Source organism: Coptis chinensis, chromosome 4 (genome assembly GCF_015680905.1).
Source record: "Coptis chinensis isolate HL-2020 chromosome 4, ASM1568090v1, whole genome shotgun sequence".
Taxonomy (NCBI): Eukaryota; Viridiplantae; Streptophyta; class Magnoliopsida; order Ranunculales; family Ranunculaceae; genus Coptis; species Coptis chinensis.
In genome coordinates, this window is record NC_141459.1 from 99,873,291 (window position 1) to 99,945,379 (window position 72,089).

At 39.2% G+C, this 72,089-nt stretch overlaps 1 protein-coding gene, 1 long non-coding RNA gene and 1 pseudogene across 5 annotated transcripts in view; 1 reads left to right on the forward strand and 2 right to left on the reverse strand.

Annotated features, from left to right (window-relative positions):
• LOC147506200 (uncharacterized) overlaps positions 1-5,261 on the reverse strand; it is a 7,120-nt gene extending 1,859 nt beyond the window's left edge. For both annotated transcript variants that reach the window (XR_015220761.1, XR_015220760.1), the window contains exons 1-2: positions 5,105-5,261; positions 4,910-4,989 (exon numbers count right to left, since the gene is read on the reverse strand). This is a non-coding gene — a long non-coding RNA (uncharacterized LOC147506200). The remainder of the gene's footprint in view (positions 1-4,909; positions 4,990-5,104) is intronic.
• A 13,144-nt stretch (positions 5,262-18,405) lies between these two features.
• LOC147506201 (caffeic acid 3-O-methyltransferase-like) lies at positions 18,406-29,938 on the forward strand. Of its 2 annotated transcripts, XM_086604223.1 has the most exons (5): positions 18,407-18,744; positions 18,832-18,899; positions 28,717-29,027; positions 29,226-29,290; positions 29,418-29,938. In XM_086604223.1, exons 1-5 carry the CDS (start codon positions 18,484-18,486, stop codon positions 29,718-29,720), a joined length of 1,008 nt encoding a protein of 335 aa, XP_086460349.1. In that variant the 5' UTR covers positions 18,407-18,483; the 3' UTR covers positions 29,721-29,938. The 2 variants fall into 2 exon arrangements, with proteins under 2 accessions (XP_086460347.1, XP_086460349.1); XM_086604221.1 differs by having other exon boundaries at positions 18,406-18,899.
• An 8,225-nt stretch (positions 29,939-38,163) lies between these two features.
• On the reverse strand, positions 38,164-43,908 carry LOC147506202 (WAT1-related protein At5g07050-like; annotated as a pseudogene). Its single transcript, XR_015193615.1, has 10 exons — positions 43,587-43,908; positions 43,072-43,255; positions 42,634-42,889; positions 42,417-42,517; positions 42,084-42,272; positions 40,986-41,041; positions 40,594-40,627; positions 39,860-40,035; positions 39,071-39,715; positions 38,164-38,373 (listed from the first exon to the last, which is right to left on the reverse strand). The product of XR_015193615.1 is annotated as a WAT1-related protein At5g07050-like (transcript).
• Between the last annotated feature and the right edge of the window lie 28,181 nt (positions 43,909-72,089).

Consider the following 72,089-nt stretch of genomic DNA (forward strand, 5'->3'; position numbering starts at 1 on the left):
TTTACCTCTCAAATGGGTACATCCATCGGAAGAACAACTGGACCATAAAGCTTCACCTCTCTAACAAGATGAATCGTGAGATGAACCATGATGTCAAAGAATGATGGGGGAAAGTATTTTTCCAGCATACATACGGTGACAACAACATCTCTTTGAATTTGACTCAGGTGCTGCACATCTATTACTTTTGCACAAAGTGCACTGAAGAAGAAGCACAACCTGACAATTGCATATCTCACATGCTTTGGCAAGACAGATCGTATAGCCACAGGAAGCAACTGCTGCATCAAAACGTGGCAATCATGCGACTACAACCCTTGTAATTTTAGATCATCCATTGAAACACGGGGCTTGAAATTAGAAGAGTATCCTTTAGGAACTTTCAACTCATGCAATGTTTGGCAAACTCTTCTTTTTTCATCCCTAGATAATGTAAAACAAGCTGGGGGTAGGAAAGTTTTACTTTTACCTATCTTTGGTGCCAACTCCGCCCTTCCCATCTCCTCAAAATCAAGACGACCGTTAACAGTATCCTTTGTTTTGAAAGGAATGTTAAGCAATGTACCAATAATGCTGTCACAAACATTCTTCTCAATATGCATGACATCCAAGTTGTGTCTAACAGGCAAATACTCCCAATAGTCCAGTTCAAAAAATATTGATGACTTTTTCCAACATTTCAAATATCATCGACTCCAATATCAACCCTTGTTGATGTGGTTGGCGTCTTTGCCTTTTTCTCTGCACCCTGTCACTTCCTTTTACCCATTGACTTCTTCAATTTTCATTTCGTAACTTCTTTCCGCCCTTTCGGTTTTGCTAAATTCTTCGCAATTACATTCTTAACTTTTTTCCCCCAAGAAATATTAAGCAGTTTAACCTTTTCTTTTACTTTCTCGCCGGTTAATAGTTCTGGTTGTGATCGAAACTCTTGTTTACCATTAAACATCGTCTTCTGCTTTCTGTAAGGGTGGTTCTTTGGGAGGAATCCTCTGGTGGACATGTATACAATCTTCTTAGAATGCTTCACCGAGCGAAGGTGTATTCTCACCGCATATTGGACAAGCATAATATCCTTTAACGCAATGCCCCGGATATGTTACCAAGTCGCGGGAAAATCATTTATTGTCCATATTAGCACAGCTCTCAATGTAAAGGATTCATGTCGATAAGCATCATAAGCATCGACCCCAGTATTCCATAAAATTTTTAATTCGTCAATCAAGGGCCTCAAGTACATATCAATATCGTTCCCTGGTTGTCGTGGACCTGATATCAACAATGTAAGCATCATAAACTTTCTCTTCACGCACAACCATGGTGGAAGGTTGTAAGTGATCAACATAACTGGCCAACAACTATACCTACTACTTATAGAACCATGTGGATTGACACCATCTGCGGAGAGTGTGAGACGCAGATTTCGTGAATCTGCTGCAAACTCTGGCCACATGCAATCTACAGTCTTCCATGCTGGGGAATCTGCTGGGTGACGCAATTTGTCATCAACTTCTCTTGCATCAGCATGCCATGTCAAATCCTTTGCTATTTGCACAGACTGAAACATCTTTTTGAACCTTGGGATGGATGGAAAATACCATAAAACTTTTGTAGGCACACCTTTACTTGTCTCGGTCATATTTTTATTCTCCTTATATCTTGACGCTCCACAAGTAGGACACACGGTAAGATCCTTATATGTGTCACCTCTGTACAGGATGCAGTCCTTAGGACATGCATGTATCTTTTCATACTTCATTCCATAGACGGACAATGTCTTCTTGACCTTATTCAGTGAGGACGGTAGTAAATGACCTTCCGGAAGCACCTCTCCAAACAATTTCAGTAACGCTGAAAAAGTCTTGTCTGACCACCCACCTTTGGCTTTTAGATTGAATAGTTTAACCACCATTGATAACTTGGTAAACTTTGTACACCCTTCATATAATGGTTTCTCAAAGATCTTGGAGCAATTGTTCAAACTCTACAGGATCACCGATTGAATTGGTCACGTTCAAAGATCTAGCAAGTTTTTTGTACTTGCTGTATCTTCTGGAGTTTCCATATTGTGATAATCTTGATGGTCTCCATTTCCATCGACACTAGAAGGGGCTGCATTATGACTTTTCTCCCCGTGATTTATCCAGCTAGTATAATGTTGGTCGATACCAGATTCAAAAAGGTGGTTTTTAACCTCCTTTTGAGTAAACTCATAAAGATTCACACAGTGTTTGCATGGACATCTTATGAGAATGGTCTCACTCTCTGTTGGATTTGCAAACAGAAGAAAATTCTTAACCCCTACAATATATTCATCTGTTAGCCTATCCTTGGACATCCACAATTTGTCCATTTCGAATAAAGTATAACACAAAAATCCTGAAAACACCCAAATTTTGCACTCTTTTAGTTAAGAAAATAAAAATAAAAATAATCGCTTCAAGATCATTAAATCTGTTAGAGATTTTATTCTTCTCTATTACTATGTATTCTCATAGGCACCATAAAAGTGCTCTAATTTTTGTATCACTACTACTTTCCAAGAGGCATTTGCAAAGGGAGCAAATTAATTTACTTACTAACAATCTCAATTTGATTACTAGTTTCTTCAGTAAGTCCCAGAACACAATTGTTCACACTTTTTCTAAATATAAAAGGAGACACTGCTCTATGACTCTCTCTCTCTCTCTCTCTCATTTTTCACGCAATGAACGTACTCCACTCTAAATGGATTGTTTGACTGCTAAACAAATTATCATTCCAACATATTATTATAATCATTATCTCTAAATGGCGTTTTGAAATTAATAAACTCTTTGTATTCGGTTCTTTACCCGGCAAGTTTTCTACTTCATCTCGTTTACCAATCATGGTAATAATTATTTCTTCTAACTTTTCACACTCTAATTCTATTCATTTTATTATTATTATTATTATTATTATTATTATTATTATTATTATTATTATTTACACTTAGAGAATTGCTAGCATCCTCACCCCTTTAAGGGGTAGGACCATCCTACCTCTATATCTGACAAAAGAACTTACTTGTTGACCATTTCTAGAGGTTCCTCTTTTATTAAAACTAAATGAAGTAAATACCAAAAATCAAGAAGTGAGTTGACTCACTACCTTCTCCTCCAAACTAAAAATAGACCGACCCTCACTGAAAGTCCCACCAGAACTGGTCTAGTGATGAACATATCATACCCCTGAATTCCGTCATAATGTTCTCTTATATTTTGTAAGGGATCTGGTCTAGAGCACTCACTTTCTTTGTTCCATCCCATCATGGTTCCACACTTCCACTATGACCACAATCCAAGATATAACTACTTGTGTGATTTGTTCAAATTTCAAATGCTTTAGTGGATTGCTTATGTTGTAAAGAACCTTTCTTGGGAGATTTATGAATTTAAAGAGGAACAGATTTGGAAAGCAACTTTGCCACAAGATATGTTGATAATTGTTCATAACTAACCAAGAGAAAATGACTTAATCAATTTGAAGAAGACCAGCTCAAACATCAAAAGAAATTACATCGCATGTGTCTCTGGAATTCTCTTCTATTTCCCTTTTTCTTGTTTCTTGTTTTTAATTGGACTCAACCCACTTTAAAAAAATGATTTTAAAGAAAGCAGCTCAAAACATTTACTAGTCACCTTTTCTTGTTTGAATTAGAGGTAAGATGGTCCTACCCCTTAAAGGGGTGAGGACGCTAGCAATTCTCTTACACTTATTTGTGGTTTTGCTCGACAGTCACAATGCAGGACACTGCAAAATTATTCAAGGAGTTGTTTACAATATTCTCCATTCAATAATAGTGTTAACTATAGTAAATGTAGTTCGCACCTTAAGTTTAGAAAAGAAGGGGGCACTTGTATGATCACAACATATACTCGTCTAGAGAGTACAATGAGATTCAATTTTGGTTCACAAGAATGTATCGGTAGGAGGCTCTTTTCAGTTAAACCGACCAAGTAAAATGATAGTAATGGAGTGAAGAGTGCTACTGCTAACCTAGTTGGTATATTTCGTAAGCCGGCAAAGGCATTTATTGTTCGTAGCAGCATATCTAATGGGCACGTTGCAGGTCTGTCAAAAAGAGTGCTCCAGATGCTACTACCAAATCAGTGCAGAAAAAAAAATTAATGTGGCAAAGCCCAAAGGTGGAGAGAAGGAGGCGAAGGTGGAAGTAGCCATTTCGACTCCAGCTAAGGGTAGTGGCAATATAAAAAAGACCCAAGCTTAGGGGAAAAAGAAGCAGGTGGCAAATAAGAATAAACTAAAAGAACTTTCTGGTACTACTGTTCCTTCTGGTGATGCTAAGAATAGTGGTTCTAAACAAGCGAAGAAGCCCAACCTGACCAAACTTGCTACCCCCATAGGTGATGCAAAGGTTAATGGTTATAAACAAGCTTTTAACTCAGAGAAGGCTAGTGTGACCAAAATTGCTAGCCAATCTTTTCAGGCTTCAGAAGTAAGTATGAGTGTTAACAGTGTATTTTTTGACGACACATTTCTTACTACTTGATCTGATATATATATATATACACACACAAATGCGGAAGAATATAAGTTCAAATCAAACTCAATAAGGAGAACTAAGTTCACTTAAAAATATAATGTTAAAACATCCCTCAGAAACTATGGCATGGTTCAGAAGAGTTTTACAAACAAACCAACGTAAAAGCATCGACAATAAGCATCCAAATAGTACCCAAAAGAATCACTAAAGCAATCCAGATCGTGTTAAACAAGATTGCAGCCAAAAACAGGTTATGTATAGATAATACCTTTAAAAAAAATTCCAAACACCCTATTTAATGAAATTTTAAATCAAAACAAAGATTATAAAACCTTTATAGAATGCTTAACAAATAACAAAAAAACGAAAGTAAAATCTTACTTGCTAATAAGAAATCACTTCCTTGGCAAAAGCAACGCACTCCACTCCAAGTTCGACTCTAAGAGAACACTGCTACGATTCTGAAATGCAAGATGAGTTAAAAGATGCAGACATTTAAATTTATATATAATTGAGATACTATGATAGGGTTTCCAAAGTGAATCCCTATGAATCAGAGTGAAGGGGAATATTTACCTCTTTTGCGCGGCAACCAATCTCCAATCCCAATTTGACAACTTACGATAATAAACTGTTAGGATTTAGGAGAATCCGGGAATTAGATTAGAAAGCGCGCGTTGTATATTTGTTGAGCGGGGAAATTCTTTCTCCATATCGATTTTATTACCATCGGTATTAGATAGGGATTCACAGTTTTGGTTATTTGGGAAGTTTGGTTATTGAGTTACCAAAAAAAAAAAAAAAGTTTGGTTATTAAGAATTGGGTATACTCATAGTTCGGAATTCTCGGAATTCCAACAAATCCAAAATCCGAAATTCATTAAATTTCGACCCCTATCACATTCGAAATTTCGGATAATTTTGGAATTTTGGATATTTCGACTATTTATTTGGAATTCCGTTTTTTTGAAAAACCGAATTCTGGGCTGAATTCCGAAGTTTCTTTCGGAATCACAAACTATTCATATTTACTGAACGAAGTTGTAACCGTATACTATTACTGACCCGAGACTTAACCCAATTATTCATATTCACGGTTCACTCGACCAGTTGGTTACAATGGTTTCATTTTTAATTGTTCCCAAATGGTTAGACAATTAATTAAACACCGGTTAGTTCCAGAAGGAAAAAGTTAGACAATTTTTTCCTTGACGTTTGTGAGAATGAACTCATAAATTAGACACCAAACTTGACACATTAATAAAAAATGTCAAAGATATTTATGACGGCTAGCGTATAATAGTCAACATTAACATCATGCGTCATAAAATGAACGGTAAGTATACAATTGTTAGTCACTAACTTGACATATTGATAAAAAACGTCACATATATTTATGACGTATGACCTATAACCGTCAACATTTGACATCAAGCGTCATAAAATTAATGGTGAGTTAGAAATAATGACGGGTTATACGGAAGTCGTCAAGGTAGAAAAAAAATAGCCATCATAAAAAGCCCTTTTTTTAGTAGTGTAACGTTACTGTCCATGACTTTCTGAAGTCTCTTGAGAAGCTCAACAGACTGTTGTTCCAAGAAACCAAAAGTGTTGAAACTAAATGGAATGAAACAATGCTGGTTAGCCGTGCAAGCTTCCTCATGCTTCTCCATCTTCCCTGTCCCTGCTCTCTTAGCTGCTTCTCCCACCTCAAAGACTCCATTCCCAAGCCCTACCAACGGAGAGGCTCCAGTTACATCAACACATGCATGTCTCCCCTCAGACCAACTGTATATCAACATATCCGCAGGTCGAAGTGTAGATCTTCCTTCATTCGGATTAGTGAGAAAATTCACAGGAGCCTCCTTTTTCACTTGTACCCCAGCCCTCCAAAATGCATCACATAAAATATCTCTGACATGATCATGTCGGTATTTGAAACCTAAAAAATACCTACAATGTGCTGCATGGTCCCCGAAAGCATCTAGTCTACTATTTTTGCAAACAGGGCATAGACCACCATCAGAGTACAAAGGAATCATGAGTCGGTACCGAAGAATAGAACGATACTCTACTGACGACATACGCTGTCCAAGTCCCTCCATAGGAAAAGCAAGTAGAAAATCCTTAGCGTGTTCTGACTGCAAGCATCCAATAACTGCTTTTTGACGAGCAGATAACACAAATGCCCTCTCAAGACCAACAACAATCTTACTATAGAACGCTTCCGCCAAAACTTTTTGTGGTTTTGAGGGGACGGTAGCATTCCCAGCCATAGAACTGAGATCAAAATCGGGTAAACAAAGACTCAATGCACTGCTAGCAACATCAAGAATCTCATCCAAAGGCACTGGCCCACAACTCCTAAGAATGTGGTTCTGAAGCTCAGAAGTCTGACAACGGGAGGCCACAAAAGCAAAAGTAGAGACATCAGTGGAACAATAAATACCTAACCCACCAAGACGTAATGGGAGTGTCGATAAACGCCACTGCAAATCACCGAAGTTAGGACCATCAGAAACCACAATACCCTGGAGAACACTGCGGAGATGCCGATCAAAAGTCTTAGCTGCCTCTCTAAAAAGGGATGGTGGACAAGTACGAATCACAAATACCAACTTAGAGAGCCCAGCACAAGCACGTAAGAGAGCTAACTCACATTGTGGATCATCTAATATAGCTAAACGGTCCATCAAAGTCGCAACCTTTTCAACATGCTTGCGAGCAAGGCCCATGACAAAGGATGGATCAGTGTTGACCGCACCTCCAAGCAACCTAACTCCCTGCTGAGGACGGGACAAATCTAAAGGAAACAGACCAAGAGTGGAGCGACGTGGATCCAATGATGACCAAAATATCTCATTTTAGCCACATTAAGAACCAGCCCGTAAGAAGGTCCTTCTTCCTGAATCATACCCAAAGCTGTCGCCACCTGTTTTGTATCTCCAATCAGAGTCGCGTCATCTAGATACCAAGCATGTAGCAACAACTGACAACTGGACTGGATCCGCAGAATCGGGGGATGCAACACCGGTATGAATATAGAAGGGGACCCAAAGGGTCGCCTTTGCTGACCCCAAGATGCGCACTTCATATGTAGCCATCCCCTATATATAACCTCACAGGTTGACAATACAAGTACTTAACCCAAGGGGCAATAGCTGGGCAACGGATACGAACCTCTCTCAACATGGTAGTATGATCAACCATGTTAAAAGCATTCCAAAATCTACAAGCAGCATCGAAAGAGAGGTACTGTCACTGTTAGCATACACTATGCGGTTGACATCATACAAAAGTGCTTCTGCACCACCAGAAACACCAACCCCATACTGAAAATCTTATAAGTATCCTACCACATCTTGGGAAACTCCTTTCATTGCAATCTTGGAGACCAGACGACGCCAAACCATCCCCACTGCTATAGGACGAATACCATTATCTGGCTTGAGAAGTAGAGTAAGCGGAGCACTCGCGATGAATTCATTGCTTAACGGTACGTAGACATCGTCCCCTCAGAACCAAAGATTCACCACAGGGGTCAATGCATCTAGCAAATTAGACGATATAGCTGCTGCAGCACCACTAATGGCATCCAACAAATGCTGAGCTCGAAGACCATCACGACCGCAAGAAGTGCCTTTCGGAAATGACCGAATACATGCCAATAGGGCGACTCTCTCTACCACTAAAGGGGGCTCAGCAAAAGGAACAGTCGATCTCACAGGTAGTTGTCGCATCGGGTGCTTCTCCTCTAATGCGCATATAGTCTCTGCAATATTGGAGGCAACTCCTGATGATGATAACACTTTAACATTGCAAAGAAAATGTCCATCAGCAACTTTCTGTAAGCATCGACACACATTCTGAGTGGAGGCAGATTTCCTGGTTAGCTGGATTAAAGGAGGCTCTATTACAAACTCTAAGAGACAAAACATCCCACCAGGCTCATTCCATGTCGTCAAGGCATGGAGAATCTATTTCTGCTGAAGGTTTTTCTAACGACGCTCCCGTTCGCGATTACGTGGTTGAAAAACTTGTAGAAATACAATCTTGGCGTAAGAAGGAGACGAACCCAAGGCATAACTGACCCAGGATCAGCCGTAATATCCCAGAGAGCAGATTTTAGTGCACCAGAAAAAGCCAAACGATAAGCACGTGGTATACTTTTCACAGTACGAAAAGGTATACGGAACGCACTATCAAGTAACGTCTCATCAAGATGCGAAAACATTACCAACCTGATTAGGGGAATCACCGTCACCCCTGTGTGTCGTGAGTGTAAAATCCATAGTGTTGGGCTTAGAGGGCGGCTGTGGTATGCCCACAATAACACATTCGGGTTCTCCACTCTCCATCAAAGCAGGCGGTTCTTTGGTATAATCTAGATGACGACACGGTATCCCAAGTGCATGGACGCAAAGACAAATGCCACAAACCCATTTGTCTAATGACCTTAAGGAGTTCTCTAGTGACAAATACAATTCACGATCATCTTTAATTTCATCTCGTACCCTATCGATACTCAACTGGCAATCCAAATGTTATTTATCGAAATACGTGAAAATATAGGGAATAATAAACCCATTACCGTTTACTCCATTGGTGCATCCATGGCGATCTCGGAAAGGACAATGGACACGTTTCTTAGGGGGGAGAGGGCGAGACTTTTCTTCCCTCTCATAGCCAAAACCCACAGCCAGGTCAACAAACCCCAAACTAAACAAATCCTAAACTATACATATCCCATACCCCAAAACCCGCCGAACAACACCACACAAAACCCAATACAGACAAATCCCAAAACCAATCCAACAACCAAATCCAAAACCAAACGCTGTCAGCAATTCAACTTACTGTCGAGGAATTGGTTATGAAGTCTTTGGTTGCAAAAACAGACAAGAATAGAAATAGTATACGACACTGTTCTAGCAAACAAAAATTCTGAAAAACAAAAACCAGTGAGTACATTGTTGCACTGTTGTTGACGGTGGTGAGTGAGTGATGGTGGTGCTATGCTGTTAAGGTGGGAGGAGGAATTAGATGGATTGGAGACTATTGTGGGGGTTCGGTTGTGGTGGAAGTGCTGATGGTGGGAATGTGAGCAAATCTGTTGGTGGTGGATGGGGGATGGATGGTGAGAGCGGTACTGGGGAGGTGCGGTGGCAGGTGATGGGGTTTTTTGTATTTTGTGTTTATGAAATTAATGTATTATAGAGACGTGATTACGAAACATGCAATTAAAATGATAGATGCCAAAATAGAAACTAAACATACAATTAACGCATGCTAGTTTTACACAGGAAGTCTACATATGCAAATCTATGTGAATAGAAATGTGTCCTATGCATGCAATAATCTATAACTATCGATACGTGCAACTTATATGTGAGCTAGGGGAATGTCAAGAACGAACTCATACAAATGAATACCGCGTACGTGAATTGATGTAACATACACATACAAAAATATTCTAAGCAGGTGGCTTGAAGCTACGCATACATCCAAATATATTCGAATCATATTAATCGTGTTAATGTGAAGATGTAATGACGAACCACATTTACATGTAAAGAGTTCTCATGCCAACACACAAACATGCAAAGTAATACAGGTTATAGCAAACAACCAAATAATATCCTCGACAAAGTTTGAGGAGTTTAAGAATTTGAAACCTGGCGTCCCGCGATTCCTTGTACAACGATCGAACTAACTCCCGAGCTCGTGAACTTACTGGATAAACAAGACTAGAGAGTCCAAAAGAGTACTGAAAAGGAAAGTGGCCTGTACCTGAAAATCGGAGTGTTGATACTCCAGGTTAGTCTCGTGGGCTACTAATATAGTCTCGTCCGAGACTCTTTTGTCAGTTCAATGCTTCAAGTTCCTACGGAATACTTAGACTGTGCTAATAAAAATAAACAAGATCTGGTTCACAAGTATATGTTAATAGAAAAAGTTGGGGCAAAAAAGTATGTAACACGTTAGTATTACAAAAAGAAATGGAAATTAAAAAGATGAGAGGGTAGGGGAGGGGGTTTATGTTTGATGTATTCCAGTTATTACGTTAAATGTCCAAAGTCCTTCCCCGGCAACGGCGCCATTTGATAAAACGTTATATTTTACGTTATTGGTTTTTTATACTTAAGTCCGAGGTCCACAGTCTGAAGTCCGAAGACCAAAGTCCGTATAGTCGTCCGTTTAGTCAAGTTACCTTACTCACGTGGGTTTGGTAGGATAGGTTGAGTAAGGGATCGTCCAAACCTTAAGTCTCGGCAAGGTTCACAACTAGAATTACAACTTTTAGTGAGTAGGATTTTAGGTTTTTTAGTTGGTTTAATCAAATTAACGGTAATGTAAATAATGTAAATTACTAACGGTGATTTTGATGTAAATAAACAAAGATAGAGAAATAGGGAGAGGGTTACTCATACTCATGCAAGAATTATTTTTTAATAGTTTATATTACCACATCACTACAACTCTAATTTGTCTCGAGTTCATAGACAAACCTGAGACGATGTCGAGTATTGATCCCTAGCGAAACACGCACATCTCTGAGTCGCATCGCACTAGCATAAGGAGTTGAACTAATATTTTATCTCTGGAATATCATTTCAACTCCTGGTTCGATTCTACATCCAGCCAGACAAATTGGAGAGTTGTCTGACACCAAAGAGTCACGCCATGAGACATTTTTGGGTCTCATGAGATCGTTTCAGAGCATCAACACTCCAAATTTGTACAAATCTCGATCATTTTGGGACCCGGATGTCTAATCTATACCTAATTCATAAGCAAGTGATTCTAGAATATTAAAGAGTCAATCCGATTCTCACACGAAGGCAAAGATAACCCTCCCGAAGGGATTAGCTCATGGTCATTGAAGGAATAATTAAACTGTCTTTGTATGCATTAAATAAGTAAATGCAGGACATGAATTAAACTTGAAAAGAAATGACTTACAGTATTTAAGCTGCTGAAATGAAAAGGACGGAATGTAAGTGTTGGAAATGAAAAACTACAGACGATTAACTAGCTAATGAGTTATCCCCCAAAGTTATGTCGAAGTTTTGTGTTTAACCCCAAAATTTGAATCATCACAATTAGACCCCAATCTGTCTCGGACTTCTAAAAACACTGTTCATTTTTTCATAATGCCCAAACTACCCTTTCACGCGGTTGTACATATTGAGAATTCAGATCGACCTCAAACATCATTTCCTCCCTCGAAAATGTAGAACAGAGCCCGCATAGAGAATTGGCATGATTAAGAACTAAAAACAATTTAAGCTTTAGGTCGAATTCCTCAAAAAACTTGATTCAAGGGTATGTACGAGTCTTGTAGATTTAGTGAAGGGATTGAGTTGTTTGTTAGGCTTTGTAGAGGGTCATGAACTTAATCCTTTTGTGTTTACTACCGTTATTAAGTCGTTTGTTTGTATGGAGTATGCCGAAACTTTGTTGGCGCGTTCATGCTTGTATTTGTAAGCTTGGTCATGATTCCAATGCATTTGTTGGGACCGTGCATTAATTGATCATTATCTTTTTGTGGGTTTGTTGAGGATCACGAAAAGTGTTTTTGGGATTCGGACAAGGATATGGTTTCTTGGACTGGAATGGTAGCTTGCTATAGTGAGAATGGGGAGGAGGCTTTGAAGCTTTTCTCTAGGATGTGGGAGGAAAGCCCATGTTGGATTCAAAATGTGAATTTGAGGCTCAGTTTAATTGGGGAAAAAACAATTTTGCTCTGTAATTTTCTTGAAAGGGTAGTTTGGGTATTATGGAAAAAATGAACAGTGTTTTTAGAAGTCTGAGACAGATTGAGGGTCTAATTGTGATGATTCAAATTTTGGGGGTTAAACACAAAACTCGACATAACTTTGGGGGGATAACTCAAAAAGACTCTAATGCATAAGCTAAAGCATAAAATGCTGAAGGCCGAATAATGAAGACCCCCCCCCCCCCCTCATATATATAGGTTAGAGAGCCTTGTGAAGGATTAATTGGGTTTTGTCTTTTATTGAATTGAGACGTTCAAAACTTTGAATAACAAAGTTTTGTTTTTACCTTGTTTAATTTGCCTTGTTTTTTTACTTATTAAGGTTTTGTCTTTTTATGTTTTGGTTTTGTTTTTTAGCCCAATTCAATTCAAACATTGAATTGGTACGTGTCTTTCCCATTGCAAGGTGGCACAAAATTGTGACCATCACTTGCCACCTGCCTATGCTGACTTGTCATGCCTTTTGGGCCCGCAGAGTGGGTCCACTTAGTGTGTCTAGTGGCGGCGCTGATTTTGACATTTTTACAACTTTATGTCTTTGCGTAGAGTTCGTCACCCTGGTCGCTCTAGCAGTTCACTAGCCAACGTCGGCATCCAGATTTATCAGATGTGAGCTTCGGAAGTTTGCTGCTTCTTGATATGTGGACCCGTTCTGCATCGGTTTCGTTCTTTTGGAAACTTCAGCTCTAGTCAGGCTTTGTTGGGCTTCACTGGGGTTGAGCGGGGAACTTCAAATATTCCAGTATTCCCGTTCTTCGATGCATGTTTTATCATTATATTCATGTTAACTGCGGAAACCTGCAAAAGTACAAAAATATAATTATTACATGATTATTAAACACATAATCGACCAAAATGTTATGTCTCTCGGGGTTTAATATTACAGTTTTTGGGTGCTTATCAATAGGCATTCACGTTAATCTTTTCAATCACCTCCACAAGACCATTCTTGCGATGTTTCAATTTATTATAGTCACCAACGGAAAATTGATCTTTAGTAAGGACAGCCCAGACAAAATCACCCACCTCAAAATGAACATCACAATGGTGGCGATCAACAATATCCTTGTACTTTGCATTGGACTCTAATAACTTCTGACAAACAGTAGCATGAGTATTCTGAAGGTGCTGAGCAATCACGTAGCGATAGAATGAATAGGTCAGAAACCGAATAGGCGCCCGGATCGGTTAAACGCGCGAGGATTAAACCCATAGAGAACCTGGAAGGGACTATACACAGAACTCCGATTAACCGAACGGTTAAAGGCAAACTCGGCTTGGGTAAGATGAGAATCCCACTGCTTGATCTTAGTACCCACCAAAGAACGTAACATATTACCCAAGGACAGGTTAACAATCTCAGTCTGGCCATCCGTCTGTGGATGATAGGTAGTACTAAATTTCAACTCAGTGTGCATCATCTTCCATAAATAACGCCAAAAATGACTAAGGAAATGAGTATCCCGATCAGAAACAATAAAGGTAGGTAAACCATGTAACCAGTAAACATCGTGAAAGAACAACTGTGCAACACTGACAACATCTGTAGTTTTCTTGCATGCAATGAAATGCGCCATCTTAGAGAACCGATCTACCACCACAAAAATAAAGTCATGACCCCGTTGAGTATGAGGAAGACTAAGAACAAAGTCCATACTGATATCACACCATGGACGACTCAAAATAGGTAAAGGCATATATAACCCTGCATTAGTAGCATGGCCCTTTGAGAGTTGGCAAATATGACAACGAGCAACAAATTTGTGAACATCTGTGCTAAGACCCGGCCAAAAATAAGACTTAGAGACGAGCCTTAGTGTCTTGTCACGCCCAAAATGTCCCTCGTTATGCAATTCAGTGATGAGGCGGAGACGGCGTCAGCGAGAACACGAGATGCTTACCCTTAAACAAAACCCTCCCCGGTAGAAAAATGCGGATAAGCGGCCTCCCAGATATCAGTCAAAACAAGTGAAAAATAGGGATCACTAGTGTACATCTCAGGAAAATAGTCAAACCCAAAAACCGAAGTATGCAAGGACACCAACAACAAAGAACGCCTGCTAAGAGCATCCGCCACACGATTTTGAACCCCAGATTTGTGGCGCAAGACAATGGTAAAATCCTGCAAATAACTAGACCAACGCAGTTGGCGGGCATTGACGTTATCTTGGTTACCAATATGCTTAAGTGCTTCATGGTCAGTATAAAGGAGAAATTCGGAGTGAATCAAATAATGATGCCAATGTTTAAGGGTCTGAACAACGACATAAAATTCTAACTCATAAGCACTGTAGTTCTGTTTCGCACCTGAGAGTTTCTCACTGAAATAAGTGACAATGTGAGTATGCTGACTAAGAACAACCCCAATACCAACTTTAGAAGCATCAGTACACACTTCAAAGGGAGATGAAAAATTTGGTAGTTTAAGAATTGGTGCTGAAATAAGCTTAGTCTTGAGAAACTGAAAACTCTCTTCAGTTGGTTGAGACCAAAGAAACTTACTACCACGCAAACAGTTAGTAATAGGAGCATTGATAATACTAAAATGAGGGACAAAGCGGCGATAAAAAGAAGCAAACCCATGAAAACTACGGGCTTCAGTTAAGGTCGTCGGGCTAGGCCAGGAGCAAACCGCCTCGACCTTAGACATATCCACAGAGATACCTGCTGTCGAAACCATATAACCCAGAAATAGAACTGAGTTAGTACAGAAAACGTATTTGGCAACAGCAGCAAAGAGCTGAGCTTGGCGTAAGACAGACAACACCGCCTGGAAGTCATGGAGATGAGACGCGGTATCCTTGCTGTAAATTAAGATGTCATCGAAGTGAACCACCACACATGAAATAGGTGGTGCATGACTCACATGAAAGTACTGGGTGCATTAGAGAGACCGAATGGCATGACCTGCCACTTATATAGGCCTTCCTTAGTCTTAAAGGCGGTCTTCCACTCATCACCAATTCAGATGCGAATATGATAATAACCAGATTTTAAGTCAAGCTTGGTAAAGATGACAACACCATGTAACTGATGGAGAAGATCATCTAACCGTGGAATACGAAATTTGTATTTGGTACGGTAGTAATCTTATTAATAGCTCGACTATCAACACACATACGCCAAGACCCATCCTTCTTAGGAACTAACAAAGCAAGAACCGCACATGGGCTTAAACTTTCCTGAATAAATCCTTTATCAAGCAAATCAGTAACTTGTTGTTGTAACTCAGCATGCTCTTTCGGACTCATCCGATAATGCGGACGATTTGGGATTTTAGAACCCGGAACCAAATCGATTTGGTGCTGTATATCCCTCATAGGAGACAAACCAGCCGGTAACTCATCCGGAAAAAGGTCTAAGAATTCTTGTAACAATCCCTGCACACACGCTGGCACTGCAATCTTTGGTGTGTTAGATTCACACATTAAAATAAACACGTGACTAGCACCAAACATTTCGGTCTCAAAACTGCGCAAAGCCAAATAAGAAGACTTTGGCTCGGTTGAGGCTGTGGGCACAGGCTCCCGAGTTGGTACTAACACAATTTTAACACCCTTAAACTGAAAACTATGAGTATTTTTCCAACCATCATGAGCAACCCGCCGATCAAATTGCCAGGGGCGACCCAATAACAAATGGCAAGCATCCATAGTAATAACATCACACCACACCTTATCAACATACTTAGAACCAATAGAAAAAGAAACTAAACAATGTTTAGTCATTGTTACCTCTGTGCCTTTCTTCAGCCAAGAGAGAGAATAAGGTGTCGGATGTTTCTCAGTGGCCAAGTTAAGCTTACGAACAACTTAAGAAGAGACAACATTCTCACAGCTACCTGAATCAATAACTAGCTTACAGACCTTTCCAAGAATGGTACAAGTTGATTGCAAAATATGATTGCGGAGCCAACCATCACCCTCAGTCTCCTTAGGAGTAAAACACAAGCGGCGCACCACCAGAAGTTCACCCCTGTCACCAGTGACTAGTTCTTCCGGAATGTCATCCGAGCCCACATCAAAAATGGGAGCCCCAAGAAACCCACCCACGGGATCCTCGTCAATATCCTCATTCTTAGCAAACAAAATCTTACTAGGAGCAGGCGGTTTTGGGTATTTGTTAGCATAGTGACCAATCTCACCATAACGAAAACACTTAACCGAATTAGTGCCACGACCAAGAGCTTCTGGACCCTACGACCTAGTGATAGGAACATTAGGAGTGCGGGGAACAAGACCACTTACCCTGCGGTTCTATTGTTTTTCCAGAATTAAGGCACATTGATAAGCCTCAGAGACCGAAAAAACATCAAACATGTTCAAGGCATCCTGCAGGTTAGAACGAAACCCCCCAATATAACATGCCATCATAACTGATCATCAGACTCTGTCAGTTTGACACGAGACAATAACTGTCATCCACAAATTTGGCACCTTGATGCAAATTCTGAAAGCGTTGATATAATTCACGCGTATAATTGAATGGTAAAAAATCAGCACGGAGATATTTTTTAAGTTTGCCCCAATCCACGATTTTAGACTTACCTCGTCTGTGACGAGTCGCCTTCAACTGTTGCCACCAACCCATAACGCGACCACGAGAACGAGTTGCCACAAGCGCCACCAGTTTGTCGTCTGACACTTCTTTGAACTCCATAACTTCTTCCACAGTCCCAAGCCAATCAATCAGTTCGTCTGGTTGTAGACTACCATGAAACTCGGGCAGATCAATTTTCAAACTAGATTCCCAACGTCTGTTGTCTCTGTGTTGTGGAACACGCGGGAAATTGTCCATCTCCTCCAAATCGGCAAAGGGGTTATTATCCTCTGCTTCCAGATCGTCCTCCACCAGCTGTGGTTCACGGTCTCGTGGTTGGTCGGGTTGTCGATTAAGGGCCTCGACCTGGAGGGTTAGCGCTGCTACATGCCTTGAAAGTTCGGCCATTCGATCACGAGCATACACATCGTCAAGATTAGCTTCTCTCTGAGGTCTACCACGTCCTCTTCCTGCTTGACGAGGCATATTGCAGATCGTAACTAAATCTGATACCAACTAATGTAATACTAAGTGGCTTAGCTTACAAACAATCAACGAATCGCTCTTTAACCAAGAAACGATGAAATAACTTTTATTAAATCAATGAATAATCTTATCACAATTCTTCTAAGCCTTTAAATAGGCGTCCTAACCCTAAACTAAACAAGCGGTGAATCCACCGAACCAATCCTACCAAAAATAAACAAAACAAGCGATAGTTTGCATAAAGCCCGAGCGTCGTGTTTAAGCGTGAAGGCAAAAACCGCGCGTGGCGGCGCTTCATCTCTTGTAACATTCTCTAGCTTTGAGCGCACCCCGCACTTGCATCAAGGCAAAACTGAGCGCGTGCGCCCTCATACCTTTCAAAGTAACTTCTCATACTTTGACGACCCTATTATATTCATCAAGGTATTCTTCAGCAAGCATCTGTATTGCATCAAAAATATATAGTTTTAGATTTGGTTATTATCTAACTTGAGTGACCTCAGTTGATTTTACTTTTGAATAAATGAAAAATCTAAGTCTGTAACTTTCCGTTATCCATACGTATATGGTATACATATATATATCCTAAATGAATTATTGAAATCCACTAAATACCTGGATGTAAGCATTTAACCACTAAAATATCAATTACTACATGTAATCTAGAAAGTAGAAACCATAACTTACCTGGGGCCAAGTAACCATAAGTTCCAGCAACTAACCACCCGTGCTGATGGAACTCTTATCTTCTGCCAGCAATTAGGAATAGATAGATAGTAATGGCACATATAGATAGAGACTATAGAATTCTTAATTATCAATCTCCTATATATTAATTCCTAACCAGTATATATCTCTGGCTTTCTAGTTTTTGTTGGTAGGTTGTAATACCTAGTATGCATGCATCTTGGATCTACCCATCTCAGCAGGTATATTACTTCATGCATCTTGGATCTACCCATCTACCCATCTCAGTACTATTTTTGGTAGTGGCTCTTATAGCTAGCTGCCACAAAATCACGTGGCATGTTTTCCATGGAGGAGTCCTTTCTATTTAACCCCACTTTCTAAAGTTTCCACAACGCTTTCAACTAGTTCTTCACAAACCACAGCTTCACGCCTGCACGTACGTTCTCCAATACCCATAAAAATGAGTTCAACTCATAACTTCAACTATCTTACACCAGAGGATGAAGAGTTAGCATGCTTACATGCAATGCAGTTAACTAACTCATCGGCCTTCCCCATGGTATTAACTGCAGCTGTAGACCTTGGAGTACTAGAGATCATTGCTAAAGCTGGTCAGGATGCATACATCTCCCCGTCTGATATTGCTGCTCAGCTACCTACCAACAATAAAGATGCTTCTATTATGCTTGATCGTATGCTTAGTTTAATTGCTTGCCATCAGGTACTATGTTGCACTCTTCGCACTTTAGCAGATGGAAAGGTTGAAAGATTGTATGGTCTTACACCTGTTTGTAAATTCTTGGTAAAGAATGAAGATGGCGTATGTATGGCTCCTTTGGTTCTATTGCATCAAGACAAGGTCATGGTGGAGAGCTGGTAATAGTTAAGCATTAGCTCCGTATATCTCTTGATCTAGGGTTGAATTTCTATATTTCTCTATTATTATTTTTTCTTTTCAACCGACATCATTATACTTAGAGCATCACCAACGCGTTGCTAAAAAAAAAAATCAGGGAGTGACTCTCAAGGACAAAACTGCCGAAAAAGTAACTCTTAAGGACACCTTTTTTTTTTTAACTCACAAGAACCGGGTAGATGAAAGGTCAAGTATATTTGGCCTTGATGCGAAATAAAAAATGGATTGGGTAGATGAAATGTCAAGTATACCCTTGACTCGAAATAATTAACAGCCTGGCCGAGACTAAATGACCCGGTGTATTTAGTATGAACAATTGTTCATACCTTTAAGCAGGTGTGAAAACTCATTATTCATACCCCCAATTACGAATATTAGCTATGAACAATGAGTGTTTATACCTATTGGAACTATAAACAATGATCCAATAGGTATGAACATTGATCAAGTTATGAACATGGATTGTTCATACCTATTTGGGAGTATGAAAATTCATTGTTCATACATCAACATACCTATTTGGGAGTATGAAAATTCATTGTTCATACATCAACAGTGTTCATACATCAAACATAAACAATCATTGTTCATGACTACTTTTAATTTTTTTTCAATTGGTAGGTATGAACATTGATTGTTCATAGTCCTTCGGTATGAACATTCATTGGGTATGAACATTCGATGTTCATAGTCTTTGGGTATAGCATGAACATTGAATGTTCAGTCCTTTGGGTATGAACATTGATTGGGTATAAACATTGAATGTTCATAGTCCTTTTGGTATGAACATTCAATGTTCATACATTAATATATTGTATAAGGTACATTCACCTATTTGGATATAAACAATCATTATTCATACACCAGCAGAATGTATGAACACTCATTGTTCATAGTAAAATGACAGAAAGGGTAAAATTGGAAAATATTTATTTTAAATCTTGGCCATTTGTCCTTGAGGGTTATTTTCACGGAAGGGTATAACTGGTATTTAAAAAAATGTAAAAAGGCGGGGACAACTTATTTTGTGGTTGAGGGTTCCTAATTTTGAAATAGTGGGTTCGTGAGTTGTTTTTCCCCAAAATTTGTCCTTGTGAGTTACTCACAAAAAACAGTGTCCTTTTCCCCGAAATTGGACATTGGGACCAATTTCTTGAAAAAAAATTGTGACATCAACATTTTGTGTTAAAAAAACGCTGCTAAAATTTGGGTTAATTCGATTTTGGCCCCACTTTTAATAGGGTATTCAGCGTTTGGTTCTTATAAGTTGCAAAATTCGTTTTTGGCCCCAGTTCTGTCAGTTGACTTGGTCAGTTTTAACTGTTCCGTAGGTTTTGCTCCTCATAATTTCAAAATGGCCTAAATACCCCTCATGCGTGCCACACGGTGATTTTTGTTTTTTAACAAAAACTAATGACACGCGTCCAAATCCAACGGTTGGGATCCAAGGGTTATTCAATCAGCACTATTCACCTTCTCTACCGGTTGGATTTCTATTATTTAAGAAACCAAAGAGCTTACAGACTTTCATTAAAGATTGTGAACCCGACTTTTGAATCCCTTGCAACAATACAACAACTCCATATGATACAACTACTCCATATTAGATAGATTTGAGCTTATTGCTTGCTTAATCGATGATTGTCTCTACTTGGAGTATACAAATCTAAAAAAACCACTCAATTATAAAAGAAGAATGAAACCATTGCAAAATGAGTTCAGATTATCCCCATATAATTAATTAGATGAAACTTTCAAACTTGTATAAGGCCAAATACTTCCCTGATTGACAAGGACATCTTTGTAAGGTGTGCCACCGTGCACCTGCATTAATGGGAGCGGTGAGGGAGCCGTTCTAGCCTCCTTAATTTGCCTTTTCCTTTTTCTTTGCTCTTCTAGTATCAGGGGAACCTGACCTTCCCTTTCTTGAACAAGTCGCTCCTGTGCAACTCCCTGCAGTTTCTCAAGCCTGATTCTATCCATTTGTTGCATCTTGAAGACCTTCACCAGATTCATCAATCCTCCTATTAAGAATAGTAGACTCCTAATTATTCCCAAGACAATCCAACTCGTTCCTTCCATAATTTGAAAAAAAATGATCGATAAGATTCTCAATGTAGTATGTTCAAGGACTCAACGTTTGGATCCTATGGTTTTATACATAATATGTGAGAATTGTTGGGGTTTATACCAATACCAATCGATTCCCCCACTATACAGATAACTTATATTTGAACACAATTCAACTCCAGACAAATTCTAAATATCAACTACAACCTATACTAACATGCCCAACTCGCTAAATAACTATTAACAACAGATAATAATATAAAGCAGAATTAAACGCATACCACAACACAAATATATACCGTGATTCAGCCAATGGTGCCTACTTCCACAAGAGCTCGTTTTATATAAAGTGGGAAGAAAGATTACAATCTCTCCTTTCAGTCTCTCACCTTACGAGATCACTCTTATATCTTTATAGGGTTGTATCTCTGTAAATGTTATCTTTCAATCTTTATAGCTTTCAAGATTGGGTTTTCTCTGACTTTTGTGCTGCCTCTCGTGTGTTTTCTGGGTTGTTAGGTTTTGCCAAAAACTCTAACTCTTATTATTGCACACTTGCGGTCCCAAATTTCTTCTGAAAATAGACTTGGGCGTGGGTCACGCCTCGGGCAAGATCAAGTCGAGCGCGGGTCGCACTGAAGGTACTGGAAGTCTTCCACGGCATAGGCGCGGGTTGCGCCTTGGTCAAGGCCAATCTGAACGCGGGTCGCGCTCAAACATTTCCACGCAGAATGAACTCCTTCTCTCTCTCTCCTCATGTGAGGGATAAAGCCAACAAGAATACATGATGCTGATAGTTTGTAATTGGAGGTGGTGTACTAGTACCCTTCCATGGTGATGGGGATTTCAAATTGGTAGGAGGATTAGCTGATGGTGGTGGAGTTCTGTAATGATAATGTGTTGGTGGAAGAGGTGAACTCCCAGTAGGAGAAGGAGGTGCTGAACCAGGCTTTCCTGGCGCATGGTTGTGGACTAGAGGGGACGTTGGTGACTGATTCTTACTAGGCGAAGGTGGTGACACTGGTGCCCAAATCGTTGGAGGTGGTGACACCGGTGTCCAAGTCGTTGGAGGCGGTGGCAGTGCAAATGGAAGGGAGTGATAAGAAGGTAAATAGTGATCAGAAGGGGAGTGATCTCGTGATATGTAAAATCCCCAAACATTTTAATCCAAGCCGTCAATGTTTGTAACATAGATACTTGCCACGTGGACTTTTAAATGGATATCATCGAAACGAAATTTGTATGGATTTTAAAATCGAAATTTTACGAAACTAGTATTTACGAGATTCATGCGCAACTCACGTGAAGGGTAAAGTTGCCATTTTGAAAATATGCTATGGAGCAGTTAAAGCTGACCAAGTCAACTGACAGAACTGGGGCCAAAAACGAATTACTCAACTTTGAGCCAAACGCTGGATACCCTATTAAAAGTGGGGCCAAAATTGAATAAACCCCTAAAATTTCGTTATGTATCAATGCGTATGTTATAAATTTTCATTTTCTATTTTGGTCGGGTATAGTTTTCTAGTTTAAAATTAGGTTTTTTTTTTTTTTTTTTTTGCATGGGACAAGTTATCCCGGTTGATATTGAGACTAACCCATTTTTTTTAAAAAAAACGGCGCCACTATTGAAATTTGATTAAAAAAAAAAAAAAACTTGGACTGGGACACGTTGTCCCTTTCCAAAGAACCGATGTATTTTTCGTTCGAAGTTTTTTGGGTATCGATTGTGGTGTGAGTTTTCTTTAAAGGAGGCCACCAAGGTAGTCAACATTCCATCCTGTTGAGTACATTTGACTAAACTGTCGCTTAGTCGATGTAGTTGTGATCCACACACTGCACCGGCCAACACAAGCAATTTTCAAGTCCTCCGGCAGACATCAGTTCATGGCCTACAAAGTTGTGAAACTTTTGATTGATGTAGTTAGGACAGCAGTGTTGGAGTTATCCCTCACATGAGGAGAGAAACTGAGTCGACGAAAATGGGCAAACTTCGACAATAAGAAGTTAGAAGCGCCGCCAGCGCCAGAAGTTCCATAACATAGGCGACCAGCGCTCAAGTGAAAGCCCCCGCGACTCGAGTTCCAAAGAACATAGGGTGACCCGCGCTCAAGTGAAAGCGCTACCTCGCCAGCTTCTAGGTCTTCGGTCGCGACTTCGCTTTCAGAGGGAGCCGCCAGCAGCATAATTTTGTGGGCCTTGCTACAAGATTCAAATTTGGTTTTTGGAGATAAAACCAAAAATCAAGGTTTTGGAAAACCTAACAAAACAAGTCAGAAGGATTGGAATCCAGACTAAAACAAAGAGAGAGAACCTTTACAGAGAGACAACCCTGTAAAGAGATAAGAGTGATCTAGTAAGGTGAGAGACTGAAAAGGAGAGATTGTAATCTTCCTTCCCACTTTATTAAGAACTGGCTCTTGTGGAAGTAGGCATCATTGGCCGAACCACGGTAAATCTTTGTGTTGTGGTTTGCTTTAACTGCTTTACATTACTATCTGTTGTTAATAGTTGTTTAGCGAGTTGGGCATGTTAGTATAGGTTGTAGTTGATATTTAGATTTTGTCCGGAGTTGAATTGAGTTCATATACAAGTTATCTGTGTAGTGGGGGAACCGATTGGTATTGGTATAATCCCCAACAAGTGGTATCAGAGCCTTGGTTAGAATAACCTAGGGTGTTATCCGAATCTTGGTCAGAAGGTGTTTGACGAAATTCCTGAGAGAAGATTTGAGGTTAAATAACTTGTAGAGATGGACCATTCCGTGAACACTCGCATGATGAGTCTGAATAGGAAAAACTACACCATCTAGAAAGCCAAGATGGAAGACTTGCTATACTGCAAGGACTTGGCACTTCCCATTGAGAATGAGGGAGTAAAACCGTAAAAGACCGGCGATGAGGAAAGGGAAAAAAAGCACGAGTGCCGCATTGGATACATTCGATGGATTGATTGACGATGTCTTTCACCATGTGGCCCAAGAGACTACAGCCTTCAGTATGGAAGAAACTCAAGACCTTTATGAGAGGGAAGTCGGTGGAAACAAAGTGCTAGTCGTTAAGTTTGCGAACCATCACGGTACCAAGAAGGTTCTTCAATGTCCGAGCATCTTAATGAAGTACGAGAATATCATCAATCGATGCATTTGATGAAGATCAATTTGGGAGACGAAAGTTGAGGCTTTGTTTCTATTAGGCTCTACCCGAAGAAAGTTGGGAGACATTAGCGGTTTACATGGAGACGCCAAGGATGGAATTGTTACCATGGAGATGGCTACCACGCCTTTGTTGAATGAGGAGACTAGAAGGAGTGCAAGAAGCGCTCTTCTCACTCGGAGATCCTTTCACGCAGAAACGGGGAGAGGTCAAAACAGAAAACCATCTCATTCTAGAGGTGATGATGTATAAATCTAGGGGTGAAGCTAGAACTCCTAAGGCGAGAGGCAATGTTACTATTGTGCCACAAAAAGGCCACTTCGGATATGAGTGCGAGAACAGCGAAGGGATGAGAAGAATAACCGTACATGAAGACATGGTGCGGAGGAACGGAAACACAGCAGATATACTACCGCACTAGTCGGCGACTAACCTAGGGAATTGTGTCGGTTGTGGTGTGTCTTTGTCTTAGTACCTCATGTCGATACGAGCGGGGTGATAGATACTGAGGAGCATCCTATCACGCCACACCGCACGGGGATTCTTCACTACCTACAGTCAGTGTGGTGAATATGGTGAAGTGAGGATGGGTAACGATGGTGTCTCAAGATTATAGGCATTGGAGATGTTCATGTAGAAACCAATGTCGGCTACACCTTGACACTCAAGGATGTAAGACATGTCCCCGACATACGGCTAAGCCTAATTTCGGCCGGAAATTAGATGACGATGGCTTTGTAAACTCGTTTGGTAACGGGTATGGAAACCGAGCGGAGGTTCCATTGTAGCAGCCGTGAGGAAAGAAAACTTGCTCTTTTACAAAACACGCTAGTTTGTGTAAAGCGTGTTTAATCGCGCGTAAGAAGAAGCTTCATCTGACGCGGGCACAAGAGATCGTGGTCACATGGGCATAAAAGGGATGGAAGTTCTTGCTAAGCAAAAGGTCGCGCTGCATTAAAGGTACACATTTAGATACATGTACTCACTGTTTGGTAGGAAAGCAACACAGGGTGTCTTTCCAAAGATTCCCGCTCACGAAGGACAACGCCCTTGAACTAGTGCACCTGAGGACTTATGTACGGGTCCTATGAGTGAAGTCCCCACCGGGGAGCCGTACTTTTGACATTCATTGATGATCGTCAAGAAAGATATGGGCCTATAGTCCGGAAGACCAAGGATGAAGTACTTGGCGTGTTTGAGAAATTCCACAAAGATGGTGGAAAGAGAGACCGGAAGTTGTTGAAGTGTATTCGCCGGATAATGGGGGTGAGTACATAGGGCCATTTGAAGAGTATTGCCGCAGTCATGGGATTAGCCATCATGGCGCACCGTTCCCAAAGACACCGCAAAACGAATGGAATAGCGAGAATGAACCGCACTACCATTGTAGAGAGGATGAGATGCATGCTATCTCACTTTAAGCTACCTAGAAGCTCTTGGGTAGAAGCAATGCGTCTGACCGTGCATGTGATCAACTGTCCGCCGCCGCAAAGCCTCCGAATAGTGATTATCCAAAGAGAGTATGGTCAGGCGTAGATGTTGATTATGGATACTTGAGGGGGTATTTGGGTGCGGGGCATTTGTGCATATTCCGAAGGATGAGAGATCCAAGCTTGATGACAAAGCCAAGCGATTTTTTTCCGGTTATGGAGATGAAAAGTTTGGTTACAAACTCTATGATCCGATTAACAAGAAGGTAATCCGAAGTCGAGATGTTGTGTTCTTAAAGACCAAACCATAGCGGACTTTGAGGAGGGTGAGAAGCTACGTGCTTTCACAAATGATCTTGTTGATTGAGTAACCGAGTTCCCTACCGTGGAACGTCGCGAGAGCGCATCGAGAATGCAGAGAACCATGAGTTTGAAGCTCATGATGAGAATCCTATTGCTCATGATGGGATAGAACCTATTGGTATAGAAGATGCAGATGAGATGCATGAACCACCACCGAGCAAGCGGTAAGTGCATCCTCCCCGAGGCACTAGCGGATGGGGCAAGGAGGTCCGACGGAGGAGAATAGCTTCAACCCGGTATCCACCACATATGTACGCATTACTACTATCGGATGGTGGAGAACCTATGTACTATCAAGAGGCACTTGAAGGTACGCACAAAGACAAGTGGTTGAAGGCCATGCATGACGAGATGGATTCTTTGCATAAGAATCACACTTATGAAGTTAGTTGAGAAACCCACGGGAGAAAAATTCTCAAGAATAAGTGGATATACAAAGTCAAGCATGAGAGAACAATCCTCACCCAAGGCACAAAGCTCGCCTTGTTGTGAAGGATTCGATTGAAAAGGAAAGGAATTGACTTTGATGAGATTTTTCTCCTCTGTAGTGAAGATGACTTCTATCCCGGGTGGTATTGGGTATGGCCGCAAGTATGAACCTAGAGGTTGAGCGACTAGATGTCAAGACAGCTTTTTCTTCATGGGGACCTTGAAGAAGATGTCTACATGGACCGACCCGAGGGTTTGAGGTCAAAGGCAAGGAGCACCTAGTATGCAAGGCGATAAAGAGCTTGTATGGGTTGGAAACAAGCACCGAGACGATGGTACATAAAGTTTGACTCCTTTATGGTGAAGCAAGGATACAAGAAGTCCGCTTCCGATCATTGTCGCGTTTGTTCGAGATTTCGGATGGAGATTTCATTGTCTATTATTCTTTGATGTGGATGATATGTTGATAGTTGGCCCCAAACATCAACAAGATATCAAAGTTGAAGAAAGACTTGAGTAAGTCCTTTGAGATGAAGGATTTAGGTCAAGCAAAGCAGATACTTGGGATCGCGGATCACCGTGACGAAAGAGTGGGAAGTTGTGGCTTTCAAAGAAAGCTACATTGAAAGGTGTTGAAGAGATTCAACATGGATCAAAAGCGAAGCTAGTCGGTTATCCGCTTGGTGGCGGTTCCGCATGACCAAAGAGATGTGTCCTAAGGGTGAGCATGAGCAGAGTCGGATGGAAAAAGATTCCTTATGCATCCAGCGATGGGCGGTTTGATGTATGCCATGGTGTGTACTAGACCGGATATTGCTTTTCGCCGTTGGGGTTGTAAAGCGATTTACATCAAATCCGGGTAAAGAACATTGGGAAGGTGTTAAGTGGATATTGAGATATATCTCGAGGCACTTCCAAATCGTGTTTGTGTTTTGGTGGAAGTAAGCCCTTACTTGAAGGCTACACCGATGCAGACATGGCGGTGATGTTGACTCGATGAAGTCCACCTCCTGTTATCCGGTTACTTTTTGCGGGGGGGGTTTCTTGGCAATCTAAGTTGCAAAAGTGTGTTGCCCTCTCTCCACTACGGTAGCCGTATATTCATATTGACCAATCGAAAGTTGCAAAGAGTTGCTATGGATGAAGAGGTTCTTCGACGAACTAGGGCTAAAGCGTAAAACGGTTTGTAGTTCTGTGACGGTCGAGGCGCCATCCACTCCGAAAGAATCCGAGTTTTCATTCTAGATCCAAGCACATACATGTATGCGTTATCATCGATTAGAGAAGTACTTTCGAAGACAAGCATTTGTGGTATCGAGAAGATCCATACCGACAAGAACGGGCGGGTGGGATATGATGACCAAAGTCTTACCGAAAGGTAAGTTTGATGTTTGTTGTCTTATCTTGGAATGGCGGTTTACTCCTCCTGATGATTTGGCAATTGCATGGAGGTATCCCCTCACCGCTCGGGGGAGATTGTTGAGTTATCCCTCACATGAGGGAGGAGAAAACCGAGAAGCGGGCAAACTCGACAACAAGATTAAGTCGAGGAGCCAGCCGTTCGAGTTCTAGTAACATAGGGCGACCAGCCGGCTTCCAGTCTTGGTACCGCGACTTCGCTCCAGAGGAGGAGCGCCAGCGCGCATAATTTTTTGGGCCTTGCTACAAGATTACCGCGAAATTTGGTTTTGGAGATAAAACCAAAAATCAAGGTTTTGGAAAACCTAACAAAACAAGTCGAGGAAGGATTGGAATCCGGACTAAAAACAAAGAGAGAAACCTTTACGAGACAACCCTCAGAAAGAGATAAAAGTGATCTAGTAAAGGAGAGACCTGAAAGGAGATTGTAATCTTCCTTCCCACTTTATTAAGAACTGCGCTCTCTTGTGGAAGTAGGCATCATTGGCGAACCACGGTAAATCTTTGTGTTGTGGTTTGCTTTAACCGCTTTACATTACTATCATTTGTTAATAGTTGTTTAATGAAGTTAGGGTATGTTAAGTATAGGTTGTAGTTGATATTTAGATTTTGTCCGGAGTTGAATTGAGTTCATATACAAGTTATCTGTGTAGTGGGGGAACCGATTGGTATTGGTATAATCCCCAACAAGCAGGACATGCCTTATGAGTGGTTTACGTGTTCATCACCCAATCCAATCTACAAATGTAATACAAAATATCATAAGCAGAGGATGCGATTTTAGGAATCAACGTCAGCAAATACTTTACCATTTTTTTTGTAGCAGAGCTATGACCACTTTCTTAATTGGTTTTGTTTTATTTGAATTCATTTTGAAGGCTGAAAAAATATATTTTGGAATTTATTTATAGGTACCACTTGAAGAATGCAGTCCTTGATGGTGGAAATCCATTTGCTAAAGCATTTGGAATGAGAATATCTGAGTATTGGGGTACAGATTCAAGATTTACTAGTCTGTTCAGTAAGGGAATGTCAGATCATTCAGTTATAACAATGAAAAAGATACTTGAAACGTACAAGGGGTTCGAAGGTGTGAAATCTGTGGTTGATGTTGGTGGTGGAACTGGTGGTGCGAGTAGCATGATTGCTTCTAAGCATCCCACCATCCAAGCCATTAACTTCGACTTGCCTCATGTGGTTGAAATTGCACCAAAATATCCAGGTAAAATTCATCTTTCCCCTGTACGTTGAGATGTATTATTGTGTGATATGAGACCTTTAATTAAGGCCTTGCATAAGTTCGTGAGGCTGCTCCACTCATAACCAATTGATTTTGAGTTCGATGCTCCGAAATTTAAGGTCACGTTTCTTACTTGAAGAATTTGAACTTGGTAAGCTAATGAAATCAAATAATTTACAGGTGTGAAGCACATTGGGGGAGACATGTTTGTTAGCATTCCGAAAGGAGAAGCCATGTTCCTGAAGGTAATTAAAGAATTGAATTTGTATAGTTTTGCTGGTATTAACTTGTGTCGATCACTAATGAAGATAATATCAGTCTGACACATTAGACTTGGCTAATTAAGTTGGTCTTCTTTTTATCTACTTCTAGTATGTTCTTCACGGTTTGAGTGACGAGCCTTGTCTGCAAGTTTTGAAGAAATGTCGTGAAGCATTGCCTGATAATGGAAAGGTCATTATTGTGGAATCAATTCTTCCGGTACTACCTGAGCCTACTCTCCTTGCTAAAGTTGTTTACCAACTTGATAACATCATGTTGTCCATTAGCCCTAGTGGAAAGGAGAGGACTAAAAATGACTTTGAGGCATTGTCACTTGGAGCTGGATTTGCTGAATTTAAAGTGGCATTTACTGCTTTTAACTGCTGCGTTATGGAATTTTATAAAATGATATAACAGTGTTTAAGTGAGTTCTGGTTATTTACTTGGTGAAATAATATGTACAATAATATGATATGTGTTATAAATACATAGGCGTTATGGAGATGCCCACCGTGAAGAGTCCATTAGGATTTTAGGAGATTACTTATCTTGGAAGTAACTCCTTTATATGAAGGGTTGTAATCTCTTATTATTGTACACATCAATAAGATTATTTCTTCTTTGTCCTTTAATATTCTGGCTCTCTTATTCTCTAATTATATAACACGTTATCACGATAGTGTCTAGCTTTGGATTATATATATATATATATATATATATCGGTTTGTCTAGAGTGCCACTCTTATAGTGACACTCTAATCTCACACTTTTCCTAGTCCCTCCGATTTCATCCTGATCTAACAGCTAAAATGATTTTGCCCAAATAAAAAACAAGTGGGGGTATAATCGTCATTTCTTACACAAATTAGATTTTGGAAGCAAAACCCACGCCTCTTTCTTCTTCCTTACTACCTCATTCTCTACTGACCTAACCCCCCTCTTCTTGCTATTCTCCTCAACAATGAACACGATCTGATGAAAAGAAATAGTCTTGTTGATGTTAAACCCACTACTCACCTCTAAAATCTTAGCCCCATTTTTCTACTACTTGGCCACAGCATTATCGGTTTCTAATGGTGGAAGCCAAGCAGAGAGACATCCTCACATGTACAGAAGCTCAACTGAGCGACAGAAAGCTCTGAATTCATGTCCACGAGACTTTTAAGCCTAAGTAAAACACTTTCTAAGCCTAAGTTCGAGACTTTTTTTCGCCTAGGTTCGATTTCTTTTGACATCATTTTGAGTGAATTAGTTTGTACTATTTTTTTTTTTTTTTTTATGATTCTAGTTTGAATTGGGTGGTTAACTGTATCAACAGAAATTGTGTCTGAACCACTAGGAGCTGTATTGGTCATCTCGACATGGAACTATCCTATCTGTATGTAGCAATCATTGAAATATTACTTACGCGGTGCTATATGTATGTATGGATCAGATCCGACTTAAGTGCCTATCAATATTTAGCAATCCTTGAATGTATACAAATAATTATGTGCTACTTGATTCAAGTTATTCGTGTTTTATCTTTAGTTCCTAATGATATTGTTCCAGATTTTTGTCACTTCAAATGCTCATAAAAAACAGGATTCATTTCCTTTATATGTTTATGAATAATCAATAAGTTCAAATAGAATGTATATGGTTAACTTTTTATCATTCCCTTTGCTTACCCTACTACCGTGTTCTCTTTGAACTATCTAGGAAAATGCAGTAAGCTCATTTGCCTCATCTTTCAACCAAAAGTTCCTTCATCTCCCTTTCTTTTGATTTTGTTCTTTTACCCGTTGGGAAAAATTATTTAACTCGTGGCTAAACCATTATATCCTAATTCGATCAACTCTTCTTCATTTTTTCCCCTTATATTTGCCCTCAATTTGAGTTTGTAGTTTTTGCTAGATATTAAGGGTTCTTGCTCATTGCGACGTCTTTTCTAATTTGGAACTCATTCATTTCATTTTTTCAGTTAGACATGAAAGTGTTTGGGCGCTTTCGAAGTGGTCTACTAGCTTGTGCTCTTCCCCGTCAAGTTGCAAACGGGCGTGGGTAGCATTCAATTTGTTGCTTCCTTATTGATCATAGGCTATTGATACTTCAGTTTTTTGTTTGTTCTTGGTGAGGTGTTTAATAGCATTTTCTGATTTTACAACTTCCAGCGGGATCAAGGGCACCACCTCGGTTGAAATTAAGGCGTCGGTCTCAATTGGTATTTGAAGTATTGGTGCGGTGCTCATATTTCGTGGGACAAAACTGGTGGTGTTCAGTTGTCGTCCATTAATTCCAAGCCCTGGAGCACTACCAGTTGTAAAAGTTGATGTATCTAATGTTATTACTCATTAGCGAAAGTCGTGTTTCTTATAATATTGTAGTGAATATGAAGTCCTTTTTTGGTAAGCCATTTAAGCGGTGCATGAATGTGCTTGAATTGAAGAATGTAGGATCTGTTCATGTAAAAGTAATTGATTATACTTTTATCAAATTTGTCTCTTTTATTTGCCTAGTATTTTTGTCTTTCATATTTCTAGTACAAGGAAACAATGTGAATTGAGAAACAAAGTTCATTGCAATCTGCTTTTTACACGAGGCCAAAGATGCCAAAAGAAGCCTATGCCCTAACAAGGCATCTTGTGATGTTCCTTAGCTTCCAAACAATATGACTATGTTAGAAGAATCTAGCTTTGTGGAATTTTTAAATTTGATGAGAAGTAGGCTTTTGGGATCGACGCGTGTGTACTAAAAGGGGGCAAGTAAATTAGGCTTTTGTGCTAGTGGGAAGTGTTGGAATAGCAAGCAAGTCACGCTTTTTTTTTTAACTTTTTGAGAAGCCGCACATTGCAGCTATACATTGCTTAGTAATAGAAGTTTATGCAGTTCCTTAAAGCTCGTGGAATTGCACATCAAAAATTCTAGAATGAGCGGGATAGACAAATTTAACTTCTTTCTCTTCGGGCAAGTTCATCTAGCTAGAGCATCCCATCTTATAATTCTCGACTCGACAAAACACACTCGACATAACAAAACTCGACATGCATACCAAACTTACACTAACACTATAACAAACTCGACATGCAGGCCTAATGTATAAACTATAACTCCCGACATAGTTTATGACTATAACGCTGACTATTTCTTGCGAAAATTTTGTTGTTATATCAACCTTATGAAGTTGCAAAAATGCGGTTCTGTTTGGACTTTGTCCCAAACGGCATGGCCACACCGTTTGGACTTAGTCCCAAACGGCATGGCCACACCATTTCGCATTACTAAGGCCAAACGGTGTGGCCATGCCCGTTTGGGACAAAGTCCATATTGCATTACACCCATTTTTTTATCCAGTTCAAATCCAAACGATATGGCCACACCGTTTGGACTTAGTCCCAAACGGCATGGCCACACCGTTTGGGACTAAGTCCAAACGGTGTGGCCATATCGTTTGGATTTGAACTTGCAAAAAATGGCGGTGTCTGTTTGGACTTTGTCCCAAACGGCATGGCCACACCGCTTGGACTTAGTCCCAAACTGCATGGCCACACCGTTTGGTACTAAGGCCAAACGGCATGGCCATACCGTTTGGACTTAGTCCCAAACTGCATGGCCATACCGTTTGGACTTAGTCCCAAACTGCATGGCCACACCGTTTGGTACTAAGGCCAAACGGCATGGCCACACCGTTTGGGACAAAGTCCAAACAGTATTACATTTGATTGTTGAAGGTGTTTGATAGTTTTGTAACATACATTGAGCAATCAAATTATTGGAATCCATTCCAAGGGGAAAATAAGTTATCCCCAAGGTCGATTAGTTTTTCGGTTTCTTCCATTTTGCAAAATATTTGACTTAGCTGTGATTGTTATTTGCATTTTGTTAGTTAAAATAGTTAAGAGAACTTTGTTTTCTGATCATGTTGAACGATTTATTCCCAGGGGATGCCAAGTCTTGTGGAAGGGAGTGTAATTAATAGCGAGGGTAGGATTCAAGGTGCGATAGCAATAGCTAGAACCAATTTATACACTCTTTGATTCCTTTTGCCTCACAACTTTGCCCAGAAAATTGAGTTGCCTCACAAATACCTGAAGACAAGCCAAAAGAGTGAAAATAACTAAATAAGCCACTTATAGTTCGGTACCGCTTATAGTTTTATACTGAAAAGCACAGTTGATACATGAAATTCATAATATATGAAATTTCTATTTCTCACTCCTGAGTATAAATAAGTAGTACAGCCACAAGACAAATACATGAAAAACTTCAGCTCATCAACCTTATTTATAATCAAGCACAATTGGAATTGTACTTCAATGATCCCAAGTGACTATCCTTGTAGCAAAGAAGGTAGCTACTAGTTGTATCTACGAGGGGATCGGCGCCATGCATGTTCTCGGTTTTCTTAAATCTTCGTTGATTTGTTTGAGGGCCACATCGAGTAGGACTTGCAATACCTCCGCCATTGAAGGTCGCTTTGAAGGTAAAGCACGTACATATGATCCCTAGTCCAAGACCAAACTCATTTCATGCAAATAACATGGATCCCTCGATCTCCTCGTCCGGGCATTAGTTATAGATTTTTCCTCATTAAAGTGACGCCATGCCCATTCGGCAAGACTTATGTGCTCATCTCCATCATTAGGTTCCTTTCCGTAGTCAATTCTAGGAGTACTACCCCAAAACTGTATACATCGATCTTTTCATTCACCTTGGTTGTGTAAGTGTACTCGAAATTCAATCAACCAACCGCAGTTTAGCCGATTTTCCAACTTTAAGTATGTTATAAAATATAGAAATGTACTCAAATAAGACTCACCCGGGGCGAATGTATCCAGAAGAGCACTGCTACGCAGACATTGTATCCGACTCCCCATGCTTAACCAACATCTTTGCCAATCCAAAGTCTGCAATCGTAGCATTAAAGTTGGCATCCAACAAGATATTGCTCGATTTCACATCACAATGAATGATGGATCGAGAGCATCCATGATGCATGTAGCAAAGACCTTGAGCAACTCCAAACAAGCGATATGCAACCTTGTAGGCCAATCCAAGAGAACATGGTTAACTGAATCTGAAAATATTGATTCTCTTTTCTTTTGTGTAACCATCGGGTCTAAGCTGCTATTCACCATGTATTCATAAACAAGAAGTACCGAGCTCTCACAAGAAATACAAAGAAAACAGTTTTACTATGTTTGAGTGAAGAATTGTTCCCAATATCCGGACCTCCTGCTTGAAATTCTTTCTCGCGCATGTTGTCCAACTTCCCATTGTTCCATATCCTTTTTACCGCAATGAATTCAGAATTCGTAGATCTGGTTTTTTTCTTTTGTTTTTGAGAAGATGAAAAGAAAAAGACGTTTTTACCCCCACTTTGTTGTTTGAAATTAGGAGTGTTAGATCTTTTGAGACTTAGATTAGATCTGACGGTTTGAGAGGAGTATGAGATAAGAGTGTCACTATAAGAGTGGCACTCTAGACAAACCGTATATATATATATATATATGTGTGTGTGTGTGTGTGAAGAGTCCATTAGGATTTTAGGAGATTACTTATCTTGGAAGTAACTCCTTTATATAAAGGGTTGTAATCTCTTATTATTGTACACATCAATAAGATTATTTCTTCTTTGTCCTTTAATATTATGGCTCTCTTATTCTCTAATTATATAACACGTTATCACGATAGTGTCTAGCTTTGGATTATATATATATATATATAGGGAGGGATCCGTTTATCATGGTTTTTTATACCAAGATTTATACCACGCCCCTTTACAAAATGAGTTAAAAGCTAATATTTTGTGGATATGATCTCCTAATTATGGATAGATTTTCCACAAAAATTCGGCTCAATTGGAAATCTCTAACCTAATTAAAAATTGTTGACAACTTTAAATTTTTTTTAACGACTCTGATTTTTCGATTTTGCAATCATCTTTTGACATTGTTAAACATCATCAAATGAGCTGAAATTTTGTGGAGGTCAACTTTAAGGTTTGTTGGACATATCCACAAAAAATGAAGTTCTAGTTCATCTTATGAGTGAAGTTGTGGGCCATGGTATAATCCACGGTATATTAATCCTCTCTCTCTCTCTCTCCTATATATATATCACAATATATATACGGTCTGGCTAGGGTGACATCCTAACTATGACATCCTTATTGTACATCCTATCAAAAAGTGCATTTCAACAATGAATTGTATAACACGTTATCAGCACAATAGTCTCTAGCTTTGGAATATATATATATTCCGTCTCTAAAAAGTAGTTACTTCACTTAATTTTAAATAAGTACATAAGTAAAACTTTACCTAGAAAATGAATTCAACTATAATATTTTGTAGATATGATATACTCAACATACAAATCATCTCCACAAAATTTCAGCTAATTTGGAAACCTATAATATTGGCAAAAAGTGATTGCAAAAACTCAACATTTATGGACCGTTAGATTTTTTTTTTTTAAATGAAAATAATTTTAATTTTTAGGGTTTTGACTTAACCCTTTTTGAGATAACCCCCACTCTGTGTGTTTTGTGAGTACCGCCAGTTGCTATTTCCCATATTGTCCATTTTACCTTTAAAAAATAGCCGTTGTATTTTTTTTGTAATTTTCATTTTCCTGGCTTATTTAAGACCAAACTTGGACTCACGAAAAACTTGTCTTCTCCAACGCGATTCTTCCCCAAACCAATTTTTTTGCTCTCATGGGTGGTGGTTCGGGCTCTGAAAAGGTTTGGTCCTTCTAATTTTTCTCCCCTCTGTGCCTTCATCTAATTTGTTTCACTAGCGTAGATCAGTATGTTTAATGGTCAAAGACCTATGTAAACAATTGGGGGGGGGAGGGGTTTATACAAAACATATGTTGAAATATGGGTGGTTTATACAAAGCAGATGTTTTAAGTTTTCTGTTCTTTTTTCAAGTACCAACTACAATGTCATCAACTAACAAAGGAGGATCATGCTTTCTGTGTGGGGATGCTGATCATTGGAAGTTTGAATGCCCTTGGCTTGACTTTCCTTGTGTTAAGGGATGTGGAGATACTATGATTGGTCGTTGGAGTTCCAAAGAATGCAGTTTTGGACAGAGATTTCTTAGATGTAAGGGGCACCAAGATGTAGTGGTTTCAAATGGGTGGATTTGGAAGTTGATGTGAAAGAAAAAGGAAAGGTTGTTCCCGTGAATGAGGAAGTTGATGTAAAAGAAAAAGATAAACTAAAAGAGGATGAGAGGAAAGGGAAAGGTAAACTTAAGTTTTATATTGATGGTCTTATAAAGATGCACATTGAAGGCAATGTATCTAATGTAAATGAACTTGTAAGGAAACTAAGCATGTGATTTATGACATTTGGAGTGGTTGTTATATTCTACCTGTTGTATTCAAGTCTACATTTAATAGCAATTCACAAATTTGCAACAAAACATAACAAAGGAAGCCAAATGAATTAATAAAACAACACAACAGAGCACATGACATAGCAAAACAACAAAATAAAGCACATGACATAGCAAAACATAGCACTTCAAGTTAAGTATATATAACAACATAACACTTCAAGTCTAACATGACAAAATCTAACTTAAGTCTGACATGAACAACTACATTCAAGACTCTAAAACAGAAGAAGCCTAGGAGGACCTCCTTGATCTCTTTCTTGGAGGTGGCATGGGTGGCATTGGAGGTATATTCAACACTAACCTCACACTTTCTTGAGTTTGAATTGGTGTAGACTGGCTGGGCTGTGGGGGATGGACCTTGTGAATTTCCAAATAGTAGCTCTTCCATTAAAGACATAGGCTCATATTCAACATTGGTTCTACCCCTGCCCCTTCCCCTACCAGTTCCTCTTCCTGCTCTTCCTCTTCTCCCTCTTACAAGTCCTTGGCTCCCATCCACCTCTGCATGAACTTGGTTCCCTTCCACACTTGTAGTTCCTTGGCTTCCAGGTACACTTGGAGGGACTTGGCTCCCATCCACACTTGGAGGTACTTGGCTTCCCTCCTCAGCAATTCTACCCCTTCCCCTACCTCTACTTCCTCTTCCCCTTGTAAGCTCCCATCCACACTTTCAAGAACTTGACTCCCATCAGCAGCATTGATTGGTTTGATTAGAAAAGGGTTTGATAGTGGCCTTGTTCTAGGTCTCCCAGTCTTTCCTCTTCAATTCCTCTATGAGAGCCTCTGGCAGCTGCAGTTGCATTGGCTTGTGTCACACCCCGAATTTCGACAGAATTCGGAAAAAACAATATTTGTTCCCGACTCTTCGATTTTCGAGGTGTGACACATTCTCAACTTCCAAAAACCCATAACAGTTTAACATTATACCAAAACAGGACATTCCTAACGGTCAGAAACCGTTACTAAAAATATTTGTAACGATTTTTTTTTGTCACAGTTTTGGCGTTTCTAATTCGTTATTAATATTCGTAACGGTTTAAAACCGTTACAAAATTATTTATTGTAACGGTTTTTTCCGTAACTAAAAATATTTGATAATGGTTTTCTTTGCTTAATTGTGTTACCCTTTTCTAAGAATAGTAACGGTTTTATAGAGTTAGTAACACTTTTTTACCGTTACTCTTTTCTAACAACAGTAACTGTTTTATAGAATTAGTAACGCTTTTTTGTGTTACTGATTTATAGAATTTGTAACGTTTTGGTAACGGTTTTGTTGCTTCGTAAGTGTTACTTATTACAAAGCTTAGTTACGGTTTTCCACCGTTACAAAACTATTTCATATATAAAAAAAATAATTTTCCCCAAAAAAAGGTAAAACCACCATTTTTGGGAGACTACCAAACCTGCATAAAGATGCCCCTACTTATTAGGTATTCTACAATCGTCCATAACATAAACAAGAAAATACATCCAATCACATAATCTTTTATTAAAAAAACATTACCAAAACGTCTTTTCATAAATAGGACTTGCCACGAATTAAATACACATTGTTTTCCAAATCAATGGGACTTGTCCTTAAACTCAAGCTCTCACTTCATTTGTACAGAACTCCCACCTTCAATAGTTGCAAGCATCAGGGGATGACTTTGGGATGGTATCATCAGAAAAGTCCCTTTCATCGTATACAATAATAGAAATAAATAAAAGAGAGTTAGGCAGTAGAAAACAAATATGTATAGATATATACTTATATCTTATTCTTAAGTAGTAGCTCCTTATACTCAAACTACATAATTAAAAAAAAATAGTATGGTAGCAGACTAGTAGCATAGAAACATAGTATAGACACGAAAGTTTATGTACCGTCCCAAAACCCTATAACCTTGTCAGACACCTTGACGAAAGACATAAAAAATTCGGCAAAATCTCCTCTGTATATTCAACATTTCATAGACATAAATTCTATCATAACCTGACAATCAAATAATATACTTTCATAACATATATTAAAACCTCAGACCTCGGTTGTAAACCAAACTACTCAAATATATATTGATTCGTAGAACCAGCTACTTAACCATCTCGACCAATACCAGTTAATTCAAATAGCCAATCCTCGAATAAAAAGACACTATAAATTATATACCAAAATTAAAATGAAAACAACATATACATCACTTCCACTTATATCAGTGTTATACACCTCTATTAGTTCCAACCATAGATACCACACTTAGAATATATATACACCATACATTCACACTACTCATATGTAAGGACTCATCTTCCAAAACAAAACTCATGAATATTCCAGCATCTGCATACACTTGTGACATATGAAACGAAAGAAAACCACATGAGGACCTTACCTTTCATTAACTGCTAGGTCTCCTGTTGATGCTCTCCATCTACGTTCTAATACATCACCAAACAGAGATGTATCCCTTCAAATATACAATGAGACCCTTGAATAGGTCTATTCTTGGACCAAAGTGAATAAAAGAAAAAGATACAAAAACAAACATTGTATAATATTACTAGATACAAGCCTTCTGTATTCAAAAATGAAAAGAAATTTCGCACAAGGGGCTAAAGGCTTGCCAGAATTTATCCCTAACAGATATTTCAACAGCTAGGTTAAGAAAATTCAAGTACAAAACTCAAAAACACAATGCTAATTTGCTAATAAAGATTGAGAAAACCCCATTGAAGGAACATCACTATATCTGTAACTATCACTATTTGTAGGATCAACAACCTACTTGTCCTAAAAACTGATTATGTCTCTGCTGGAACTGAAACATTTCTATATATTGTTATAGTTGTTGAGAAGAAGAAGATAACTCATTAAATCTACCACCACAGCCCATCCAATCTTGTTAAGCACCACCAAATAAAGATAAGCCAACCAAATGATATGGATGAGCTTGAACAACCATGTAAAAGCAATAAGAATAATATTTACCTTTATCTGAAAGTGCCGCCAAAGAAGCCAATTGACTACAAGCTGTGACCTGCATGTTACAAGCACCCCACATTAAGGTTATTATGCTACTAGTCAAATGCTACACAAGCTTCTAAAAAGTCTAGAAGGTAGGAAAAATAACAAAAATGGATGTAAACTATAAACTTGATTAGAAATGGATGTATGTATTCACCTCTGCTGAAAGAAAGTTATTGCAAGACAGCTTACATTGCTTCTCCTCACAGGAAGCTTCCTCTAAAGCTTTTCATCAGACCATACATTTTTTATCTCTTGCCCATAGCCTAAGAGTGGTCAGAGGCTCAGAGCCCATAGCTACTATAATGAGGTCGTGAGAAATTATCACATTACCTATAAAATAGAGTCCATTCAGGACAAACATCGTATATTTTATAACCCTATTTCAAATAAGTAAATAGAATTCAATTCACACAAAAGAGATATTAATTGAAAAGAAACACAAACTTGGAGTCTTGGACTAGTGTTTAAATTACTGCTCAGTTGTATCAAGGGTCGATCAATGGTGTGAGATCTTTAACACTAACAAGAGTACACATCATTGATCTAACATTGCCATTGTTAGTACACTAATAATTGTATGAGACCACAAATCTGAACAGAGTGACTCCAAGTAATGCCTCATAATTATGTAGTTCACACTACGGTTATAGCATCAAGCAATGGTGGCTAATAAGCCATAGTAGATTACATAACTATGTGTCTACGACTCTATGCCCATATCTAAAGGTAAGGTAGATAATGTTTGCTGCCTATTTCAGGAGGTAGAATCATTTTATCACTGTTTCCGCGTCAAGTTTGCAACCATGTTAATCAAAGATCAACAAGAAAAATCTATTAGGAATACACACTAAAACTAACATCAAAATTCTAAATCCACCGTTTTCATACCTTTTTCCCTCAAACCAAGAGATTGAAACAAGATCTGCGAAGGGTGAAAAAATAGTAAAAATTAAAACTTTTGAACAACGACATAATTTTTATGAAACAATTTAAAATATTCAGCGAATATTAAGAGATAACCAACACACTTGTGTTCAAATACCCGTTAGCAAAATTAATTGACCCAATCGAAATGTTGAATACCATTGACAAAACCCTACCTCGCTCTAAAACAAAAATTTGAAATCCAATTAAACCCAACACCAATAATGACAACAAGTAAAGAAAAGAATTGAAATATCTTTACTAATAACTAAAAAACCAAAGAGGAAGAAGCAAAAATAAAAAATCTAAAATTTCCAAACCCTAAAAAGAGAAGGAGAAGAAGACAAAAAACTTACCTTCAATTCTTTTTAGATCAGGTAGTCTAGGTTTGAGGTATCCACATCTCGGCCCTCTGAAAGTGAGAAAGTGAGAGAGATGAGTACGACATCCTTTGGTTTTGGACTATCTTTTATTTTTCTAATTTGTTTTTTCCTAGGTTACATTGACACGGGCACGCGTGTCGGTGTCCGACACGGATACGGGGTGTCTGATACGGCGAGCAGTTGAAGATCGACACGGGGACATGGATAGGAATAATTAATTAATTTTTTAATAGTTATAAATTTATTAAATTAGATGGTAAATCAGAAATTCGAGGTAAATTAAATACAATATGTGTCCGTGTGTGTCCGACACGGATACGGATACGGACACGGACACGTGGATATGTATCCGACACATATTTTTTCAAAATATGGCGTGTCCATGTAACCTAGGTTTTTTCTAACGGTATCAATGTGTTAGCTCACCATGACAAATTAATTTCGATAATTATTCGAAATTAAGTAATGGAAAATTTTACATAGTTACGCTTTCTAAACGTTAATAAGTGCGTCACGGTGAAAAAATGTTACTAAGTGAAAAAGGAGTGCGTTACTAAATCACCTTTTTGGTGTAATGTTATCTTTTTGGTTTGACATATCTTAAGGACTGAAACTAAACCTTTCCGTACTAAAGCATTTCACCTTCCAAATTCTTTCTGTAATTTACAGTTTGAGCCAATAACAAAGCCAAAGTATATATGGTGCAATATAAGAACTAACAAAGGTTTAAAAGAACAAAACCAAAGTTGCCTCTTGCAATTGCATACTTGCATTGGGTATTGCCAATAGCATAATACATGATAAAGGTTTATCTCTTCATGGACAAATCTTTGCCATGCTTGGATTACTTCAAACAAGATAAGTGCAGCAAGAGCATTATGATTTTGCAACTACACAACTTAATCTGCTACATAATTAGCCATATGTGCAACTCACGAGAAGTTATAATGTATAAGACTAAAATGCACTTACCATTCATTGTCACTTGAATCGCCTAGCTAGCAATATATATATCAGCTAGCTAGCAATATATATATCAGCAGAAATATTGAGCAAAGGAATAAATAATACCTCTTCTTTGAGTCTGACATTTTCAATCCGAAGATGTTGTTCATCGAATGACATTTCTCCTAGAATTGCCAGACCTCCACAGTTAGGACAGGATATGCTCCTCAACGCGGCTTGTAGCTTGAAACCCTCATTTTTTAGGTTCTCATCTTCGGCTCTGAGTATCACATAACCGCTTCTGTCTTGTTGTGCCTAAACATACAACATAACAAGATAGAATGTTGTGAAATTTAAAATAGAAGAGAAGCTTATGTTGTGTTATCGCATTAAGTAAGGTTAAATAGGAAGAAGCACGAGAATTGGTCATTAATGAGTATCAACCAAATAGTTGCTTGCCTGTCAAGTATAAATCCAAGAACGGTAGATTGCAATGATGCAAAGAAACAAATCAAAGTGTTCAGTGACAGATTGGCTGGATAATCCTTGCAGATCAGTGCCTGTGGATGCGCGTGAACAAAAGAAAGAATAAAAGAAGTATTTATCAATCAAACAACAATTCTGATGAATGTAAATTAAAACTGATGTACTTCAATAGGGATCATCCAGATCAGACCTGAAGAATAAACCATGCACTCCACGCAGCATTGCTAGCCAAAACAAGAGCTGACCCCTTGATCCAATCATTTTCATGGTGCCTTGACCCGAGTGAACCTTTTGTATTGTGGATGTTGATCAACGACCTCTGGTTAAAGTCTCTGAGTAGGTAATCTCCTTTCCAAAATGTAAATATTAGTGCTCCTCCAACACAAACAAGAGCACCTATAATCTTTGCTTGACCTTTAATACTATGAAGCATAACTTTCTCCATCCTGAATGAGAGGAAAGAAAAAAACATATCCGTCAGCATTTTGTGGTAGGTACAGGTATCGTGGATTTCTGGGGAAAGGTGGAAGACTGGAAGTACTACTTATGTTTTATGTTTTTGTATGTATCGACTACCACCGGCACGATAAGCTATTAAAGAAGTAAAATGATAATGATGGACTATTACCCGAGTGAAACCGCGATTAAGAATGTGAGACTAGGAGTTACATTAGTCAAGGCAGTTGCAACAGTTGGAGAAGTGTACTTTAGTCCAGCATAGTAAAGATTCAGATTGAGAGTGCGCGCTACCGAGTGATGCAAGAACAAAGATCTTCATTATAGTTGCAAATGGAAGTGGAGGGCGTGTTTTCCTGCAGTGCATTATCATTTTATAAGAAAATGCAAAAGAACATGCGATCCTTGATGTCAATTAAAAGTTTAAAACCATTAGCACAACACTCCTCGAGCTCTGAAGAAGTTATGGAATCATTTCTGTAGTGTTCTTAACCATTTGAAAAGTGTTTGTGTTGTATAGCTGCTGCTGCTGATGTTAGTTAGCTGATCGATCTATTCTTAATTTCAAGGTACTATTTCAAAATTTATTGAAGAATTTGCAGCTTTGGATTTTCAGGGTATTTGAACATTGAGTCCCTAAGCAAGGTAGATTATAAAGCACTTTGAGTGGAAAGCAAAAGTACTTACCTCTCAAATGCATAGGCCAAAGGGCCTAATACAAGCATAGCAATTAGGTGCCGATAAACTATAAAAACTTGTTGATTCATTCCCTTCTCTAGAGATATCTTAGCCAGAATACTGGAACCGCCATAAGATAGCTGTACCACGACCATGGCCACATACGAAGCACAAGTCCTAGTAGTTACCATCTCTTAATCATGCAAGGACAAAGACGAATACTGTGTATGTAATAAGCTAGACACCTTTCTATATATATATATATATGGTGATTGAATTGAACACCCTTGCACACTGCGTACTCCACTTGTGCTTATGTTGTGTGCTTGACTCCTTAACCATAGTCATTGAGTGGATTCAGAATCAGTGAAGCAATACAGCAGCGAAGCTGGGCCTCTTTCTTTTTATACGGATTTTGCACAGTAAATGGATATGATGATTACCAGTTTTTTCTTGGCGGAAGCAGTGGGAAAATTGTTCAAACTAAAGACTATTGGAATATTCGTTCCTTATGGATAAATAGGTATGATCCACTGCACATTATTTGAGCACTAGCCATTAAATTATACATATACCATCAAACTGTCTCTAACATGGAACTTGATTCACGATGAACTCACAGCAGTACTAATGAGATCACTAAAGGAACTATTCTTCTTTCATTGGCCCAAGACTCTTTTTGATGCATACAACATACATTCAGATGCGAGAAAAGCATAAAATAAGACCTACATTATAACTAGATTAAAAATTCAGAAAACAATAATTACTTGAGACTTACATTATTAGATTTAATACTGGATACACCAAATAAAATGCAAAACTAAGCACCAGTAAACATGAAAATTTTAAACTTATCGCAATTCAAAGCTAAAATTGCGTCCAATCAAGAGCTTATTACTAATATATATGGAATGTACGTGGCTCTACAACCCACCATCAAATGTATGAGTTTCACTCGTATTTGACACAAGCACATTAAATTTACACTCAATACTAGTAGTAGTAGCAGAAGAGTAAAAATAAACCAACAAACTGAAATTTACACTCAATACTAGTACTAGTAGTTGTAGCTGAAGAAAAAAAATAAACCAACAAACTGAAACAGAAACAGAAAACTAACAACACCCAAAAACAATTATTTTTGATGCCTGATTCTTATGCAAAAGAAAAAATCATAAGCCCTAAAATCATCCCCTTTGCAGACAAGAACAATCATACTACAAGATAGTAGTTTCGCTCGAAGAACACATACAAATGAAAATAAAAATCGTACCTTTTGCAGCAACTCAAACCGAACTTGGACTGAAACAAACCGAGCAAATCCCTAGATCATAATGGATTAAAAAGCAAGAGAGAGAGAGAGAGAAGTTAATTAGTGCTACTGAAGAATTACCAAACCCTACGTAATTGAAAGGAAGAGGAAGGGGAAGGCATACTTACAAGCAGCGGCAGCAAACAGCTCAAAAATGAAATAGATTTGAGAGAGATTGAAAGAAATTTGAGAGATTTAGTTGCGAGAGATCGAAACAGATTTGTGAGAGAGAATCGATTAAAGATATATATTTTTTTCATAGTTAAAGAGTGCGAATATGTGAAACTTCAAGAGAGCACGAGTTTTTAGTATACTTAATTCCCAAATTTCTATTTTTTTTTTTTTTTTTTTTTAGTGTTCACGGTTTGAAAACGCATATGTTTCGTAAGAAAATTTCAAAAAAACATTAGAAATTAATTTAATTTTTTTAATAGAAAATCATTGTAACAGTTCCTCATAATTGCTAACGGTATTAAAGTGAGAGGAACTCTCTTACGCTTAAAAACTGTTACTAATGAAAAAAAACGAACGTTACTAATTTCATGTTTTGGTGTAGTGTAAATATGCGGATAATTAAAAACCAATAAAAATTTTAACTTAAACAAAAGTCCTCTTCATTACAAAAATTTACAAATAAGATTAGGTTACAAATCTCTTTTCAATAACTCTTTATTTAAATTTACAAATGAAAATACAAATAACATTGTCTCAACTGAAAATCTATATCACCTCAAGGGAAAACAAAACCTATCTTGAATTGCGACGCTAACGCAAACCACAAGCAGCAACCAAACTTCTTCAACACTAAACCTGTCAAGACTTATCAACTATGTTCATTTAATGAACACACCCGATAAGCAAACATGCAAATCGGGTCAGCATTATAAACAATGCTGGTGTGAGTAGCTCTAAAATACAACATATACTTATACATATACATGCACCATCCATAAGGCAGTTAATTCCTCCACCGAGGCACCTTAACTTCCAACAACTAATACGACATTCTTAACTACAATAAGTAAGGCAGGTAGTTCCTCCACTGAGGCGCCTTAACTTCCCACTAACCACACAACAAACCATATGCATAATAAAAAGACATTTAGTTCCTCCATGAGGCGCCTTAAGTTCTAACTAAACTAATAACCAGTCAAGCATATTCTATACTTATCGCATTTCATGCTCAATTACAGAGTGGGTCGTCTCTGCACAAGTAATTAGTTTGACTCACACTTCTGCAAACCATATACAATCATCTATCTAAAGATACATCATTAACCAACATATTACTATAATTATATTAATTAAGACTTTCTTTGCGTGTCCCTAAAATCACGTCGTATCTATGTCTTATCTAGTTTTCTTGGCTACCACAATCGCTTCCCAACGCCGAACATGTACATCCACATGCCTCCCTTTACATAATGAAGCACTCCGTGTGTAATTACCCTGAGCGGGATGCCGCACACCAGGTAACCCTCACACGAAAGCCATTATGTAAGTATTGCCACTATTCGGCATAAAATATCGCGCGTCTCGTTCTAATTTTGCGAACGGGATAATCAAGCCACCATTCGGCTACGCCAGAAGGGCCATTCAAATTCACCAAACGCCGTAAGGGGCCAATCACATTACTTACGCCAGAAGGGCCATTCAGATTCACTGAAATGCCAGAAGGGCCAATCATATCACATACGCCCATCACAAAGGCAAATCACATGAGTTGTGGTAGCTAGGTTCTAGGATTTTCGTTACGTAATTGATTCAAGTGTCATACATTTATATCTCATAATCATTTCACTATATCACGTGCATGCCAATTAATTATTGTACTAAGCCACACTATTTAGAAATATCTCAATACATCTCATAACACCTTTCATTCTTTCACGTGACAATATATTATTGCACTAAGCCACAATCCCATGGAAAAATATTCACCAATACTATACTACTTCATAGTAGTATCTCACATATATAATAATGGAGCGTTTATATAAATTTCTCAAAGATATTGCATTTAATCGATATCCTATCATATGATATCATTTAACAGAACAACAATTTCAACATACCCCCTAACGTCACAATAGCTCCAAACATACCGCATAACATTTTTATATCATTTTAGGAATATTATATCTCCTAAAATTTCACTCTTGTCACAGGTCAAAAATACAAACTATCCACGACACATCTGTCTTAGATAATGACAACCAAGTTTATACAGGCTTCCACAACATTCTATCATTTGATTTGTCCATATAATTTCGACAACATTTTATTACTACATTTGTCCATATTCTTAAATATATGACAATCTAGAAAAAGTCAACATTCCACAGTCAATGGTCAACGGTCAAAGTCAAAGTCAAAGTCAACACATCATAGTCAAAGTCAAACTGTCGTTTCCCTATTCAACAGGTTTAGGGTCATAGCCATGGTTCATGGCTAAGGGCAAAGGTGCATGGCTCATGGGCTCATGACTAAGGCAATGGTTCGGACCCAACTAGCCAAGCCCAAACCCAAACCTTAGAACCCGGCCCTAAAAGTCTAAACATTTAAAGACCCAATTAGATCTATTTTAAGTTATATGGATCAGCCCAAAACCAAATTAGAAATTGGCTCAAAACACAAATGGGTTCGCCCCAGAGAATTAAACTGAAATCGGCCCAACACTTAAACTAAAACTGGTCCACAACTTAAACTAAACTGGTCCTAAACAAAAGATTAATCCGGTCCGACAACTAACTAGTGTTTAGGCCCAAAAACTTATATCAAAACTGGCCCAACCAAAACAAATGAACTGTTGGCCCAAACAACTTAAACTAAATCGGGCCTAAAACAAAACAAATAGAAATGAAACTGGCCCAACAACCAAAATTAGATTTCGGCCTAACAACCATCTAAGGCCCAAGCCCCAGGCCCAAGAGAAACCATCAAGTCATCTTCTTCAGCTGCAGCTCCACCACAGCACCTGCTCACGCCGGCCACCACCATCTCTCATTTCAACCAACCGAAACTACTCACAACAAAAACCCCCACAACTTTAATAAAAACAAAATCCCCAAATCATTCAATCCCGATTCTTCATCAAACTAGATCTAAAATTTCTCGCCGCCATTAAAGCTTCTTCAAGCTTCAATCTTACCTCTTTTACAACCCTCACACACACTACCTTACCCCACTACAACCACTCATCAATCCACCAACACAAACAACCGAAAAACAGTTCAAACTATTTTACTGGAGGATGTTTGGTCGAGCCGCCATTAACGAACCATTTGGGAGCTTCGACAACACCATTAACACCCTTCAAAAGCTCCCCACAGCACCAAACATAAATCCAACCCAACGCAACAACATCCTAACCATCATAACAAAAAGTTCCAACCAAACAATCAGGACGTTTTCTTTATTTCGGTTTGGCGACGCCATTAATGCTTGTCAAAGCTTTAAGCTTCGACATCCTTCAAACCCACAACAATACCACATACCCAACACTTCACCACCACCACCCAACATCTTCAATCCTAACCACATCAGTACGGGTTCAAAACCACCCCAAAAGAGTTCAAACCAAAATATGGGACGATTTCTTGCTGTTGGGCTTGCACCGCCATTAACGGGCCCAAACAAGGTTTGATAGTTCCATGTCGATTTCCGAGTTTCAACAGACAATTTAACAAGTTTTATCAACTACAGTTTAACCAGTTTTCACAACGACAGGACGAATAATAATAACAGAATAATGAACCAAAAACATGAGAAGAAACTCTTAACAGTAAATTTAGACGTAAACTAGCAAACTAATCTACTCACCTTAATTAATAGCTCGACGAATTCATCATAGTTTGAATTGTCGCGCTCCAACACTCTAGCAATCCAGCTTCTATCTCTGCCTCCATTTTTATTTTATTTTATTATCTCCAAAACACTATTCTCTAGAAAAATATGAATATATATCTGGGTTTGAAACCTAAGCCCAATACAGACTCGGGCCCAGAAATCAGTCCCACATATCCCAAATCCAATCCAACCAATTTTAAATAAATAATTTAATTAATTAATTAATAAATAAATACGTATTTTAAATACGGGCGTTGCAGCTTGTGCATTTTCTTTTGCATTGGCATTGTCTTAAGCTTGGCACCTTGAACATCTTATTGTATTTGATTCATCTGCACCTCTTCTTCTGTTCACTCTTGGCCTCCCAAGCTGCCTTTTTCTTATTGGTGGAAAAATAAACTCATCTTTAGTTGGCTGTTACGAAAAAAATTATTATATTATGGCTAAGTCTGAAGATTCACATATTGCAAATTAGGGATAAGTGTCTCACTGTTGCCCACTCATCTTCATGCAAATAAGGTGTGATGTGACCACCACAAGTTATTTTATAAGCTGCTCCAGTAAAGTAAGGGCTACAATACCTATAGCAACAATATATAGATTATTAACATGTATCATCATTAACAGAGGACAAGATAATATGTACTGCAACAACTTACTCATGCCATTCATATCTTCTAGGCTTGATGGCTGCTATAACATGAAGACAAGGAATCCCAGTGAGTTGCCATTCACCACAATCACATGTGTGCAAGTTTAAGTCCATATTCCACCATTTACCATATATATTGTAAAGGTAATATTTCATCTAACCTTACTAGAGTGTGTAATTTGGGGGAGATAGATTGGTTAACTGGGTTTGACTGAGTTCGTATGGACGAACTGCCTACATACCAAGTTCTCTATCTGGGGTGAAACTTGAATCAGGTCAGACGTAGTTCCTTATTCTCTTTATATAGGCAAGGGGTTTGCGCCTCCGACTCTCGTGCATCCATTCAGATCCAGGTCTTCAGGTCACTCGCGCGCCATGATGACAAGTTAAGGACATTTATGGTGAAGCATGCCTGAAGCCACGACTTTGATGATGGTAGTTAATACTTAGGTTATTGACTATTGGTGCGAGCGAGAATCTGGGAGGTCGCTGTTTGAGAGAGGTCCATCGTGTGTAGTGAGTCACTATAAAGCAAGCTCGTGTGACGAAGACTTCAGGTCGGTATGACTACTGATTAGTTAGATCAATTGCCATAGTTGAGTCACTATGAAGCGAGTTGTGAGGACGAGGATCGAGGGTCGATCTGTATTCATGTTTGTGTTGGACACATATTTGATATTCATTGGATGGGAATATTACTCCCTCACATAGCCCTATCTCAATAGGTCCGTTAAGTCCGTGTTAGCGATCTACTAAGAGTTTGAAGTTTGCGCGTGGGCGGCACGTGGTATGTGTGATTTGAAAGATCGCAGGTGAGATGCCTCGATTTATGGGAATACGTGGCACGCTAGAGTTAAATAAAATGATTGCGTTTGTTTTGAAATATGAACCGGTGGCTGCCTTGTGATATACGCCTAGAGATGTGAAAAGTCCTCATTTGCTTCCCTTAAGAATGAGAGCTAAGGTTAGTTTTCGCCATTTTTCTTTCTTGTACTTTCATTTCTGCTAGCTTTGTGGGTTTAAAGGGTGGAAGAAAATGTCTGATTCTAATGATACCCGATCTGAGGAGGTTAGGGAGGTTGACTTGAGTGAGGAGATAGAGGAGGTTGGTTCTGAATCTGTGGTCGCGGTGGCGAGCAGTTCTGGTGCATCATCCTCTAGTGGGTTGCCTCCTAGGGTAGTAGATAAGCTAGCTTTGAAAAGTTTTGGTGATTTGAGGCATGCTTATGATATTCATTGTAGCGATCTGGAGATTCACGAACTGGGTAAGGACGCTGACATTTTTAGTAACGCGTTCGTCCCTTGTGACTATGGTGTGGTTATCTACGAGGGGCAACTGAGAGCGGGGTTAAGGTTACCTTTTTCTCAGTTGACCTGTGAATTTTTAAATTTTTATGAGAAAGCGCCCTGCCAGTTCGTTGGGAACACATGGCATTTGCTTAGGGTATTCGATCTTTTGAATGAGAGTGGTGAATACAACATTGGTGTTGTGGATATTGCTGAGCACTGTGTTGTGAAATGATCTAGCCCTAACAACTTTAGCTTACAGACTTTGACTGGAAAGTCTAGCATTTTGGATAGAGTTAGTAACGAACCCTGGGAAAAGAGGTTGTTTCTGATAGTTGGGAATTATTGCACCCCTAGGTTTTGTGTGGAGACTAGGGTTTGTAATTTTACTAGTACGTATTAGGTGTGTGATTGAACCATGTCTCTGTTTTGTATGTTGATGAGTATGTTCTATAACGATTTGACCTTTGACTTTCTTATGTTATTGAGGTCGCTATTGTCAGAAAGAAAGGACTTAGTATGATAGAGTCGTTTGCTTGTCTGACGTGGCATCAGGGCGAAGAGGAGGGAACAGAAGAAGAGGTCAAGAGGTGAAGACGTTATGAGACTTTCCAGTGATCAAAGTATGAATCGTGAGGATAGCGCGTGGGATAGTGAGTAGGGAGCAGAGGAAGAAGAATGGCGGTGGGTCAGTGTGACCTAGTGGAGGTGCCGGTTGTAGTGGTAAGCGACCTGACGTGGATAGGTTTGCTGCTGGTGGAAGGGGGAAGGGACATGAGAGTTTCCCCGTTGATGCGGAGGACATCTCTTTCATTCCTCGTGAGCGGAAGAGTTCCCTAAAGAGGAAGGCTAACGAGCCTGTTTCTAGGGCTTCGAAGGTTGCTAGAGGGGCTGATGGCGTCCTTGGTAGCAGCTCTGGTGCTGCTAGTGGGGAGTGAAGTGGTAGGAAGACAGCTCAATCTTCCCGATCTAGGCCCTCGGTAGACTTCAGTGTTCTAGGTCTCGGGGACGCTGGTACTGCTGCTGAGAGGGTGAAGGGGAAAGCTCCTAGTGCGAAGGTTGGTAAGGCTCATGTTAATGTTGGTGGGGATGACCTGGAGTGTAACCTTTTTTATGTACATGAGCGCACTGGCCGGGAGGTGACTGTGAAGAGGTCGGACTGTAGTTATAAGTCCTTACCTGTAGCGTCGTGCTTGCTGGAAGGGATTACGCTGGACGATGATCGGAAGGATCTGGATTCGAAGGATCTAGGTGAGAACCTGCAAGCGTTGGACAGGGCTCACTGCTTGGTAAGTGCCAAACCGCGACCTGAAGAGGGAGCTTTGTTTGAATGAGCTTTGTTTGTGCTTCTAACCGTGTTTACTTGGCTACAGATTATAGCTGGGTACCAGAAGATGAAGACTACTGTTCAGTTTGCTGAAATAGAGAAAAGCGAGTTGGAGAAGCTAAGGGACGAGCTTGCTAGTGTTCGGGAGGTGCAGTAGGCTGAACAAGACGAGTTGAACGACCTCAAGGGGCAAGTCGTTAACGTGTCCTTGCAAAGAACGATTGTGGAGAACCGAGCGATCGAGCTGGAAGGGAAGTTGACCACAGGAAATGACTTCGCTGATTAGTGTAAAACGGTGGCAGTGGAGGCCAATGAGGTGTACAATCATATGTTCACCGAACTAGAGGAGCTGGAGGAGATACATGAGCAGCTGGGGGTAAAGCATGAACAGCTCAAGGAGGAATATGCTCGCGTGGTTGCGGGTGATAAGGAGGTCTCTCTCACCATAGATGCTAATGCCGCTCTTGCTATGGTACCCATTGCTACTGCTCCTATTGCTGAACTTCTTGCTGATACTGAGGTGGGAACGAACTCTGCATTTTCTCCTGTCTTGTCCTCACTCTAGTTCGCCTCTGGATCTTTACCGGATCGGCTTCAAGTCGATGAGTTTAACCATCCTTTATAAAAGTTGTAAGTTTCTTTAAATGGTCGGGGGCCCGATACATTAGAACTGATAACTTGGGGAAACCTTGGCGGTTAAACCGGATGCATTCGAAAGCAGAATTTAACGAACCGGGTTTCCCCGAATTGTTCTCAGGCGCTTCATTTTGTGATGAATGCTTGCTTACCGAGTTGGTTTTTTGGGACATCCCAGCAACTTGGTTAGTAGACGAATTGGTTTCTTGAGCCTTGTTGTTGTATTTGTATAGCGTTGCATGCCCTAATTAGTAGGGTGTCCAGGCTACGTAGCCCATGAGCTCGAGTGAACGTCTTGTACCTATAGAGCGTTCTTCACTGAGTCACGTCTGGTGTTGTAGACTTCCACTAGTGAGAAGTGCTAAGGCTATGTAGTTTGTGGGCTCGAGTGAGTGTTCCACTCGTAGATAGCGTTCTCCATATTAGAACGTTTTGGCTAGAGAGGATCTTAGCACATGCGTGTAACGTGTGAGGACGCAAACTGTTTGAGAGACCCAGGAATGGTAACCTCCTTGTTTTTTGGAATTTTGAAAAGATGGCGGTTCAAGTGGCACGTCGGTTAGGGTTTCAATGTATTTATGGTATGTCTTGGGAAGTGAAATGGTTCACCCTAAAAGACTTTTTGTGATAGGTTAGGGGTACTGGTTCGTCACTTTCCTCAAGCTTTTTTGCCAAAGTTCTTGCCAAAGCTCTTGTCAAGGTTCTTGCCAAAGTTCTCTAGCGCTTCAAGTTCGTTTCCAACCTCTTTTCATTTATCTGCTTTTGTGATATGTAAGCTTCTTTTGCTGAAAGTTGTATTGTCAATGGAGTGTAGAATGTCTAGGGCAGATGGTGATGATTTTGACTATTTGGTCTCTCCAATAGGAGGGGTGAGGGAAACCTCTCCGCTCGCCTTAGAGGAGATTGAATTCTTGCCACGCCGTTCACGCGATCTGGGGAAATGGAAGGCAGCTGCTTTTGACACGAGGGCCACGAAATGATCTAAAATTGTGGGTCGCTCTGCTTCTGGTTCGCATAAGCGAACTGGAGGTGTGGTGTTCAGGACCCCGATTTCTAAGGGTGGGGACGACCTGGGCGCTCGCAACCGTGCTGTGGCAGGTAAGGGAAAAGTTGTTGTAGGAGAAAACTTTGTGGCTGGTGCATTGGGGGTGGGGAGCAGGATGGCGATTTGGGAAGACAGTTTATCTACACTAGGAAGACAGGGAAGAGGCGTACAGTAAAACGATCTTACTGCAGCCTCGGGTTGGCACCCATAGCTAACTGTCTTCTGGAAGGTATTGTCTTGGAGGGTAACAAGGAGATGCTGGAATACCAAGATTTGGATAAGACTATGGATGGATATGGCTTATTGTTTGGTAAACTTTTACTATTCTCTGATGCCTTTTTCTTTTATTGGCGAGAGTAACATTACTGCTTTCTATTGTAGTTTCTTACTGGGTATCATAAGTTTAAGCATGCGACCCGAGTTATGGAAACTGTGGAAAATGATGTGGGCAAGATAAAGAAGGACCTATTGAGCTTGAAGCTCGCTCAAGAGGCCGAGAGGAAGGAACTGGAGGATTTGAGAAAGCTGCATCAGGACACTATGTCTGAGAGGTCATTGCTGGTCAGTTCGATGCTTGACTTGCAAGAAAAGTTGGGCACCGTAACTGAGTACGCCAAGAATTGTAAGTCACTATGAAGTGAGCTCGTGTGATGAAGCTGCGACCATTTGTTCGTGGGATGGGGGCCGCTTGTGAAGAGAATTGGTAGACTTCTTGGAGGGCACCAACTCATCTCCTTTTCTCTCTGGAGGACGTGATCGAGTTGTCTTGGAAGGTAATCATTTTGATGGTTCTGTTGGTGTCTCTGTCAAAGGAGTGTTGGTGACACTCGTGACGCGATCGCTCATTTGACCATCCTCTAGCATGAGACCGAGCCCTGTTGCTTGGGCGTGGTGGAGTTCGGCTTCGCTTTCTGCGAGCCATGAGTTTGTGGCGCAAGTCGCCATCAGGTATATCAGTATAGTGTTTGATATTCCATGCTTTGATGAGGTCTTGAAGGTAGTACTTTAGCCCTCGACATTCGTTGGTCTCGTGACACTTTGCTTTATAGAAAACGTAGTAGGGCTTTCCTGGTGTGTCCTCTGGGCATTTTACCTCAGGTCGGTAATAAGCCGTGTTTTTTATTTTCTCTAGTATGTAACTTAGAGATCTTGTAAGCACAGCGAACTCTATTTTGGTTTGGTTCCGGGTGCTTGGTCTGCTGACCCTGCTGCCTGGTCGCTTGTTGGAAGATGGGGCGTTATATGAGATCGTAGTGACCTCGCCTGCTGCCTTCAGCCTTTCCTTTTCGAGGCCTCCGGCAAGCTTAATGTACTTCTCCATGCGTGTGTATAGTTCGGCCAGTGTTTTCGGGTGCTCTTTCATGAGCGACCTGGACAAATCAATTTTTTTCCTAATCGCATTGGAGAAGGCTACTGTGGCGAATGACTCTTTGAGGCCACTCTCCATGGACAATAGCTGTAACGCCTGTATTTAAAATACGTATTTATTTATTAATTAATTAATTAAATTATTTATTTAAAATTCCCTAGATTAGATTTGGGATATGTGGGCCTATTTCTGGGCCCGAGTCTGTATTGGGCTTAGGTTTCGAACCCAAGTATATATTCATATTTTTCTAGAGAATAAGGTTTGGAGATAAAAATAAAATAGTAAAAATAGAGGTGGCTTGTTTGCTCGAGCGTTGGAGCACGAAGACTTGGACTAGGAGGAATTCGTCGAGCTGTTAATTAAGGTGAGTAGATATCTTTTTTATTCACCGTATGATTTTCGCAAGTTAAAAAAAAATAATACGTAAATTGTCGATTGAATATATATATAAACGTAAATCTCTATATCCTGTTTATTTTATTTTTTTATAACTTTTGTTGTTTTTGCAATTATAACAGTAAACTTGATTCCAAACATCCCAATATATATATATTGGGATTTAAATTTTCGGTGATGTTTGGAATCAAGTTTACTGTTATAATTGCAAAAACAACAAAAGTTGTAAAAAAATAAAATAAACAGGATATAGAGATTTGGTTCGGCAGGCAAGAACTAAGTATAGATCCAATTGTTTGAGGATCGTTAATAGATCATGATTTTCATTCATTATACATTTGTTTCCTGGGATATATATCAGGGGTGGTGTAGTTATTGTAAATGGTGGAGTTTTTAGGAGAGATGGGAGCTTGATTTTCGGATTTAACCACTGGCGGTCGGGTTCATTTTGCTAAGCAATTCAGATTGGGCGAATTGGTTTTGGTTTGGTTGGTTGTTGTATATGGTTTTGGGGTCTTTGTCAAAGCTCAGAATCGTGTTTAATGGCGCCGAAGAATTGCCCAGTGGATTTGATTAAGTGAACTGTTGTTGTGTTGGGTTAGATGATGTTGGGTGATAGTGGGGGTGTGTGAAGGCTGTCGAGTGGGGCTATGGGAAGCCGTTGGACGGTGGTGAATGGAGGTCGATGGATTCTAGATCTAGTTTTGAGGAAGATGGGGGATCAAATGATTTGAGGTGTTTGTGTTAATTAAAGTTGTTTGGGTTTTAAGGAGGAGTGAAACCGCTGGAAGGAGGAGTTGAGGGGTGGTGGCCGGCGCGCGAGCTGGTGGTGGTGGTAACTGATGGAGAAGATGACCGGCTGGGCTTGGGCTTGGGTCTTGGTTGGTTTATTTGGGCGCGATGTTATTTTGTTTTGGTTGGGCCGGTTTTGATATAAGTTTTTGGGCCTAAACACTAGTTAGTTGTTGGACCGGATTAATCTTTTGTTTAGGACCAGTTTAGTTTAAGTTGTGAACCAGTTTTAGTTTAAGTGTTGGGCCGATTTCAGTTTAATTCTCTGGGGCGAACCCATTTGTGTTTTGAACCAGTTTCTAATTTGGTTTTGGGCCGGTCCATATAAATTAAAATAGTTCTAATTGGGTCTTTAAATGTTTAGACTTTTAGGGCCGGGTTCTAAGGTTTGGGTTTGGGCTTGGCTAGTTGAGTCCGAACCATTGCCTTAGTCATGAGCCCATGAGCCATGCACCTTTGACCTTAGCCACGAATCATGGCTATGACCATGAACCTGTTGAACATGGAAACGACAGTTTGACTTTGATAATGATGTGTTGACTTTGACAATGACGTGTTGACTTTGACTTTGACCGTTGACCGTTGACTGTGGAATGTTGATTTTTTCCAGTTTTTCACATATTTAAGAATATGGACAAATGTAGTAATAAAATATTGTCAAAAATTGTATAACTTTGTTTGTCATTATCTAATTAAGATTTGACTTGAGTAGTGTGTAAAGCATATAAATATTGGCACGTAACAAGACGAGGAATTCTTATAAGACTTGTGATTTGGACTCGAATAATTATGCGTGATATTTGGACTTGAGTTGTTCTTTCTTTTAAAGTCGTTTCATTTTGATATTTGGTGGAATGGACTTATATTTTGATTATTTATATACTATTTATATTGTGCACAAATGGAAATAATGCGTGCCTTTGATGGTAAATTGAGTTCACATAAATATATTGAATAAATACGTTACAGGATTGATTAGTATTATGAGTTGCTACTTAAATGAATTGTAGTATTTATAAAGGCTTGAGATCTTTCATATGGTGTAGTGCAATATATAATTGGCACCTGAAATAATAAGTTTCAAGATTTGATATCGAGATATTTGGATATCGTGCAATGAATAGTATTGGCACGTGATAATATGGATTGTATTATAACGAGAAACGTTGAGCTTCAGTACAATTAAGTATACTAGCATGAGATAGAACAAGAATTATTATTGAGATTTTCCAAATATGGTGGCTTAGTGCAATAATTTATTTGGCACGTGATAGAGTGAAATGGTTATGAGATACTAAGATATGACACCTGAATAAATTACGTAATGAAAATCCTAGAACCTAGCTACCACAACTCATGTGATTTGGCCCTAGTAATGGGCGTATGTGATATGATTGGCCCTTCGGGCATTTCAGTGAATCTAAATGGCCCTTCTGGCGTAAGGAATGTGATTGGCCCTTCTGGCATTTCAGTGAAGCTGAATGGCCCTTCTGGCATAGCCGAATGGTGGCTTGATTATTCCGTTCGCAAAATTAGAACGAGACGCGCGATATTTTATGCAGAATAGTGGCAGTACTTACATAATGGCTTTCGTGTGAGGGTTACCTAGTGTGTGGCATCCCGCCAGGGGGTAGTTCATACGAGTGGTTCATTATGTAAGGGGAGGCATGTGGATGTACATATTCGTTGGGAAGTGATTGTGGTAGCCGGGAAACTAGGTAAGACATAGATATCTGACGTGATTTTTAGGGACAAAAGAAAGCCATAATTAATATAATTATGGTAATATGTTGGTTAATGATATATCTTTAGATAGATAATTATATATGGTTTTGCGAAGGGTGGGTCAAACTAATTACTTGTGCGAGAGGCGACCACTCTCAGAATTGAGCATGAAATCACGGTAAGCATAGAATATGCTTGGCTGGTTATTAGTTTAGTTAGAACCTAAGGAGCCTTGTGGAGGAACTAAATGCCTTTTTATTATGCATATGGTTTGTTGTGTGGTTAGTTGGAAGTTAAGGCGCCTCAGTGGAGGAACTACCTGCCTTACTTATTGTAGTTAAGAATATCGTATTAGTTATTAGAAGTTAAGGCGCCTCGGTGGAGGAACTAACTGCCTTATGGATTGTGTATGTATATGTATAAGTATATATTGTATTTTAGAGCTACTCACACCAGCATTTTTATAATGCTGACCTGATTTGCATATTTGCCTATCGGGTGTGTTCATTAAATGAACATAGTTGATAAGTCTTTACAGGTTTAGTGTTGAAGAAGGTTGGTTGCTGCTTGTTGTTTGCGTTAGCGTCGCAATTCAAGATATGTTTTGTTTTCCCTTGAGGTGATATAGATTTTCAGTCTAGACAATGCTTTTTGTATTTTCATTTGTAATTTTAATTAAATAGTTATTGAAAGGAGAGTTGTAACCTAATCTTATTTGTGAAGTTTTGTAATGAAGATGACTTTTGTTTAATGTTAAATTCTTATTGGTTTTTAATTTTCCGCATATTTAAACTGTTATAGGTTTTTGGAAGTTGAGAGTGCGTCACACTTCGAAAATCGAAGAGTTGGGAACAAATATTGTTTTTCCGAATTCTGTCGAAATTCAGGGTGTGACAATAGCTCTGTCTTGAAACATCCTAGGAAGGTGCAAATTGATTCGTCACTCTTTTGAGACAATTGGAAGAGTGAATTGAGGTCGGCTGTTTTACGTCTGTTGTGGACGTACTGGCTAGCGAACTGGTCAATGAGCTTTTCAAAGCTGTCGATGGAGTTTGGTCGTAACGAGTAAAACCAATCGAGAGCTCCATCCTTTAAACTTGCTGGGAATAAGTGGTAAAAGTTAAAAACTATTCGTTTACTCCTACTTAACTAATTAAACTTAAACAGAAGTAAAGAATACAGATTTACTCTAAACTATCAAAGTTCTACTCTCGTGAATCATGCAATATATGGAGTAGAGAATTTGTTCCACTCCTAGTCCTTTAAACGTAAGTTTCTGCTAGTTTAATCGATACTAACAAAACAGTTGAGAGTAATGATTTGAAATTATATTACTATGGCAATTGAACTTAAATAGATGTTTAACTTATACTATGATAATTGAATGTTAAAATGTGAATATGGAGAAGGGATTAGGGGGATTTGAATCTACTTGATGTACTCCTAATATGCTAGTGTAGATTATTGCAGTCCTAATCAAATAAGATTAAGTGTTGATCCCTAATTACTCATGACAATCTTTGCCAACTAATAATAAGCATGTGACCCATTCTCATGGCGAATCAACTATCCTTCTAGAGTGAAACTCTTAACAAGTAATAATTCTAACTAACATATCAAGTCTTCATCAAGCTTCATCAAACCCCTCTAATAGAGGTTTAGCTAGAGGTCATTAGACTATTATAAACACATAAATAAGAAGAAGACATGATGAAGAACAATACTTTCTTTTATTAATCTAATGAATATTAAAGAACAATAAATAACTTAAATTTAAACTAATAACTAAGTCTAAATTCTAATTATCTATCTCTAATTAATTATATCTATCTAAGTCTAAGTATATGCCTTAGTCCTCTTTATATAAGAGAGGCTAATCACAACCCAACTATTGAAAATGAAATAAAACTTATGAACAGCCTCTCCTGTGGGTGATAGCAGTTGTTCTCCTCCCTGTTCCACGTGAGAAGAAAGAAAGCATCCCAACCCAGATTCTTCTTAAACCTTAGCCTCTCACACTCAAATCTCACCTCCTCCACAACCCAAACCTTGTAGATTATTTTAGATCTCTCAACTAGAAGTGATGAAGAAGAAGAAAAAGAAAAAAAGCTTCTCTTTTTTCATCTTCTTTGTTTGTATGTAGGGGTTTCTCTAACCCTTTGGAAGATAGGCATTGGTCCTGCTCTTCAGTTTCATGAGATCTAGGTGTGGGTTATAGGGTTGGTTTTGTTGCCCTTTTTCTAAATTTTGCAAATCCTTTCTTGTATGAAGACCATGAATAAGTCAGATCTAGGTTTTTGTTGGTGTTCTGCTGGTGGTGTTTGGTTCAAGCTGGTTCTTCTAGGTCTAGCATCTCTCAATCGGCGTCAATGTCATGGGTTCAGCCCCTTAAGTCCGAAATTCTGGTTTGGCTTTAATTTTTGTTTGTTAAAAGCCATGGCTCTCTCCCTAAATCAACCCCCTCTCCGAATTGCTGGTTTGGGTACCTTGGTCAGGCCACCACTCATTTATTGGGCTTATGGTGGGGCATTCTTTTTTGGAATTGCCCATCTACCGCCTTAGCTTTGTTGTGGAGTTTTATACTATGCGATTTGAAGACTTTCGAGTCTTTACTCTGGGAGATCCAACACGGTGGATGTATGAGCAAGTTTGAAGCTGGTCCAGGGAAGAAGATGGGGTTTCCAATGTGGTTTTGTTGTTTTTGTTGGGTGCTTAGATTTGGTGGAGTTTATGTTGAGAAGACAGGATTTTTAGTGCTCTTGTTTGTTCCAGTTGTATTGATTACATCCTTGTTTTTCTTGCTTGGAGCTTGTTGTTATGAATGTAATGTTTTTATCTTTGAATGAATACAATCAGGCAGTTATCAAAATATGTATATATATATAAGAGGCTAGGTCTATATTTTTGTGCATGGGCTTTGGAGCCATGTTTTGGGCCCTTAAATCAAGCCCAAAATCTAATTACATATGTCCAAAAAGGGTTTATCTATTGGAAATTACTGCAATAGCCTTTCTGTCCACTTTTTCTCCTCTGATTGGGTTAAGGCTTAGACCGTTAGAAAGTTCTTTCCGAGCCAGTCGATTTGACATATAATAGGCCCAATTCCGAGGTCTGAGTCCAAAGATATGGCTTGCGGAAGTTCTGTTAACTTTTCTGCTCTATTTCTTCCCGCGTTGACTTTGACTTTTTAGCTTTGACCAGGCTTTAAAAGAGCTTTTTCTCCTTGAATCTTAGCCTTTAATCATAGAACTTCTTAGCAACCAACCTTTGCTCCTTTATCTCGCAAAAGTGACATGTTTCTTCACATATTTGACTCCAATGCCTGAAATACATAAACACATGATAAGTGCTCAAAAAGTGCTATTTAACCCTCGATTATGCCTCTTGTTTAGCTATTTTAGTGGACTAATAGTGTTTGTAAGTTATGTTTTATGATTCTACAGGTCAAAGAGAGAGTTTTGTGGAATATTAGAGAAAATGGGGTAAAACGGAGCAATTCGGAGCATTAAGGATCACATGGGAAGCCCGTGGACAATCATGGAGAAGGCCAAGGAATTGGAGCTAATAAAGATTCGACTTGGACCTATTTTAAAGCCTATTTGGAAGCTCAAGGCCAAAGGATTCGTTGCTTAGACCAAAGCCCGCAAAAGAGGATAGAAGGATAGAGCAGAAGAGACAAAATAGGCTTACGCGTCTGGGACTCATGGATCGAGCGTCCAGACGCATTGATCGCGTCTGAGACGCATGAATAGTGTGTCCAGACGCATGGATCGACACTATAGCCAATTTCTTCTCAGTTTTAGAGACGAATTTGGACTTTGAAAGAAGGCTATTTGTATTAGGAAACAAATGACAGTTTGGAATGCTTCTAGAGCTCATTGTAACCTCTATAAATAGAGGACCTAAGTGCCTCATGTAATTTGCCAATTCACTTATATTCTTGTCTCCAGAACTTGAGGCAGAGATAGATTAATAATAAAATATCGGTTTTAACTAGCTGAGTCTTAATAAATTAGTTTTTTTAGTCTTATGTTCTTCGACTCTTCTTCTTCTCGTTCTTCGTGTTCTTCCTTCTCTATGGAAGGCTAATCTTCTCCTTCAAGGGAGGAGATAAAGCCGATGCTTAAGGTTTAATGATTCTTCTGGTTCATGGTGTTATTCAATCAGGTTAGTTCTTTATGTTTTTAGTTATTAGTTCCATTGCCCACACCAGGGGATGGAAGTATAGAATAGGGTTTATGTTTTGCAATATTAATATCATGCTAGTGTTCTTTACTTTTCTTCTAATAGTATAATTCTTTAGAGTTAGAGAAGTATTATTTGTGTTGCCTTAGAAGGGGTGGCTCAGGGAGTGGTTGCCTAGGGGAAGTATTCTTTGTGTTTGCCTTAAGTGGTGATTCATTGAATGGCCGCCCTATTAGGAAGTATTCCTTGATGTTGCTCTTGGTAATACATTGAATGGCTGCCCGAGCTTACATAAAAGGAAAGAAGATATTAATAGCATAAACATATGAACAAACTTAAGTAGAGTTAATTGTTAACGGTGTTTCGTCCAAGAGGGCATCGGCACTCGCTCGATTGTCTAATTGTAGTCTATTTGTAAAAACAACCATGAAGCAGAAGGTCATAGATTAAAAGTATTGGTGGATTCTAATATCTTGAATTCCCTCTCTTATAAATTCTCAATAGTTTAGTTAATTTAGTTTAGTTTAGCATTAGAATCTAAAATCTCTACAGTCATAGTTTTTAATCCCTTAAACCCCCTTTCCAATCCTGTCCTTTATATAATATACACTTAAAAGTGGAACGATATCCAACTTATCCTTTACTTATTGAGGGATAATTAGGTTTTGATACGCTTCTGTTTTGTTCAATGACCATACACCGTCTACATACACAAAAAGAGGTAAGGTCAAATGGCGCCACTGCTGTTTTAAGTTGTTTATGTTTAACATTTTCTTTCAAGATTAGAAGTTTGGATCTTGAGGTAATTTTAGCCGCATCATCCATCCTTTTGAGAAAGAGAGAAGCTTGAAGGACATCTGGAAGACAAGATCTACCATCCAGGTTAGTCGAATCTTCATTCTTAGTATAGCTGCATCATAGTTTAGTTTTATTGCTTTCTTAGTATAGTTGCATCATAGTTTAGTTTTATTGCTTTCTAGTATAATTGCATTTAAGACCTTTTCAACAATTGAAGTTGTAAGCCAACACAGCGAAACATCAAACTCTAGTGTTTCTTGTCTGAATCTTGACAAACGGACTATCGTCTGTGGGTAGTGGTACTTAAGCAATCCAAGTGATTCACCATAACCCTAGAAGAGACAACTTTAGACAACGGGCAAGATACTAGCTGCAAAGCCCAACCCAGTTGAAGGAAAGTAGTTTTACATTTTAGTATAACTTAGAATAATTGCATACTATTCAAGCATAGTAGGATAGTTTTTCGTTATTTTCGCATAACATTTTCTAGTGTATGCCCCGTCATCCATATCATCATCCAGTAAGAACACAACAGTGGACAAGGTTTAACAACCGGCTCACAAGAATACTAGACGAGATTGATACAATGGCCGCATGCAATGATGGAGGTGTTTTGGACACCAATAATCTTGAAGCTATCCTACCCATGCAAGCACAACAGAGGAATAAACTGAGTGATTTCTATTCACCAATCATTGGAGACCCACCAAGCAGTATTGTTTTTCCAGAGATAGAAGCTAACTAGTTTGAACTTAGAGTATCAGTAATCTCTATGCTTCCAAAGTTCAATGGTTCAGACAATGTTCAGCCTTATGTTCACATGAACAAATTTCTATCAGTCCTCAGAACTTTCAAGAACCAGAATATCAGGGATGAGAGTATCAAGTTAATTCTTTTTCCACTCTCACTCGAAGGTAAAGCACCCGAATGGTTAACTGCACAGCCGATCAATTCAATCAACAACTGGGAAAAGTTGAGAACAAAGTTTATGAACAAGTTCTACCCACCCTAGAAGACATATGCCATGCAGCAAGCTATCAGCAATTTCAAAGGGAAGGTGACTGAAGAATATCATCAAAGCTGGGAGAAATTCAATAATCTTCTAGTCTCATGTCCACATCATGGTTATGATAAGAGCACATAATTTGGGCTCATTTTTTTCTTTTCGGACTTTCTACTATGAACAAGCAGATGATACAGTCAATGCATCAAGGTAAGTTTACATCATTGGATGGAGAGGAAGCCTACAACTTTCTCGAGAATTTAGCTGAAGACACTCAACAATGGAGTACTAGCAGTGAGGACGTAGCTAGAGTGGAGGGGGTGCCGAAGCAATTTGGCAACCAAATTCAAGAAGACCCAAATCAAGCAATGCTATCAATTATGGCAAGCCTATCAACAGGACTTGAAACTCTGAACAAGAAGTTTGATCAGTTCTCTATGAATCCTCCAAAAGCAAACAATTTCCAAGCTAAACCTCAGCCAACCAAGCCTTGTTATGCCATTTGTGAGCTATGTTCTGATGAAGGCCACACCACTGAAGAGTGTTCGTACTATCTGGATACTAATGCAGAGGCATGTAGTATCAACTCTTTAGGAAGAAATAACTAGTTCAATCAAGGACAGAATTATTGGAAGCCACAAAATACAAATCAGAGGAATTTTCCTCCAGGATTCCAAAATCAGTCAAATCAGATCCAAAACCGCCAGCAACCATACAGAAACCAACAATCATACCAGAACCAGCAATACCAAGCCAACACAAATAGAGAGTTAGTACCATATCTTATGAGTAGATATATTGCCCATACGCCTCAGTCGAGCAAAGCAGTTATCCCACATCTGGAAGAAGCTATCACCACCATTGTCAATGAGCTAAAACAGACAAATCAAAGAACCCAGAAGTTGGAGAGTAACTTTAGTGTCATTCAAGGCCAGATAGGGCAAATTGCTGCCGCTTTGACGGAAAGATCGAAAGGAGCATTACCAAGCCAGCCGGAGCCAAATCCGAAAGGACGAGGTGTCCTGCAGGTGGATAACCTGGAGATTACTCATTCGAATGACCAAGTTAATGATGTCACCACTCTGAGGTCAGGCAAGAAAGTTGATAACAAGATTGTCTATGAACCAGGAAAAGATTCTGCAGAGCCTGAGGTAACTTATGTTCCCACCATCCCACCCAGTTCTAACATTCCAGATATATCTAGTATTGTGCCACCCACTGAAGTAACTGCTGAGAGAGAAGCTGAAGGAACTATTGTGGAAGTAAGTAAGAAGAAGCCATCACGAGTAACTCCACCTGTCACTCCACTATCTATTAGCAAGACAACCGAAGCCGAAAGAAGAGAACCGATATTGAAGAATCCGCCAGCACCGTTTCCTTCGAAACTAGTGAATACCAGAAAGGATGACCAGTACAAGGAGATTTGTGATGTATTTCAGAATTTGCATATTAATATCCCATTTCTGACTGCCATCAAGCAAGTTCCCTCATATGCCAAGTTCTTGAAAGATCTAGTGAAGAAGAAGACCAACATTCCGAAAGAAGCTTTTATTTTTCAAAGATGTTCATCGTACCTACAAAATCTAGCGGTTGTGAAACTGAAAGATCCTGGAAGTCCAACTGTTACATGCAGAATTGGAGATTCTTTGGAGGAACAAGCTTTATTAGATTTGGGTGCCAGTGTGAATCTTCTACCGTATTTTGTCTACGAGAAATTAGGCTTGAAGGATTTTAAACCGACTGATGTTACTTTACAGTTGGCAGATAGATCAGTGAAGATACCTAGAGGACTCATTGAAGACGTCATAGTCAAGATCGAAGATTTCTATTATTTGGTTGATTTCATAGTACTAGACACAGAACCTACATCTAGTAGGCATATACCAATCATTCTAGGCAGACCATTCTTGGCCACTACAAATGTACTCATAAACTGTCGAAACGGTAATATGACGTTATCCTTTGGTAATAAGAAAGTCAAGACCAATGTTTTCCATATGTTACAGCAACCACAGGAGGTGTGTGTTGTGAACGAGGTATACATGATTGAAGCGTTAGCACAGGATTATCTGACTCATTCATATCTTGTTGACAAGTTGTTGAAAGCTCTGACAGACTCAGACTGTGAGGAACTTAGTGTCGAGGCAATCAATGCGATTTTGGATTCATCACCTATCATGGATGATAGCAAGTTCAGAGAAAAGTTTGAATCGCTTATGCTTGATGGACCATCTAAAGAGCTTAAGAAGGAGCCGCCTAAGCTAGAATTGAAGCCTTTGCCGTCTACACTCAAGTATGTTTTCTTGGGAGATTTGGGAACCTACCCAGTAGTCATTGTATCAGATTTGACTGAGGAGCAGGAATCCAGGTTAGTAGCACTTTTAAAGGAACACAAGTCAGCTATAGGTTGGACAATTGATGATATTAAGTGGATCACAGCCCTATGATAGTTCAACATAGGATTCATTTGGAAGAGGATTCCAAAACTTCTAAGCAACCACAGAGGAGGCTTAATCCAAAGATGAAGGAAGTAGTTCGAGAAGAGGTCGTCAAACTCCTTGACGCCGGCATTATCTACCCTATTTTTGATAGTCAATGGGTTAGTCCAGTTCAAGTTGTGTCGAAGAAGTCCGGAACCACAGTGATCGAGAATGAGAACAATGAGTTGATTCCAACTAGGATTTAGACTAGATGGAGAGTTTGCATCGATTACAAGAAGCTGAATAGCACATCAAGGAAAGACCATTTTCCATTGCCATTCATCGATCAGATGTTAGAAAGATTAGCTGGACAAGCTTACTACTGCTTTCTTGATGGTTACTCAGGATATTTTCAAATCCATATTCACCCTGAGGACCAAGAGAAGACCACATTCACATGTCCGTTCAGAACATTCGCCTACCGTCGTATGCCTGTTGGTCTATACAATGCACTGGCCACTTTTCAACGATGCATGATGAGTATTTTTGACGACATGGTGGAGAAATACATGGAAGTTTTTATGAACGATTTTTTAGTTTTTGGATCATCTTTTGAAGATTGCCTACACCATCTCTCCTTAGTCCTTAAACGTTGTTGCGATACCAACTTAGTTCAAGAATCGAAAAGTGTCACTTTATGGTAAAGGAAAGGATAGTGCTGGGTCACCAAGTTTCAAAGGAAGGAATTCTGGTAGATCGAGCAAAGATTGATATTATAAAGGATCTACCCAAACCAAGAACTGTCAAAGATATCCGTGCCTTCCTAAGTCACGCGGGATTCTACCGTCGATTTATCAAGGATTTCAGCAGAATTGCAAGACCGCTGTCACATCTGTTAAGGAAAGATATTGTCTTTGATTTTGATACCTCATGTGTCGAAGCTTTTATGAAGTTAAAGGAAGCACTCACTTCAGCACCAATCATTCATGCTCCCGACTGGAGACAGCCATTTGAGATCATGTGTGATGCATCTGATTATGCTATAGGAGCCGTTCTAGGACAAAGAGACAAGAAAGTGTCGTACGCAATCTATTATGCTAGCAAGACTGTAAGTGGAGCTCAGATTAATTATTCTACCACTGAGAAGGAACTCTTAGCCGTCGTCTATTCTCTTGACAAATTCTGACAATATCTGATAGGTTCAAAGGTGATTGTCTATCTCTTAACCATGCTTGCCTTTTGCGTCATTTACTCGCTAAGCAGGATGCCAAGCCTAGGTTGATCCGATGGATACTAGTTTTACAAGAATTTGATTTGGAGATACGTGATAAGAAAGGAACAGAGAATGTCGTTGCTAATCACCTTTCTAGATTGCTAATGGAGAATGTGGAAGATAGCTTACAAATCTGTGAGACTTTTCCTGATGAACAATTGTTCAGTATATCAGAAGTACCATGGTATGGCCACATCGCAAATTATCTTGTGACCGACAAGGTACCATCGCATTGGAGCAAGCAGGAAAAAGATTTATACTACTCAAAGGCCAGATATTATTTTTAGGATGATCCATACTTATTCAAGAAGTGTTCGGATCAGATTATTCGAAGATGCATCCCAGAATCGGAACAGGAATCCATTTTATCATTATGTCACGATCAGCCTTGCGGAGGACACTTTGGCCCGCAACGTACTGCAGACAAGGTATTACAAGCTGGATTCTATTGGCCTACTCTTTCTAAAGATGCAAATGTTTATTGCAAAGGATGTCCGAGATGCCAATTTTTGGGTAAGACCTCGAAAAGGTTCGAGTGGCCTCAACAACCAATCCTTATCTCAGAAATCTTTGATGTATGGGGTATAGATTTCATGGGACCATTTCCGCCTTCTTGTGGTCACACCTACATTCTACTGGCTGTGGACTATGTTTCAAAGTGGATTGAAGCAGTTCCTACAAAGACCGCCGATCATAAAGTCGTCGTGGACTTTCTGAAGAAGAACATTCTACCAAGATTTGGAACACCGAGAGCCATCATCAGTGATAACGGTTCTCACTTCTGTAACCGTGTATTTGGGAATCTTATGGAAAAGTATGGAGTAATTCACAAGCTAGCTTTACCATATCATCCTCAGACTAATGGTCAAGCAGAAGTTTCGAATAGGGAAATCAAGAGTATTACGAGAAGACAGTTAATCCTTCTAGGAAAGACTGGTCTCTTAGACTCCAAGATGCACTATGGGCATACAGAACAGCATTCAAAACACCCATAAGGATATCGCCCTATCGCTTGGTATATGGAAAGGCGTGTCATCTACCCGCTGAGTTAGAACATAAAACTCTACTGGCAAAGGAAAGAGATGAATTTCAGCCTAGATCAAGCGAGAAAGGAGGAAGCTTCGGATCAGGTGAATTAAAGGAATTGAGAAGTGATGCTTATGATAAGTCAAGGATTTACAAGGATAAGACTAAAACATTACATGACGGAAGAATTACGAAGAGAATTTGAACACAGACGACGAAGGTTAAATCTACAACTCTCGTCTAGAAATTTTCCCTGAAAAGTTGAGATCTAGATGGATGGGACCGTTTATAGTAAGACATGTCACACCTTTTGGAGCTATTGAAGTAGAAGACATAAAGAGAAGGACTCGTTTCAAAGTCAACACTCATCGACTGAAGTCTTTTCTGGAGTTACCTACTGGGGACGTGGAGGCCGTTTTTCTCAAGGATCCGATTTATCAGACCACTGTTGAAGCGGAAAATTGGGGTAAGTTACCTACACACCTTAAATATTACATTCTATGTCTTGCTGAACCTGTTACTCTATCTAGTTTAAGTTTTTTGCATGAGGAAGCCAAGCGTCGTAAGCTTGACTCCTTAGGATCTCATTAGTATAAGTGCAACCGATAGCCGGGCCCTCATATTTTCATAACTTTATCCTTTGCTGAGAGGAGTTGCAAGCGCCGGAGTCAAAGTCTCATAACTCTAGTAGACCGAGTATAAAATGTCTACAAGAAGTAAGCATGTTGTTGAGAGATCAGTTTTGAGGTGGGAATACTAGTCTTGAGGATCTTACTATAAAAGACTCAAAAGTTTTGAGAATCTGACTTTAAAAGACTCACATTACGTCTTGGGGATCTGACGTAAAAAGACCTAAAAATTTGTTTCTTGAACTAATTCTGATATTCTGCATCAATGGTAATATCCTACCTTTTTCTCATCCATTTCATTTACTTCTTTATACATTGAGGTCAATGCATGCATAAGTAGGGAGAGGGTGTACTTGAGAAATGAATTTCAAAAATTAGTTTTCAAAAACAAAATTATTTTTGTTTCTATATCAGTAGCATGAGAAAAATGAATTTTAATGATGAGTTTGATAGATAGTTGATATTATTGATTTCATTACCGCTTAGACTATTTATTATGCTCAAACATAGTTCTTGTTTATTGAATTCTTTGGAGAGTTCTTACGAAAAATCCGAGTCTTAGTGACTCAACATCTTTCAGTTATTTATGTCGTTGTAATATAGTCTCATTATTTGTTGATTTGGTTAATCACGAAGTGACATCAACTGGGGAGATAGCCATTAGGTTTTGTAGTCTATTCGAAACAGAGTATCATACTGATAAGTCAAGTAGTGAACCCATTCAACCTTTATCCCACCTAGTAGGACCATCATGTTAAACCCTTAGTGTTTTCAGAAACAACCTTAGAAGCCTTTTACAACCCATAAACCAATACCCAAGCCAAGTTACAACCCATGACTTGTCACTATAGTATGGTACAAAGTCTAGAATGGGTGAGAGGATGCTAAAGTGAAGGACCCGACACTTTATATGTGATTGACATTCTTTCCATGAGACTACTTTTATTTAGAAGTCTATTTTTCAAGGTAGTATGTGGGATGTTCGTATGCATTATTCTTTTCCCCACATACATAAGGTAAAATAGTAGACCATCTTCTGAGAGATTCTTTTCAGAGAGTATGACCGGTGAGGATTTAAAGTCGAGATTATCTACCTATGGTAAACTAGGGATTCCGTTTCTTGGATAGGAGAGTATAGGAGATTGACTAAGTATACACATAAGCCTTGATTGAGAATTTTGTCAATTTTTACTATCTCCCATCATAATCTATGAGTCTTTACAGCAATGTAGTTAGCAATGGAGACTGTCGGTTGGAGTAAGCACTAAGTGGGTAAGGAATTTCTCTCTCTGAAAAATACTATCATTCTTGAACATGCTATTGATTGATTTTGTGCGTATATCACCTAAAAACCCTCACGAGACTATAACTAGTCCTTTTTGGGGAACTTAAAGGTTTAAAACCTTGTTGCATATGGTAAATGCAATCACGATGCCTGCGAAAATGAGTTAGGATTTTATTTTTTTTATTAGGATGTGATTTTGATCACTTATCTATTTTTTTTATCTTATTTGCTAAGAGAGTAGCAAAAGGCTAGTTGGGAGTTGTGATAAGTGCTCAAAAAGTGCTATTTAACCCTCGATTATTGTCACACCCCGAATTTTGACAGAATTCGGAAAAACATTATTTGTTCCCGACTCTTCGATCTTCGAGGTGTGACGCACTCTCCACTTCCAAAAACCCATAAACAGATTAAATATGCGGATAATTAAAAACCAATAAAAATTTTAAACTTAAACAAAAGTCCTCTTCATTACAAAAATTAACAAATGAAAATGCAAATAACTTTATCTCAATTGAAAATCTATATCACCTCAAAGGAAAACAAGGCCTATCTTGAAATGCGACGCTAACGCAAACCACAAGCAGCAACCAATCTTCTTCAACACTAAACCTGTCAAGACTTATCAACTGTGTTCATTTAATGAATACACCCGATAAGCAAACATGCAAATCGGGTCAGCATTATAAAAATGCTGGTGTGAGTAGCTCTAAAATACAACATATACTTATACCAAATATATACACAATCCATACGGCAGTTAGTTCTCTCCCCGAGGCGCCTTAACTTTCAACGACTAATACAACATCCTTAAGTATAATAATTAAGGCAGGTAGTTCCTCCACTGAGGCGCCTTAACTTCCCACTAACCACACAACAAACTATACTCATAATAAAAAGGCATTTAGTTCCTCCACGAGGCGCCTTAGGTTCTAACTAAACTATAACCAGCCAAGTATATACAATCATCTATCTAAAGATATATCATTAACCAACATATTACCATAATTATATTAATTAAGGCTTTCTTTGTGTGTCCCTAAAATCACGTCGTATCTATGTCTTACCTAGTTTCCCTGGCTACCACAATCTCTTTCCAACGCCGAACATGTACATCCACATGCCTCCCTTTACATAATGAACCACTCCGTGCGTAACCCTCACACGGAAGCCATTATGCAAGTACTGCCACTATTCGACATAAAATATCGCGCGTCTCGTTCCAATATTTGCGAACGAAATAATCAAGCCACTATTCGGCTACGCCAGAAGGGCCATTCAGATTCACTGAAACGCCAGAAGGGCCAATCACATTACTTACGCCCGAAGGTCATTCAGATTCACTGAAACGCCAGAAGGGCCAATCACATTACTTACACCCGAAGGCCATTCAGATTCACTGAAACGCCAGAAGGGCCAATCATATCACATACGCCCACACAGGGCAAATCACATCACATACACCCACACAGGGCAAATCACATGAGTTGTGGTAGCGAGGTT

Excerpts from the sequence above, each read along its gene's own strand:
- LOC147506201 (XM_086604221.1), top strand. The coding sequence starts at position 18,484 with ATGAGTTCAACTCATAACTTCAACTATCTTACACCAGAGGATGAAGAG. Across the intron at positions 18,900-28,716 it reads AAGGTCATGGTGGAGAGCTG|GTACCACTTGAAGAATGCAG; the intron begins GTAATAGTTAAG and ends ATTTATTTATAG. Across the intron at positions 29,028-29,225 it reads AATTGCACCAAAATATCCAG|GTGTGAAGCACATTGGGGGA; the intron begins GTAAAATTCATC and ends AATAATTTACAG.